The 71,080-nt window shown below is 49.6% G+C and overlaps 2 protein-coding genes across 8 annotated transcripts in view; both read right to left on the reverse strand.

The window, feature by feature from the left end:
- SRC (SRC proto-oncogene, non-receptor tyrosine kinase) overlaps positions 1–4,831 on the reverse strand; it is a 62,039-nt gene extending 57,208 nt beyond the window's left edge. For 2 of the 5 annotated variants that reach the window (XM_032294996.1, XM_032294994.1), the window contains exon 1: positions 3,260–3,591. The gene's annotated coding sequence lies outside the window, so the exon portion shown is untranslated. Of the gene's footprint in view, positions 1–3,259; positions 3,592–4,634 lie in introns of those variants that run through there. The other 3 variants (XM_032294997.1, XM_032295000.1, XM_032295001.1) reach the window with 3 other exon arrangements.
- A 29,009-nt stretch (positions 4,832–33,840) lies between these two features.
- Positions 33,841–60,166, reverse strand: MANBAL (mannosidase beta like). Of its 3 annotated transcripts, none has more exons than XM_032295003.1 (3): positions 60,079–60,166; positions 46,835–47,039; positions 33,841–34,788 (listed from the first exon to the last, which is right to left on the reverse strand). In XM_032295003.1, the coding sequence occupies exons 2-3, from the start codon at positions 46,982–46,984 to the stop codon at positions 34,681–34,683; spliced, it is 258 nt and encodes an 85-aa protein (XP_032150894.1). In that variant the 5' UTR covers positions 46,985–47,039; positions 60,079–60,166; the 3' UTR covers positions 33,841–34,680. The 3 variants fall into 3 exon arrangements, with proteins under 3 accessions (XP_032150894.1, XP_032150895.1, XP_032150896.1); XM_032295004.1 differs by lacking the exon at positions 60,079–60,166 and adding an exon at positions 59,629–60,066; XM_032295005.1 differs by lacking the exon at positions 60,079–60,166 and adding an exon at positions 58,960–58,979.
- Between the last annotated feature and the right edge of the window lie 10,914 nt (positions 60,167–71,080).

A 71,080-nucleotide genomic window follows, 5' to 3' on the forward strand; every position in this document is an offset into this window, starting at 1 on the left:
CAGGGCCAGATCTAGAGAGGCCAAGCGACCTGTCCAATGCAATAGCGCAAAGCAGGTCCCAATTGCCGAGTACCTACCGTGCCAGGCACCAGGCAGACAGCCCTCCTTTAACCCTAATCCCACAAGGAGATATCTATTGTATCCATTTCATGACAAACTAAGTCTCAAAAGATACAGTGAATGATCCGAAGACACACAGCAAGTGGGGACGGTGGAACTTGAACCCAGGTCTTTCTGACTCCCGAGCCCTTACCAAACTTTGATCCCCATCTCTCGGGCTGACCCCTCCCTGCCCCCCACCTCACTCCCAGCTTCCAGCCACCCGGCATTGCACTTCCCACACCCCTGGCTCTCATCCTTTCCAGGCCTTCCTGCTAGTGAACTCCTACTCGACTTCCAAAGCCCAGCCTCAAATACCCGCTCATTTTGAGACCTCAAATACCCACGCCAATATTTTATGGGGGATTAGATCCTCCATAAAATATTGGCGTGCAGCCCGCAGATCTAGTGCTATCATCAGGTATGTTTCTATTGATCAGCTCTGTACCTCTGGCCTCCAGCATGGGGCTGTTCACACAGGGGACACCAATCAGCCCCCTGTGTGACAATGAAGGCCAAACTCTTCCCCAGGGCCCACAAGGCCCCATATGGTCCGGCCCTGCTGATCCAGCCCCTTGTCCTGCCTCATGTGCATGTCCTGCTGCCTGGCAAGCCCTTTCCCTAACACCATGCTTGGCCAACCCCTACATGCCTCCTTCAAGATTCCTCTGTACCCCAGGCCTCCCTCCCTGAGCTCTTATCATATCTGTGATTATACAGTAACTCATATGGCAATGTGTTTGCAACTTTGCCCACCCTTCAGATTCAAACTTCTGGGAGGCCAAGGACCTGTTCCCAGGTCCCCAGCAAGTATCCAACCAGGCTGACCACACCCCACCACCCCAGGGCCCCAGGGAAGGGAAAAAGCTCCCTCTCCCCTTCTTTGTTGGGTGAACTCCTGGTTGTCCTCAACTCAGGCCCTGCCACCTTCTGGAAGCCTCCATGACTCCCACAGCTGCCGCTCTCTGCGAACCCCAGCACAATACTGCCCAGCCCGAGTTCCAAGCTCCAGGTACACAGCAGGTGCTTAATACAGAGTCACAAACGCTTATACATGGAGAGGCTTGAGAACATGGGGTCAGCTGAGGACCAGGGGGATGGGCAGAGAGTCCCTCAACAGGTCACTGAGCCATCTCCTCTCTGGTTCCTGGGGTTTGGGGGAGCCAGACATCCCTCCACCCCCACCCAACAGGTGGCAGTCAGAGAAGCAAAAGCAGGAACGAGGCTGAGCTGTGGATAACTCATCCTCCAAGAAGAGCTAGGGGACAGGGAGAGAGAGCCAGGGACCTTCTTCCTAGGAGAGGTGGGCCTAAGCCTGCTGAGGCAAGGGCAGATACGCAGCACCCAGAGGAGAGGGCACTCTAAGAGGGACACGCTTTAAGAGCAAAGGCCCAGGGGCATGCAGGCAGTCAGCTGAGGCAGGTGACACACTGTAAATCATTTCCTTGGGTGGAAATACCAGATCACCACATCACCAAAAAGTCCTCGTGGCTTTCATTCAATCCCTCAGCAGAACAGTCCCTTCCGACACTGCTGTGCGAGCAGTCCTGTCTTGGGGACCTCTACTGCCCCATCACTGAGGGATGCAAGGGCAGCCAGACTGTGTCTCTGAGGTCTGGGCTTTAATTCCAGCTTCCAACTGTATGGCCTTGGCAAGTCACTTCTCTCTTAGCCTCAGTTTCCCCCATCAGCAAAACGAGGATAAACAAGAGTCCCTACCTCTTAAAAGGTGTTTGGTAGACATTAGCAGCCGTCATGACCACTGGCCCGCTTTTATCCTTGGCAAAACTGAGGCCAGAGGGGAAGAGTGAGTTGCTTACGGTCACACAGCTGCTGGCTGGCAGGACTGTGCCCCGGCTGTTTGTTTCTCAAGATGCCAATCCATCCTCTTCTTGAATGAGCTAGCCGGCAACCTCACCTCTCACCCATCTTTCTCAGCCAATGCATCCGGTGAAGGCTTCATTCATTGAGCATCTACTGGAATCCTCACCTGAGGATTCTCATTTCACCTTTGGGGAACTTAAGAGGGCGGTCTCTTGACCCAGGTCACCAGGTGAGACAAGAGCCTCAGTCTTGACCCCCCAGCCAGGGGGCTGAGAAGAGGGTCAGCAACAGGCCCAGCCTGGCCCACCCTTGAAACCGAGTCCGATTCCAGCTACACTGTGGCTGTGGCTGGGTCTGGACTTACCCCAGGTGACCCGGCAACCACTGCCCCAAATTGTACAGAGTCCACAAAGTGCAGGAGGCCTTGCCCAGAGGCACACACATGCTCTGTCCACTCTTAAGTCCACCTGAAGGACGCAGGGGCCGAAAGGATACCACATAGGTGAGCCCCTTCTGTTCACCCATCCTTCCACCAGCCCAGCAATTCCAGCCAGGCCCACCTGCCACCGATGAGGACCCCAGCTCAGACAGGCAGGCAGTTGTCTGAGGACACACAGCAGGGCAAGTGGCAGCCCTCGTGGGGACTCATACCCACCCCCAATTCCAGCCCTGGCAGAGAGGTGGACCTGGCCCGGTGGCCAACACCCAAAACTTTTGCCAACTTCTGAGCCGGCTGGTGGCTGGGCCTTCTCAGGGGCGAGGCTGGGGGCTGCGGGCAGTGGAAACCCAGTCTGGCCCAGTCCCTTCCAGGCCGGCAACACCAGGCCCTACCCAAGGCCCCAGAGGGCAGGGAGGTCCTGGCGGTTCGGCCTGGCGCCCTGACCCGGGGACCCCTCAGCCCGCTCTGCCGATTCCCCCCACCTTCCACTGCCGGCCGGGGGTCGCAGGGCTGGGCAGCCACGGCCAGAGGCGGCGCCTACTGGCTCAGATTTCAGATTTGGCCTAGACCTGGCCCGGGGGCTAGGGCCCAGCTCGCCCGCTTCTCTGGGTGATCCTATGGGGAGCACGAGCTGGAGGGGGTCCCCACGGAGCCAGGACCCCTGCGCCCCCCCGCCGAGCCCCCTCCCCCCGCGGCATCACAACAAAAGGCCGCGCCGGGCATGGCCCCGTGGGCCCGCCCGGCGCTGGGGTATCGCGGCTCGGCCCCGGGGAGTGGGAATTGGGGGGTAGACAGGAGCCCCCGCAGGCCGGCGATCCGACGCCAGGGTGGTTCGGGGCGGGGGCTCCCCCGCGCAGGCCGTGGCTGGGGGCCCGCGGAGGGGCGGGGGGCGCTCACCTGGGCCGGTAGGCAGGCGGGCAGGCGGGCGGACGCACCGGCAGACGGACGCACGGGAGGGAGGACCGCGGGACCGCCAGCGGGTCGGGCAGACGGCGGCCTGGCCGCTCCGGCTCCCAGGCCGGAATGGATTCCGGGCCGGGAGAGACAGATCGAGAGAGAAAGGGAGGAGGAGGAGGAGGCGGCGGTGGCGGCCCGGGGAGGGGAAGAGGAGGGAGGGAGCGCGCGAGCCGGGAGGAGGGGCCCGGCAGGCAGCCGGGAGGAGGAGGAAGGAGGAAGCGCGCGGGGACGGATTCCCCGCCAGTGACCCAGGAGAGACCCAGGAGCGGCGCGAGCCGGGGGTCCGGGCGGGGCGGGAACGCCGGGCGCAGAAGCCCCGCCCCCACTCCGCCAGGGCGTCCCACCCCGCGGGCCCCATCCGCCCCCAGGCCAAAAATGCCCTCCCCAGCCCACCCACCCTTACGCCCAGATCCACCGCTGCCTCAATCACGGTTGGTAATGATATCAACGGGAGTGGAGCGCCCGCTCTGTGCCAGGCGCCATGCTAATCTGTTCAGGTCGACTTCAGGGTTTAAACCTAACCACCACCTGGCCTGAGCTGAGGAAGATCATCCCCACTTTACAGATGGGGAAACTGAGGCACTGACAAGAACCAGACCTTGGACCTTAGCCTTGACCTGAGTTTCTCAAAGTGGGGACTGGGGCAGGAGGGGCAGGGTGGGGAGGAGTGACGTTTATTTTAATAGATATGGGTTCATTATAAGCGCATAAGGAAAAAACGTCCCTGGCAGTCCATCGGAAGTCCCCTAGTTCCAGATAGTACTGCTTAGGAGGGGCTGACCAGGGCATCTGAGTGGCAATCACAGTTCAAAGTAAGTAAAGGGGCTAAGTACCTCTGAACCAGGGCAGCTGCTTTCGGCCACAGACTTCCCTGCCACCCCCATCACCCCTTGGCCCCAGCCTCCAGGGCTATCCTTTTGGCACTGGCATCCCACCCTTGCCTCCTCACCTGTCCTGGAATCCTAGCACAGGGAAAAGTGGGCCTGGGTCCAGCTTTAAATACCACACCTGCCTCCACGTTTCTTCTTTGAAAGTTCTCTCCATTTCACAAATGGGAAATTAAGGCCCAGCCAGGTCAAAGGCAAACAGAAGCCTTTTCCAGGGTTCTAATTCCTGGGCAAAGGTCCCTGCTGAGAGGAGCAGGGAGGAGCATGCTAGAATGTGGAAGGCAAAGGCCTCTGGGTACAACATACCTTCCAGGAGACCAAGAACGAGCAAAGCCTTACTCCACCCTGATCTCGGTTTGCATCTAGGCTAGCTGGCCCTCTGCAGCATGGTGGACAAGTCCATCAGCTTCCCAGCCCAGCCCCCTCACCTGTAAAACTGGAGTGGACATGGCCACAGAAGATTCCTGGGAAGGTTGGAACTGACCGGTGTGAGGATGATCAGGTGATACTCAGTGAATAGCACCTCTTGCGGTGATAAGCCGAGGTCAGAGGGGAAAGGGGCTGCTGGAGATGCCACAGCAAGTCCACAGCAGAGGCCAGCCCGGGCTGGTGAAATGGCTGCACTTCCTTGCAAGGCTGGCTTAAAGATTAACCAAAGCTTCCCAGGACTCAGGCAGGCCCCTGGCTGGAGGAGCAGGTTTCCCAGCTCTCTTCCATTCCTTAGACATGTCTCAAGGCCTTTACTGGCCATACTGGGCTAAGGGGGAGGCAGGGACATTCACCCAGGGACACACTGGAGCTGGCTCTTACCAACTTGCAAGAACTGACTTTGCTCATCTCTTCACAAGTCCACATTCAATAATGTCACACTGGCGGCTCCACATCAGCCGCAGTGGGAGGATTTACCCCTCGGACACTGGAACACGCCAACAGTCAAGCCCCTTTTTTCTTCCAGAGAGCTGGTTGTTCAATATGTACCAGTGCATCACTACATCCATCCCCAGGAGTTCAAAATTCTGGGCTCTTCAAGAACTGGGATGACAGAGAGCTTAAAAGCACAAATTTTGGGCCAGACCCAGGTTCAAGTCTCAACTCCGCCTCTTCGCAGATAATGTAGGCAGCCTCGGTGTGCCAACCTGCACAGTGGGCTAAAGACAGCATGGCCCCCAGAAGACGCACGCGAGGGTGAAATGAGGTGAAGCCCACTCAGCACGTGTGAAAGCTCACTCTCATTCAGACCCTACACGCTCTTGTCAGAGAGGAGACAACGTAGACAAGTGAGGGTTCTGCAAGCAGATGCAGCTTCCCACCTGAAGCCACCGCTGGCTTCGAGGGCCTGGCTCAGCAGCTGAGGTTCTCAGGAGGATGTGGCCAGCACAATGGTTTCATTACTGAGCATTTGAAGCACTCTTTATTTTTAACCCCTCCTCTGGGCTTTTGCTCAGGCTATAACCCCTGCCAGGAATGCTCAGCCCCTATCCCTGGCTACCTCGCCTTCTTCAAAGTCCACAGTAAACGCCACCTTCTCCACGACATGCTTCCTGACACGCCCTGATGCAGGCACATGCTAAGTCCATTCTGAGTGTGTCTGTCCCCACCCTGAGGGCAGTGACCGAGGCCTGACCCACGCCCAGCACAGAGCAGGCACTGCCAAGTTGGCCAGGGAGCACACACTGACTTGGGACCCACAGACAAGGGTTCAAGTTCCAGCTCTTCTCTTCAGTGACTATGTGAATCTGCCTTCTCTGGGCCTCAGTTTACCCATCAGTAAAATGGGGGTAACAACCCTGGTGAGTTCCAGGATTAGGCACCTGGGAATTGTGGGTCTGGCCTGGTCGATAAGTGACTCTTTGTCTAATTATTTTGCTTCAAACATTCTTTGTTGGTAAAGCAGCAACTCATTGCTTAATTCCTGCAAATCATTCACCATTAATGGACAGCAAGCATTTATTGACTACCAACTGTATACATAGCCACAGGCCAGTCTTAGAACACTAACAGGAACCACTTCCCAACCCAGAACACCCAGCAGGTGACAGATGCTACTGATGTCAACAATTCTGAGATGGTGAGTGCTGGTTGTATAGTCCTCTGTTTCCAGAAAACTCTTCCCTCCTTCCCTCAACCTGGGTGGGCCAAAGCCACAACTGAGGGCAGGATGGAGGGTGTAGGGTGAGGCATGGCCCTCCACGAGTGGCAGTGGACCCACAGGCCAGCGCTGTCCCATGACAAGGGATCAGAGGTGCTGCCCACACTTTACCCAGTGCCCTGGTGGCTCTGGCTCAATAGTGGCTGCTCTGCCATGCCCAGCCCCAGCCCGGCTCACCCTTGCTGCGGTAGCCAGGAAACTGGGCCCATCACAGGCCCTCAATGGGAAATTCCAGACCAGCTCTGCCATTTTCTCCATGTGGGCTATGAGTAGTCTAGTTGAAGCCACTGGGCTCAGGGCTACAGGATAGGGTGGGCTGGTGGGTGGGCTCTAGCCTGAGGCTGTGGAATGGTCTTGGTACCTCCCCTGGCACTGCCCTTCACAGTTTACACAGAGATGTCCTGCTGTGCAGGCCCTGGTCCCCTCCTCTCCTCTACCTGCCTCCTGCTGTCCCTGTCCTGAGGCCTTTGCACTTGCTGATCCCCCTGCCTAGAAGGTTCCTCACCTCCTAGCCCTCAGCTGGGCTGCACTTGTCCTTCCTCCTGCAGTGGTCATTTATTGAGCATCTACTATGTGCTAGGGTCTGTGCTATGTGCTGGAATACAGCAGTGAAAAAAACCAAAGCTGGTCTCTGGTCTCTGACTTAAAGGAGTCAAGGGCTGCAGGGGCCCTATACCCCAGAGTGGGGCCCCCAACCCAGCATGGGTGTTGAGGGCAGAGTTGTCTATGGAGAGTTTAGAAGCCTGGGGAGATGGCTGCCAGGTGACAATGGGACCGGGAGGCAGGGCCTTGGGGGACTGAAGCAGGAGGATTGCTTGAGCCCAGGTGTTCAAGACCAGCCCGGGCAACAGAGTGAGGCCCTGTTGCTACAAAAAATAAAAATAAAAAATTAGCCAGCTGTGGTGGTGTGCACCTGTGGTCCCAGGTACTTGGGAAGCTGAGCTGGGATGATCGCTTGAACCAGGAGATCGAGGCTGCAGTGAGCCATGGTCGCACCACTGCACTCCAGCCTGGGTGACAGAACAAGACCCTGTCTCAAAAAGATAATTATAATTATAATAACAAACAGGACGGGGCAGGTGTGCAGGTGGAGGGACAGCGTGAGTGAAGGCCGAGATGCGGACCGCAGGTGGGGTGTGCATAGCACAGTGTGGCGGTTGGGCTGGCGTCAGGGAATGGGAAGGGTAGCAGGGGAACCTGAGGATCCCCGAGTGCCAGGCGTGGCTTCTGTCCTGGAGGCAGTGGGAGCCATGGAGAGTGGTGGGCAGAGCAGGGCCTGGGGAGACGGGGAGAGGAGTAAAGGACAGGGAGGGACAGTCAGGAAGCTTCTGTGCTGAGGAGCAGCAGGGACCCAGTGGAGGAAGAAGGCCCGGCTCACACAGGAGTGTGTGCAGCGCGTGCATGGGTATATGTCTATATTCCAGGAAGTGAGGCCAAGCTAGCTGAAGGTCAGAAACCCACGACACTAAAGCAGCATCCCAGCCACATGGGAGTCAGGAGCCAGGAGCAGGCGAGCATGTTCTCCCCAAAAACATGGATATCAAAGGCAGAAAAGAAAAATCTGAAAAACTATCAGAGCAAAGAGTAGACATGATTCTGTGGCAGAAAAAAAGACATTAGAGAAAAATGTAGGAAGTCTGACAAAGCTGGACTTTAGTTAATAATAAAGTATCAGGCCTGGCGCAGGGGCTCACACCCGTAATCACAGCATCGAAGCTGAGGCGGGAGGATCACTTGAGTCTAAGTTCAAGATTAGCCTGGGCAACACAGTAAGACCCCCATCTCTACAAAAAACAAACAAGAGGGCGGGCGCGGTGGCTCACACCTGTAATCCCAGCACTTTGGGAGTCCAAGGCGGGCAGATCGCCTGAGGTTGGGAGTTCGAGACCAGCCTGACCAACATGGAGAAATCCCATCTCTACTAAAAATACAAAATTAGCTGGGCGTGGTGGCACATGCCTGTAATCCCAGCTACTCAGGAGGCTGAGGCAGGAGAATCACTTCAACCCAGGAAGCATAGGTTGCTGTGAGCAGAGATCGCGCCATTGTACTCCAGCCTGGGCAACAAGAGTGAAACTCCATCTCAAAACAAACAAACAAAAATTATCTAGGTGTGGTGGTGTGCACCTGTAATCCCAGCTACTTGGGAGACTGAGGCAGGAGGATCACTCAAACCCGGGAGGTCAAGGCTGCAGTGAGCCATGATTGTGCCACTGCACTCCAGCCTGGCTGACAGAGTGAGACTCTGCCTCTAAAATGATTTAAAATAATAATGTATCAATATTGTATTGGTTCATTAACTATAACAAATGTCCCTCTGCCAGGGAAGACATGGAGTCAACAGCACCTGAGCAGGCGGCACCCAAGTGGTGACCTACGACCAGCATTGGCCACTGAGCACAGCCCCGCAGACTCAAACCCTCACAACCAGACCTTCTGGGCTGTGTGGCCAGTTCACAGATGGGGAACCTCAGGCTCCAGTGCATCTCTACCCGGCCCAGAATCTGGAGACAAAACACAGATGTCAATGGCAGAAAAGACCTGCCCATGTGAAAAATGGGGGCAATGGCCAGGTGCAGTGGCTCATGCCTGTAATCCCAGCATTTTGGGAGGCTAAGGCGGGCAGATCACAAGGTCAGGAGTTCAAGACCAGCCTGACCAACACGGCGAAACCCCATCTCTATTAAAAATAAAAAAATTAGCCAAGCGTGGTGGCAGGTGCCTGTAGTCCCAGCTATTCAGGAGGCTGAGGCAGAAGGATTGCTTGAACCCGCGAGGCGGAAGTTGCAGTGAGCCGGACTGAGTGCACTCCAGTCCGGGTGACACAGCGAGACTCCATCTCAAAAAAGAAAACGGAGGAAATGCCTGGCCCCACCAGGCTCCTGTGAAAGCCGAGTGCCAAGGAACCCAGCCATTCATCACCTCACTGCCCTCAGGCTGCAGAAAAGGTCCAGAGAGGGATAGACATTCTCCCAAGGTCACACAGGGAGTCACTGGCAGGCAGAGCCACCACCCCACCCCAGCCCAGGCCTCCTTCCACCACATGGCAAAATGTTTGTGTGAGAAAAGATGAAAGGAGGCTGGGCTCTTGATCTGCCTGGCCTGACGGGAGGGCAAAGGGCAGCCGGAAATCTGCAGCTAGAGCCCTGACCCACAGTCCACAGGGGGCGAGAAACCCGCTGCATGGAGAGGAGACGGTTGCAACAGGAGGACTGAAGGAATCATTTTAAAAATAACCACCACGGCTCACAGTCCTGCTGCATAGAGTTTCCTGAGCAGGGAATCGCTTCCAGGGTGTAGCATCTAGTTTATTCTTCACAAGCAACAAGGTAGGAGCTGTTGTTATCCCACCATACAGATGAGGAAACTGAGGCTCCGTGAGGTGACGTGATGTGGTGAGGAAGGGCAGGACCTTGAATTCAAACCTAAGCAAAATTTAAGCCTTCCTGACTGGGCATAGTGTCCTGTAATCCCAGTACTTTGGGAGGCCAAGGCAGGTGAATCACTTGAGGTCAGGAGTTCGAGACCAGCCTGGCCAACATGGTGAAACCACGTCGCTACTAAAAATACAAAAAATAGCCGAGTGTGGTGGCAGGTACCTGTAATCCCAGCTACTCGAGAGCCTGAGGCAGGAGAATTTCCTGTATCCGGGAGGTGAAGGTTGTAGTGAGCCAAGATCACTCCCCACTGCACTCCAGCCTGGGTGACAGAGTGAAACTCTATCTCAAAAAAAAACATTTTTTTTCAAGCCTTCCTGAGTCTGGAACTCAGGTGCCGCGGTTCTGTGCCACCCAGGTCTGTGGACCTCGAAGCTCACATATTTCACATCCAAGAGGGAGAGGCCAGATCCACAGGGGTACGACAGGGAGCCACTACTGTCCCTCTGAGCACTGGCCTCCGCCTCAGTGGAATACCTCCGTCTTCCACATTTCCTAGGCATTAGGAAGATGGAATGTAGCAATGTTTTGTGGGAGAACTTTGAAAAATAGATAGAAGAAAAAATGTTCACATTATACTCCACCCTCAAGGAGGGGGAGCATGACTCCCCAGTCCCTAGGTGTGGGCTGCGCTTGGTGGCTCCCTTCCAAAGAGTTCAGTGTGGAAAGCGGGGTGGGGGTGGTGCCTTTAAAATGGAAGAAGCTTACAAATGCTATCTCAGCCAGATGCTGAAAGCCAGCATCAGGAGTGATCGGGCCTGCTGATAACATGTGCCCTTGATATGACATGATGAGAATGGCATTTTACCTCTGTGGTCTTTCTCCTCAGCACCCAGAACCCCAGTCTAGCCATGAAAAAAGCATAAGACAGATTCCAATAGAGGGACATTCTACAGAACACCAGACCACGACAGACACTGTGGCTCATGTCTATAATCCCAGCACTTTGGGAGGCCAAGGCAGGATGATCGCTTGAGGCCAGGAGTTCAAGACCAACCTGGGTGACATGGTGAGACCCTATCTCTACCATAAAAAAAAAAACAAAATTTTTTTAAATTATCTGGGCATGGTGGTACACGCTTGTAGTCCCAGCTACTCAGGAGGCTGAGGTGGGAGGATTGCTTGAGCCTGGGAGGTAGAGGCTGCAGTGAGCTATGATTGTGTCACTGTACTGCAGCCTGGGTGACAGAGTGAGCCCCAAAAAACAAAGAACACCTAACTAGTACTCCTCAAAATTGTCAGGGTCATCAAAAACAGGAAAGTCTGAGAAACTGTCAAAGCCAAGAGGAGATATGACCCTGGAACAGAAAAAGAACATTAGGGGCCAGGCGCTGTGGCTCACGCCTGTAATCCCACCACTTTAGGAGGCCAAGGCGGGCAGAACACCTGAGGTCAGGAGTTTGAGACCAGCCTGGCCAACATGGGGAAAGCATGTCTCCACTAAAAATACAAAAATTAGCCACGTGGGGTGGTGCCTGCCTGTAATCCCAGCTACCCAGGAGACTAAGGCAGGAGAATTGCTGGAACCCGGGAGGCAGAGGCTGCAGTGAGCTGAGATGGTGCCACTGCACTCCAGCCTGGGCGACAGAGTGAGACTCTGTGTCAAAAAAAAAAAAAAAAAAAAAAAAAAAGGACATTGTGGGGAAAAACTAAGGATGTCCATATCAAATATGGACTTTAGTTAATAATCATGTATCAATATTGGTTCATTAATTATAACAAATATACTATACCATCATGGATGTTAATAATAAGGGATTCCCTAGCAAGCCCACTTGAGAAAAAACATTTAATATGACAATAATAATAAGGAAAATTGAGTGTGGGGTATGTGCCATATTCTAGAACAAAAGACTGAATTTTAGGACAGGGAGGAAGCTAAGACAGTTGTCTGTAAACGTTTCCTTTTAAACCCGGGGAAACTTAGGACCGGAGAATGGAAGTGACTTGCCCAAGGTCAAACTGCAAGCTTATGACAGAGCCTGGACTAAGAACAAGCTTTCTCAATGTCACAAGAATTTAGTAACAGCCTACTGTACACAAGCCACCAGCCTAGGTCCTCATCATGGTGAAGGCTGGTGGGGAGGTTCAAAGACTTGCCCATGGGTTGACCGGGTGCGGTGGCTCACGCCTGTAATCCCAGCACTTTGGGAGGCCAAGACGGGCAGATCACGAGGTCAAGAGATGGAGACCATCCTGGCCAACATGGTGAAACCCATCTCTACTAAAAATACAAAAATTAGCCAGGTGTGGTGCGTGCCTATAATCCCAGCTACTAGAGAGGCTGAGGCAAGAGAATCGCCTGAATCCAGGAGGCAGAGGTTGCAGTGAGCCGAGATCACGCCACTGCACTCCAGCCTGGTGACAGAGTGAGACTCTGTCTAAAAAAACAAACAAACAAAAAAGATTTCTCCATGGGTCAACACCTCTCCAGGGCCAGGTCTCCAGAGACACACACTCTGCCCTTTCAAGACTCCAAGCCAGAAGACGAGACAGACCCTGAAACACTATGAGTAGGAGGGGCCAGAGAGCCACATACTTTAGTGTCCAGGAGACCTAGCCCCACTGCCTGCAACCCTGCAACCTCCCTGGGCCTCGCTGAGCTGCTCAGTAAAATGAAGCTGAGGATGGTGCCAAGTGTCAGTGATGCTAAGAGGTACAACAAGAAGCTGAAATAGGCCGGGCGCGGTGGCTCACGCCTGTAATCCCAGCACTTTGGGAGGCCGAGACGGGTGGATCACGAGGTCAAGAGATCGAGACCATCCTGGTCAACATAGTGAAACCCCGTCTCTACTAAAAATACAAAAAATCAGCTGGGCATGGTGACGCATGCCTGTAATCCCAGCTACTCAGGAGGCTGAGGCAGGAGAATTGCCTGAACCCAGGAGGCGGAGGTTGCGGTGAGCCGAGATCGCACCATTGCACTCCAGCCTGGGCACCAAGAGCGAAACTCCGTCTCAAAAAAAAAAAAGAAGCTGAAATGTAAGACCCTGCGCATTGCGGACACTCACTAAACAGGGATTCTTTGTCTTTTTAAGTGTGTTCTGAGTGCTACAGGAGTTCGGGGGTGGGGAGCATTTGTCAGTTTGCCTTGATGGGGGATTCTCAGAGTTTACCAACTGAGGAACATTTAGACTGAGTCTTGGCTGGGTGCAGCGGCTCATGTCTGTCATCCCAACATTTTGGGAGGCTGAGGCAGGAGGATCGCTAGGAGTTCGAGACCAGCCTGGGCAACCTAGTGAGGCCCTGTAGCTACAAAAATGATTAAAAATCAGCCAGGCATGGTGAGTGTGCCTGTAGTCCCAGCTACTCAGGAGGTTGAGGCAGGAGGATCATTTGAGCACAGGAGTTCGAGGCTGCAATGAGCCATGATTGTGCCACTACACTCCAGCCTGGGCAGCAAAGCAAGATCCTGTCTCTGAAGTAAAAAAAATAAAATAGCTTGGGTCCTGAAGGATGGAAAGGAGTTTGCCACACAGGAAGGATGTGGAAGCTACAGCTCCAGCTTTCAGATGTCACAGTCTGGTCCTCGAGAGGGAGACATGTCAAGCCACCCTCCCGGGGGATTCCTACCCAACAGGACTTCCCCATTTCCTGGCCTGGATGGCTCCTTCCTGGCCTCCCTGGGCTTGGAGGTTCACCAGTGCCTGAGCCAAGGGCACAGGCAGCAAGGGAGGGGCAGGGGAGGGGCAGGGGAGCGGCAGGGGTGGGGGCGGGCATCAGGGCTGAAGAAACCCATGGCTCGTCTAGAAAGGAAACCAAACCTTGCCTCCCACTCACCAGCTGAATGTCACTTGTACAACTTCCTCCTTCTGTTCCTGTTCAGGAATTACCCAGGCAAGGCTCTGTGGTGGGGCTGGGGGACAGGGACTGCCCCAAAGGTGGGGCCTGGAGCCTCCTTAGTCTGCTCCGGCCACTCCCAGACTCGCCCTCTCTGGCTGGCTGGCCTGCTCCCAGACCCGCTTCTGCCCTCGGCAGGCCAGCTTTCCTCCCTCCCCCACACACCTGCCCATGCAGAGCCACCGTCTCGTCTCTGCTGATCCAAACTCCATTCCCCCATGGACCACCCCTGGCCGCTCCTGGAGGTCTTCCACAGAGACCCCTCCCCTCCCAGTCTTGGCTTCCTTATCATCTTTATCCATCCAGGCCCATATGTCAGACCCTGTGCTGGAGTTGGGGACAGATACAGCAGTGAGTGACCAACACTGGCACAGTCCCTGCCCTTTGGAGCTTGGGGCTCTAATCCCTCCATCCCGTGTGACCCGCATGCTTCATCCACACCCCGTTGGGGAATTGGAAGCCGGGACCGCAGTCCTGTGCAGCCTCTGAACAGTGTGGCCTCGGGCAGGACCCTTCCCCTCTCTGGCCAGTGTGGCTTCCATAGCTGCTAAGGGAAGCAGTGCGATGTCCAGCGGGCAGGCAAGAGGAACGGTGAGGACTGCTCCCAACCCTGCTTGCTCCAACATCATGCCCTCCAAATAAAGTTTCCCTCCAAGTGGAACTGGTAAAATGCACACACTGGACTCTGACTTATCAGAATTTTTTGCAGAAACAAATATGGGGGATCAGGGGAGGGACCTGCCAGGTGGCTGAACATCACGGTTCAGAGCAGACTTGGGTTTGAATCCTGCCTCACTAGCTACGTGGCCTTAGAAGTCATTAACCCCGACTCTCACTTCTCTCATTGGTAAAAGGGGGATACTTGTCCACACCTCATATGGCTGTGTAAAGATACACATGCTAGATAGTAAATGCATGTTATTATTTCAGGTGCAGCCAGCCTAAGAGTCCACTAATAAAGTAGACAACTGTGATAGCCTTAAAATTAATAATGTAGGTCCACATAATTTTGTTTTTCTTTTTAGTTCTTTTGAGAAAAGATCTCACTCTGTCACCTAGGCTGGAGTACACTGGCACAATCACGGCTCACTGCAGCCTCAACCTCCGGGGCTCAAGAGATCCTCCCACCTCAGCCTCTGAATAGCTGGGAATACAGGTGCACACCATCATGCACAGCTAAAGATTCATGCATTCTGACATGGAAAGAAATATTATAGTATTAAGGGTGGAACTATTTCTGTCTTTTTAAAAAGTGGGCACAGGACAAAGGGAGCAAACACTTCCATGATACCAGCAGTTGTCCCGGGGGTGGGGGATCACAGATGAACTTAGTGATTTTTTTTCCTTTGTGCTTATCTTTATTTTTTAAATTTTCTTTTCGTTTTTTCTTCTTGAGAAGGAGTTTTGCTCATGTCTCCCAGGCTGGAGTGCAATGGCACGATTCGGCTCACTGCAGGCTCCTCCCGGGTTCAAGCCTTTCTCCTGCCTCAGCCTCCCAAGTAGCTGGGATTACAGGCATGTGCCACCACGCCCAGCTAATTTTTTGTATTTTTAGTAGAGATGGGGTTTTGACATGTTGGTCAGGCTGGTCTCGAACTCCTGACCTCAGATGATCCGCCCGCATTGGCTTCCCAACGTGCTGGGATTACAGGCGTGAGCCACCGCGTCTGGCCATTTTTTTTTTGTTTTTAATTTTGTACAGTGAGCTAATGTCGCTCAGGCAATAGAAAATAGCTTAAGTTAGTTTTATGCATTATGTGTTTTTTAGACACTGAGGTCTCACTCTGTCCGCCAGGCTGGAGTGCGGTGGCACCATCACAACTCACTGCAGCCTCAAACCCCTGCGCTCAAGGGATCTTCCTGCCTCAGCCTCCAGAGTAGCTGGGACTAGAACTGTGCATCACCACACCAGGCGGGCTGGCTTGCTTTCTTTTCTTTTCTTTTTCTCATTTCTTTCTTTTCCTTCTTTTCTTCTTTTTTTTTTTTTTTTTTTTTTTTTTTGGGACGGAGTTTCGCTCTTGTTACCCAGGCTGGAGTGCAATGGCGCGATCTCGGCTCACCGCAACCTCCGCCTCCTGGGTTCAGGCAATTCTCCTGCCTCAGCTTCCTGAGTCGCTGGGATTACAGGCACGTGCCACCATGCCCAGCTAATTTTTTGTATTTTTAGTAGAGACAGGGTTTCACCATGTTGACCAGGATGGTCTCGATCTCTTGACCTCGTGATCCACCCGCCTCGGCCTCCCAAAGTGCTGGGATTACAGGCTTGAGTTTTCTTCTTTTTTTTAAGAGATAAGGTCTCGCTGTCTTGCCCAGGCTGACCTTGAACTCCTGGGCTCAGTGGTCCTGCCACTTCAGCTTTCCAAGTAGCTGGGACCACAGGTGAGCGCCACCATGCCTGGCTAATTTTTTTTTTTTAATTTTTTTGTAGAGATGAGGGTCTCCCTCTGTTGCCCAGGCTGGTCTTAAACTCCTGGGCTCAAGCGATCCTCCTGCCTTGACCTCCCAAAGTGCAAGGATTACAAGTGTGAGCCGCTGCCCCTGGCCTATGAGTTATTTTTTAAGTGCCATCTAGCGCCCTCTAATCACACGGATCTTTGCTTCCCAACTAGTGGGGAAGCCCAAGCACAAAGCCTAGTCCTCTGCCCGGGTTCCTGGGGGCCCAAGTCATCAGGGCGGCTGGTCATGCACTTGGCCTTTCCACACCTGCTCTGGGCTGATCCCTCTGGGGGCACCTGCTGGGGATGCTCTGTGACATCCGTTGTGCATTTTGCTCCTGTCCTGGCACCACTGATGAGAAAGAGTGCAACCCCCAGGAGGAAGTGCCCAGTTCTCCTCCGTGATGTTCTGGGACCCAGCTCTTCCCCTTCCCCTTGGCCTTGACTCACCTTTTCTACATCCACAAACATTCCTGGGGTAGGGCAGGAGTCGGTAATGAGGAAGGGGGGCTCCTTTGCACTGGGCATGGGCTGAGGACACAGCCGGTGTTGGCCCGGGAGCCAGCCCACTGTCTTGTGGCTTCAACTGCACTCTATCTTAGTTTCGGTTCTCCTGAAGCAGAGCCTGAGACTACTCTTTTGGGAAGTGACCCCAGGAAGCTGCAGAAAGGAGCAGGAAGAGAAAGACAGGGAAGGAGAAAAGCCAACACCTGGAGCACTCTGGAGGTCACCGCTGTAGGCTCGGGAAGGGGCTGCCTACCCAGCTGCAGGCCAGATCTCCCTCCCCAGCCTGGTCTCCCTCCAGAACTCTGGACCCATCTGTCCAGTCACCATCCAGACCTTTCCCTAGAATGTCCCCTATCCCGACATGGTACCCCAGAGATTCCACTCATCCCAGGCAGAACACAGCCTCTGTTCACTGAACCTGGCCCTCCTCCAAGGTCCTAGCTCAGGAAGGGGTGCTCCACCCTTTCAAGAACTTCAGCCAGAGGCTGGGCGAGGTGGCTCACACCTCTAATCCCGGCACCCTGGGAGGCCAAGGTGGGAGGGTCGCTTGAGTAGGGGAGGTTGAGGCTGCAGTGAGCTATGACTACTGGATTCCAGCCTGGACCATGGAGCAAGACCCTATCTAAAAAAAAAAACTTTAGCCAGAAACCTGGCACCCCCAGCCTCCCTCCTCTATTCCAAATACCCTCTCCACTCCAACTACCCCCTCCTTTCATCTCCTCCCCGGTACTCAGGTAGGGCCTGGCTCATCCAGATGCCATCTGTGCCCCTCCTCAATTCATCAGTCCCTGTGGCCGACCGCAGTGGCTCACGCCTGTAATCCCAGCACTTTGGGAGGCCAAGGCAGGAGAATCACTTGAGGTCAGGCGTTCAAGACCAGCCTGGCCAACATGGCAAAACCCCATCTCCAGCAAAAATACAAAAAGAATTAGTCAGGTGTGGTGGCCCATGCCAGTAATCTCAGCTACTCAGGAGGCTGAGGCAGGGGAATCGCTTGAACCCAGGAGGCAGAGGCCGCAGTGAGCTGAGATCGCGCCACTGCACTCCAGCCTGGGTGACAGAGCAAGACTCTGTCTCAAAAAATAATAATGATTTTTAAAAACAGTGCTTGTGTTCCTGTTTCCAAATCACAGCTCTGGTCCTTCAGTGGCTCCCCAGGGGCCTTAGGCCAAAGCTCACTGGAGAGGCCACCAGCCTCTCCAGTCCTATCTCATCTGCCTGCAAGGCTGAAGAGCTGAAGCTCCACCATCCACCTCCCCGCCCCCAATCCTGCCACTGTCTCTCCAGCGGGCCCTGCTCCTGCTTGCCCTCTGCTGGGATGGCCTTCCTGTCTCGAATCCCCTGCTAACTCCTATTCCATTCTTTTGTGGTCCCTCCCCTGACCCCCCAGCCCGGGTCAAACCTCCGTGGATCCCATCTGCATGCCTCACAGCAGATGTTTCTCCAGCGGAGAAAGGGCGGGCTGGGTCATCAGCATGTTCCAGCATTGCTCAGACCAGTGCTTGACACTGAACAGGCCCCGACACTTGTTGGGACAGGAATCTCAGGCCTGGATTTCCCAGATCAGCTGGCGCCATGCCAGGCCCATCTCAGCCGCTGTCTGAGGCTAGCACGTTCCCTCAGGCTTCCAGAGCAGGAACTGAGCCAGTTGCCCCGCCCCAAGTCACACCCTGAGTCTGGCCTCACCTTCTCCCAGGGCCCCTGCCAGCTCAGGGAGGAACTCCAGAGGCAGGGATCCCCCAGGCGCCCAGCCCCAGTGCTGGCCCAGGCCTCAGCCGCCTGGGGCCACAGGCTATGCTGTGACCTCTCTTATCTAGATGCTTGGATCTGGGGGAGGCTCCTTCCCACACCCCAAATTAGAACCAAGCCTCAGGCCGCTTGTGGTCTGTGCTTAACTTCCCACCACAGCTGCATCCCCGCCGTTAAACATCTTTAATCATCTAATGGTGCAATTAGCTCCCTGCGGCTTTCTTGTTCCTGGAGGTGTTGGCGTCGGGGTTTCCAGGTCCTTCCATGCAACTCAGCAAATACTCAGGGACCTCTGGCTGTGGAAGCTTGCCCTGAGAAGTACCCAGCAGGTGAAGGGCCAGCCTGGGCAGCCTCCCCTCCCTGCCACAACATGGGCCAGGGATAAGAGGATGCATGCATCACCAGCCAGACCCCTCTACCTCCTGGGCAATCCCAGAGAGGGTGAGTAACTTCCCCAAGACCACAGAGCCCAGATCTGGGGATCTGATTGAGGCCTTGAGAAAGAGTGAAGCATTTGCTGAGTGTCTGGTGGGGGCACGTTGGTTAATAAAATGCCCATGGCCTCTGCCCTTGTGGATTTCACAGATTGATGTGAGAGGTGGTCAGTAAAAAAAATTGAAGCAATTGATGCAGAGTGTACTACTTGCTAGGATGGGAGTCAGTGAGGGACAGGGTGGGGAGGAGCTCTGAGGACAGCAGATCCGGAGGGCTTCCCAGAGGAAAGCAGCTAAAGCTTGGCTTTTATTGTTCTTATTGCTTTTTAGAGAGTCTTGCTCTGTGGCCCAGGCTGGAGTGCAGTGGTACAGTCCTGGCTCACTGCAACCTCAAACTCTTGGGCTCAAGTGATCCTCCCACCTCAGCCTCCCAAGTACCCGGGACTACAGTTGTGCAGCTAAACCTCAAAGGATGAAAACGAGTGACCATACAAAGAATCTGGAGAGCTGGGCACGGTGACTCATGCCTGTCATCCTAGCACTTTGGGAGGCTGAGGCGGTAGGACCACTTGAGCGCAGGAGGTTGAGGCTGTAGTAAGCTATGATCGATCGTGCCACTGCAGTCAGCCTGGGTGATAAGCGAGATCCCGTCTCAAGTAAAATTAAAAAATTAAAAGGAAATGATTTGAGGAAAATAACATTCAGGGAAAGGCCCTCAAGGTGGGAACTGGTTATACTGGATCTGGATGGAGAGTGGGCAGAGGAAGAGTAGTGGGAGATGAAACCAGAGCTCTTCGCAGGGACTGGAGCCTCCTGGGGTACGGGAAGGGGCTTGAGCTTTACCTCCAGGCCCTGGGAGGTGACTCTGGTTAATAAAATGCACACGGCTCCTCCCCTTGTTAAGAGAGGAGATGGTGACAAGATCCAATGTATTTTTTTTTAATTTTTTGTAGAGACAGGGTCTCTCTATGTTGCCCAGGCTGGTCTTGAACTCCTGAGCTCAAGGGATCTGTCTGCCTTGGCCTCCCAAAGGGCTGGGATTACAGGCACGAGCCACCAATGTATGTTTTTGAAAGGCCCTGCCGGCAGCTGCATAGAGCAGTACTGAGGGAGGTGGGTGGAGGCAGGGAGGACAGCAAGGAGGCTAGGACGTCTTCCAGGAGGGCATGAAAGTGTTGCAAGCCTGGCAGGGGAGGTGGTGAGAGTGGATGACTTGAGTGCATTCGGAGGAAGCACCCACAGTCCCTGCTGATGGATCAGGAGTGTGAGCACAGAGAAGGCAGCTCAAGACGGGCTCTCAGGCTTTGGTTGGGTGACTGGAGGTCTATTTGCTGAGATGGGGAAGCCTGGGTAGGAGCCCACTGAGGCCAAAAAGTCATGAGTTTGGTTTTGGCCAAATTATTTTGAGCAAACCTATTAGATATCCATGGAGATGTTAAAAAAAATGACTAACTTAACCAGCACTTTCAAACACGCTGCATCGGTTGCCAAGTGCCTTACATGCATTAACTCATTGCAACCCATTGGAAAAGGTACTGCAGGTTAAGTCTCCCTTATCTGAAATGGTTGGGACCAGAAGTGTTTCCATTTTGAATTTTTTTTGGATTTTGAAATAGTTACAATATATATATATATATATATATCTTTCCCTATCCAAAAAATAAAAAACGAAATCTGAAGTGCTCAAGTGAGCATTTCCATTGAATGTCACGTCCAGTGCTGAAAAAGTTTCATATTTTAAAGCATTCTGGATGGCAAGTTTTTCAATTTGAGGCACTCGACCTGTGTCATTATTCCCATTTCACTGAGGGTGAAACTGAGGCTCAGAATATGATGTTTTATAAAGGATGAGAAAGCCAGGCAGACCCCCGGGGAGTCCTCATGTCTAATAGGCTGCAGGCAGAGGCCTCCAAAGAGGGTGCTAGGCTTCCTGGAAGGAAGTTTTTCTAGGATTAGATGACGCTGGGAGACCACATGAGGTAAGACAGGGCCAACAACGCGTCCAGAGCATTGCCCGCCAATCACAATGCAGCTCTAGCTGACCTCAGGGAGTGAGGTTTCGGGGGAGTAGAGGCGGGAGCTGGACTGCTAGAGGTCCTGGAGGGAGTGGGAGGGAGGAGGGGGAGAGAGCTAAGCCTGTCTGGGGAGGGCAGGAGAGAGCTAAGCCTGTCTGGGGAGGGCAGGAGAGAGCTAAGCCTGTCTGGGGAGGGCAGGAGAGAGACAGATACCACTTACAGGGACTGAGGGTCCCAAGATGCTCCCCTGCCCATCTAGGCCAGAGACTCCAGAGATTTGTCAGAGAGATGGACACTTCATAAGAAGAATTTCCTTTTTGAGTCTGGGCGTGGTGGCTCATGCCTGTAATCCCAGCACTTTGGGAGGCTGAGGCGAGCAGATTGCATGAGGTCAGGAGTTAGACCAGCCTGGGCAACATGGTGAAACCCCGTCTCTACTAAAAATAAGAAATAAAAAATAATTAGCCAGGTGGTGGTGGTGCACACGTGTAGTCCCGGGCTACTGGAAGGCTGAGAATTGCTTGAACCTGGCAGGCAGAGGTTGCAGTGAACCAGGATCACGCCACTGCACTCCAGCCTGGGTGACAGAGGGAGACTGTCTCAAAAGAAAAAAGAACTTTTGGATGAGCAGCTGTGCACCTAAGTCCTCTGTGTGACTCAGGGCTGTTTCCTGCCGGTGGCAGTTCCCCAGTGGACTGAGGACAAGGCAGGGGTTAGGAGAGGGCAGGGTGCTTCACTCTCACCTCTCCCGGCTGCAGGTGTTTCCACGCCCTGGGGCTCAGTCAGAGCTGAGAGGGCTGCTGGGCAGCGGGCAGCGCCCTGATGCTCCCAGAGGGCTCTGGACCTATAGGAGATGAAGAAGGCCACAGCCTTGGATGCCAGGATAGGGCAGTCTCTCTGGCCATGGGCAGGCGCCCTCCAAGCTCAAATGAACATCCACGGTTCCCCCACCCCAGAAGTGCAGAGGCAGCGAGACCTCCGCCATCCGCTGCAAGTGCGTTCTGGGGAGACTCCGGCCCAGACTGGGGAAGGGCCTTGCCCAAGGGCTCATTCCATTTGTCCTTCACCTCTTCTCATCAGTGCCGCAGGATGTGAACCCTCCAGCGAAGCCACCTGCCCTTCCATGGCTCTTCCCCAGGCTTGGTCAGGCCCTCGCCTGTGTTCCCAAAGCCCCTCAGGCCCGATACCCCCAGGCTTGCCACGGCCGATGGTCATAGTCTGTCTGTGTGTCTGTCTAGCCCCACAGATTGGAAGCAGAGGCCAGATCTGACCCACGTGGCATCCCGGTGCCCAGCACAGGGACTAAACAGGGCCAGGGAGTGGCACACTTGCTGAACCCACCTCAGCTAAACTGAAGCGCTTGGGCTCTTGCTAAGGGCCATAAGCCTGGATCCTTCTCTGGCTTGAGAACCCAAGTGCCACATTTCAGGTTTGGCGTTTCTACCAAGTGACAACATAGGAGCAAAGACTCAGGGTCCCTGAATGACAGGAAACCACAGTGACCATCAGGCCTCCTGCCATCATCGTCCAGAGGAGGAGGCTGAAGCTTAGACTGAGGGGGTGTGAACTGCAGGCCCGCCAGCAGTGGGACCAGTCGCACTCAGACCGCCTCGGCCCTGCTCCTGGCTCCCTTTCCATAAATGTGAAAACCCAGGTTTCCTCGTCGGCAAAACTAAGCCGGACTGGGCAGTCTCTGAAAGCTCGGCCACTGTCCAGTTCCATGAACTCACAGGCTCCAAGCCCCACAGCTGGGGGGAGGAGAAGCCCTTTCAAGGGGCTGTTTATCATCTTGTCGTACCCCCTTGAGCTCTGGGAGCAAAACATTCCCAAGAAACAGGGTGATTCATTCACAGCACCACTTGCCAGTTCCAGAGAAAAGGCAGCCCGTGAAACGCACTCTGACTTTTAAGGAGGAGGAGAAGACGTTTTCTTTTCGGAGACAGGATCTCTATCATCCAGGCTGGAGGGCAGTGACACCATCACAGCTCACTGCAGCCCCCACCTCCCTGGGCTCAAACCATCCTTCCACCTCAGCCTCCCGAGTAGCTGGGACTAGAGGTGTGCACCACCATGCCTAGCTAATTTTGGTTTTTTGGGTTGTTTTTTTTTTTTTGGTAGAATTGAGGGTCTTGCCATGTTGCCCAGGCTGGTCTTGAACTCCTGGGCTCAAACAATCCTCCTGCCTTGGCCTCCCAAAGTGCTGGGATTACAGGCATTAGCTACCATGCTGGGCCAGAATTTTTAAATGAAATTTCTGTTTAGCAGAAGGCGGCCAAAGAAGCTGGGACACATATTTTTTTCCTCCCAGAGAACCAAGCTCTTTTGGGAGGAATCTATCATCATTCAAGCCCAGTTCTCTCAAAACACAAGATGGTACCTTCTAACAACACAAGAGACAACACTGCTTTTTGAACAGCGTGATGGACTGAAACTGATGACAGCCACTCTTATTGTTGATTGATCCGATGTGGATTAAAACCAAATTAGATGGGCTGTTTTTGTTGTTCTTGACATGAATCCATGTCAGAACTCCAGCTGTCAAGGAGAAGATGAGACATTCATGCTAGCTCCTCTCAAATTAAGCAGAGGGAAGCTTGTGGAATGTGTTGGATTAGAAATCTTGCCACCCAAGAAGCCACAGAAGGAGGGAATAAGTGAATCTGGTAGGGGGTCCTGGGGTCAAATGGGATAACTGCAGCAGGGTGGATGGCAAGCCTCCCCGATTCACAGAAAACCAGCTCAGAATGGACTCCAATAACACGACGACTCCAATAACACAAAATCTTTAAAAATTGTACTTTGAGCTCCGAACCCCCAGCTGGGTGGAGGTGGGGGTAAGCTTGACCTCTCCACCCAAGTGGGATACCATAAGGAGGCTCTGGGGTCTTGGGTTCTAGTGCCATTCTGATTCCAAAGAACTAAGCGGCATTGAGCATGTCTCCAACACTCTCTGGGACTCAGTTTCCCCATTTGTAAAATCTTAGGGAAAAGAACGGGTTGAGAGAGAAAAGGTAACCCTTGAGGTATGGGCTTTGGGGTCAGAGTGCTGGGGTTTTTTCTTTATTTGAATTTTTTTTTTTTTTACTTAATGCTATGCGATATTAAAGATTAGTTTGGAGAACAGCTGTGTCACATAAATATATATATAATTTTTTTTGAGACAGAGTTTTGCTCTTGTTGCCCACGTGGGAGTGCAATGGTGCAATCTCGGCTCACTGGAACCTCTGCCTTCCAGGTTCAAGCAATTCTCCTGCCTCAGCCTCCTGAGTAGCTGGGATTACACATATGTGCCACCACATCCAGCCAATTTTGTATTTTTAGTAGAGATGAGGTTTCTCCATGTTGGCCAGGCTAGTCTCGAACTCCCAACCTCAGGGGATCTGCTTGCCTTGGCCTCCCAAAGGGCTGGGATTACAGACATGAGCCACTGTGCCCGGCCACTCTTGGGTTTAATCCTATTTTTCTTAATAAGGCAAGATGCTTAAAACTTCTGAGCCTCAGTTTTCACATCTGTAAGGAAGAGACAATAATATCTACCTTAATGAATTTGCTTGCAAGTTAAACGACATAATGTGTCCAAAGCACATATCTTAGGTCCTGACCCACCGGAAAATTGTTTTTAAGTTGCTGTTGTTGCCAGGCACGGTGGTTCACGCCTGTAATCCCAGCACTTTGGGAGGCCGAGGCGGGTGGATCACAAGGTCAAGAGATCAAGACCATCCTGGTCAACATGGTGAAACCCCGTCTCTACTAAAAATACAAAAAAAAAAAAAAAATAGATGGGCATGGTGGTACACGCTTGTAGTCCCAGCTACTCAGGAGGCTGAGGCAGGAGAATTGCTTGAACCCAGGAGGCAGAGGTTGCAGTGAGCCGAGATCGCACCATTGCACTCCAGCCTGGGTAACAAGAGCGAAACTCCATCTCAAAAAAAAAAAGAAAATGTTGCTGTTTTTTTTTTTAAGAGAGACAGGGCCTAACTATGTTCTCCAGGCTAGTCTCCTGGGCTCAAGTGATCCTCCTGCCTCAGCCTAGGAAAACATTTTAGGAAAGAACAATTTACACATAGTGAAATGCTCACATCTGAAGCATTCAGTCAACTTGGATACCAAGATATAAAACATTTCCAGCAGGGCCTGGTAGTTCACGCCAGCACTTTCGGAGGCCAAGGGGGCGGATCTCTTGGGCCCAAGCGTTAATCACCAGCTTGGGCAACACGGCAAGACCCTGTCACTACAAAAAATACAAAACATTCACTGGGTGCGGTGGCACACGCCTGTGGTCCCAGCCACTCAGGAGGCTGAGGTGTGAGGATCACTTGAGTCTGGGACGGGGAGGTTGCAGTCAGCTGAGATCCCGCCACTGCACTCCAGCCCGGTCGACAGAGCAAGACCCTGACAAAAAAAAAGAAGAAATAAAGAAAAGGAAAGAAAAAGAGAAAAGAAAAGAAAAAATTCATCATCCCAGATAGTTTTTTCATGCCCTTTCCTAGTCAACCCTCTTCCCAGAAGCAGCCACAGATCTGACTTCTATCACCACAGGTTAGTTTTGTCTGTTTCACTGGAACAGACCAGAGAGGGTACAGATGCTCCTCAACTTGCAATGGCGTCACATCCTGACAGATCCATCCTAAGTAGAAAATACCATTAAGGCAAAAATGCATTTGGCAGGGGAAGGGGCAAGGGTTGGGTAGAATGGTTATAGTTGGGAAGAATGAGTAAGATCTAGTATTTGATAGCACAAGGTGAGTACAGTCAGCAATCACTTGTTATACATTTAACAATAAAAGAGTGTAACTGGATTATTTGTTACACAAAGAAATGATAAATGCCCACCTCAATGTGATTATGACACATTGTATGCCTGTATTAAAATATCTCACATACCCCATAAATATATACCCCTATACTGACAAAAAAAATTTTAACGCATTTAGGCCAAGCACAATGGCTCACACCTATAATCCCAGTGCTTTGAACGCTGGGAGTTCAAGGCCAACCTGGACAACATAGCAAGACCTCACTTCTACCAAAAAATATATTTTAAAAAATTAGCCAGGCATGGTGGTATTTGCCTGTGCCAGCTACTCGGGAAGCTGAGGTGAAAGGATGGCTTGAGCCCCCAGGAGTTAGAGGCTACACGATGAGCTATGATCACACCACAGCACTCCAGCCTGGACGACAGAGTGAGACCCTGTCTTTAAAAAAAAAAAATACACTTAATACACCTAACCCACAAATATCCTAGCTTAGCCTAGCCTACCTTGAACATGTTTAGAACATTTACATTAGCTTACAGTTTGGCAAGATCATCTAACATAAACCCTATTCTATAATAATGTGTTGAATATCTTAGGTAATTTACTGAATACTGTACTGAAAGTGAACAACAGAATGGTTGTATGGGTACTCAAAAAAAGGTTTCTACTCAACGTGTATCTTTTTGTTCTTTTTTTAAGACAGAGTCCTGCTCTGTCGCCAGGCTGAAGTGCAGTGGCGCAATCTTGGCTCACTGCAACCTCCATCTCCCGGGTTCAAGCAATTCCCCTGCCTCAGCCTCCCAAGTAGCTGGGACTACAGGTGCATGCCACCACACCTGGCTGGTTTTCTTTTCTTTTTTTTTTTTTTTGCATTTTAGTAGAGATGGAGTTTCACCACGTTGGCCAGGATGATCTCTATCTCCTGACCTCATGATCCACCAACCTCAGCCTCCCAAAGTGCCGGGATTACAGGCGTAAGCCACCACACCTGGCCTGTATCTCTGTTTTTAAGAGATGGGATCTTATTGTGTCGCTCAGATTGGAGTGCAGTGGTGCAATCACAGCTCACTGCAGCCTCCAACTCCAGGGCTCAAGGGGTCCTCCCACCTCAGCTTCCCGAGTAGCTGGGATTACAAACTTGAGCCACCATGCCTGATATGTCGACATTAGATCATGTCTTGATGGCGTGTAGTATTTCATTGTGTAAATATGCTGCATTTTACCCATTCTATTGTTGATGAGCATCAGGGCTATTTTTAGTTTTAGACTACTATGAACAATCTAGCTTGAATTTAGTACAAGATTTTTGTGGACAAATATTTTCGTTTCTCTTGGGTAATATCTAGGAGTGGAATGCTGGCTCATAGAGTAGATGTATGTTGAATTTTTAAAAGAAACTCCAGTTTTCTTTCATTTTTTTATTTTTTATTTTAGGTTTGGGGGTGCACGTGAAGGTTTGTTACATACGTGTCACAGGAGTTTGTTGGACATACCATTTCATCCCTGAGTACTGAGCACTGACCTATTAAGTACTGAGTACTGGGTTTTTAAGCCCAGTACCCAATAGTGATCTTTTCTGCTCCTCTCCCTGCTCCCACCCACCCCCATCAAGTAGACTCCAGTGTTTGTTGTTTCCTTCTTTGCGTCGTAAATTCTCATCATTTAGCTCCCAGAAACTACAGTTTTCTGCAGTGGCTGTACTGGTGAGGCATGGTAGCTCATGCCTGTAATCCCAAGGCTTTGGGATGCCAAGGTGGGAGGATCACTCGAGGCCAGGAGTTTGAGATCAGCCTGGGCAACATAGTGGGATCCTGTCTCTACAAAAAATTTAAAAATTAGCTGCGGGTGGTGACATGCACCTGTAGCCCTAGCTACTCGGAAAGCTGAGGCAAGAGGATTGCTTGGGCCCAGGACATCGAGGCTGCAGTGAGCTCTGATGGCGTCCCTGCACGCCAGCCTGGGCAAAAAAGCAAGACTCTGCCTCTAAAAAATATATAAATTTGGAACTAGATAGAGGTGGTGGCTGTACAACACTGTGAAAGCATGAAAATGCCACTGAATTGTATGTATATTTTAAAATAGTAAGGTTTATCTAGTGGGAATTTTACTCCAATAAGTTAAAAAATAAAACAAAACTCTTCTCTAGAATCTCTACCTCATTGATGAGCACAATTTTACCATTAGTGATTCAGTCCTTTAGATAGTGAAGTGGGCAAGGAGGAGTAGGGGGAAATGAAGTCAGAGAGGTGAAGGAGATGGAGTGCTTCTTGCAGGCTCTGTGGGTCCCAGTGAGAATTTCGGCCTTTACCCAAGTGAGATAAGGACAGGTGATGGACATGATCTCACAGATTTTAATAGGATCCCTCTGTCTGCTGCGTTGAGAACAGACTACCCATGAGGAGGCTGCTGCAGTATTCAGGGGAGATAAGGGTAGTGAAGTGGTGAGATAGCATCATTTTGGATTTGTAAGGTTGATTGGCAAGGAGATCCTTAAGGGTCAAAGTGGAGTATGACAGAGAGAGAGAAGTTAAAAATAACGTCAAGGTTTTCAGCCCAAGCAACTGGAAGAATTAAGATGTTCTTTATGGCACAAATAAATGAAAGATACCCCATGTTCATGGATTGGAAGAATTTATATTGCTAAAACATCCATATTACCCAAAGGAACCTACAGATGAAATGTAATCTCTATCAAAATTCTAGTGGCATTTTTCACAGAAATAAAAAAGAAAATCCTAAAACTCATAGGACCCACAAAAGACCCCCACATAGTCAGAGCAATCTTGAGAAAGAACAAACCTGGAGGCATCACACTTCCTGATTTCAAATTATATTACAAAACTATAGTAATCAAAACAATATGGTACTGACATAAAAACAGGCCGGGCACAGTGGCTCACGCCTGTAATCCCAGCATTTTAAGAGGCCGAGGTGGGCAGATTGCCTGAGCTCAGGAGTTCATGACCAGCCTGGGCAACACAATGAAACCCCATCTCTACTAAAAATACCAAAAATTAGCTGGGCATGGTGGCATGCACCTGTAGTCCCAGCTACTTGGGAGGCTGAGGCAGGAGAATTGCTTGAACCCGGCAGACAGAGGTTGCAGTGGGCCAAGATCGTGCCACTGCACTCCAGCCTGGCAACACAGCAAGATTCCATCTCAAAAAATAAATAAATAAAATAAAAAATAAAAACAAACACATAGACCAATGGAAAAGAACAAAGAGTGCAGAAATAGACCCAAGCATATATGGTCAACTACTCTTTGACAAGAGCACTAAGAATACACAAAAGAGGAAAGATAACCTCTTCAATAAATGGTGCTAGGGGTGGGCACAGAGACTCAAGCCTATAATCTTAGACCTTTCGGAGGCTGAGGCAGGAGGATCACTTGAGCCCAGGAGTTCAGGCCCAGCCTAGGCAACATAGTAGGATCCAATCCCTACAAAAAATCATCTCCAAATAGATTTGTGTAAGACCTTAAGTTATAAAACTCCTAAAGAAAATATAGGAAAAAAGCTTTTAAAAATTATATATATATGTAATTTAATTTAGTTTATTATTTTTCTCTGTAGAGATGGCGTCTCACTGTGTTCTCACTATGTTGCCTAGGCTGGTCTCGAACCCCTGGCCTCAAATGTCTTCCCAGCTAGGCCTCCCAAAGTGCTGGGATTATAGGTGTGAGCCACCACACCCAGCCAGGAAACAGAGTTTTGACATTGGCCTTGGCAACAATTTTTTGGATCTGGCCACTAAAGCACAGCAACAAACACAAAAATTGAAAAACAGGACTGCATCAAACTGAAAAGTTTCCACACAGCAAAGGAAACAATCAACAGAATGAAAAGGCGATCTACAGAACGGGAGAAAATGTTTCCAAATCATATATATGATAGGGCATTAATATCCAAAATATATAAGAAACTCATACAACTCCATAGGAAAAAAAAAAACCAATGAGCCCAATTTTTCAAATAGTCAAAGGACCTAAATAGACAGTTTTCCAAAGAAGATATACTAAAGGCCAGCAGGTCTACGGAAGGGCTATCAGCATCACCAAATAATGCAAACCAAAACCGGGAGATACCACCTCACGCCTATCAGAGCAGCTATTACTTTAAAGACAAAAGGTAAGTGTTGGCAAAGATGTGAAGAAATTGGAAACCTCAGACTCTACTGGTGGGAATGTAAATTGGTACAGCCATTATAGAAAATGGTATAGGGGCTCCTCAAAAACTAAAAAAATAGACCTACCAAATGATCCAACAATCCCACTCCTGGGTATTTACCCAAAGGAAATTAAATCAGTGTCTCAAAGAGATGCTACACTCCTATGTTTACTGCAGCGTTATTCATAATAGATAAGATGTGGAAACAACCTAAATGTTCGTCAATTGATGGATTAAGAAAATATGGTGTATACATACAATAGAATATTATTAAGCCTAAAAAAAAAAAAAATGGAAATCCAGACTGGGCATGGTGGCTCACGCCTGTAATCCCAGCACTTTGGAGGCTGGGTCGGGCAGGTCACGAGGTCAGGAGCTCGAGACCAGCCTGGCCAACATGGTGAAACCCCATTTCTACTAAAAATACAAAAAAAATTAGCCAGGCATGGTGGCGTGCGCCTGTAGTCCCAGCTACTCGGGAGGTTGAGGCAGGAGAATCGCTCGAACTCAGGAGACGGAGGTTGCAGTGAGCTGAGATCAAGCCACTACACTCCACCCTGGGTGACAGAGCAAGACTCTGTCTCAAAAAAAAAAAAAAAAAAAGGAAAGGAAATCCTGCCATTTGCAGCAACATGGATAACCTGTGAAATAAGCCAGACACACAGAGAGAAAGTGAGAACATAGCATGATCTCACTTGTATGTAGAATCTAAAATAGTCAAACTCATAGAATCAGAGAGTAGAATGGAGGTTGCTAAGGGCTGGGGGTAGTGGGTGATGGGAAGCTGTTGGTTAAGGGGTACAACCATGCTGGAGATCTAATGTACAGCATGGTGACTATGGACAGTGATACTGTACTACAGTCATCCCTGGGTATCTATCTCGGAATTGTTTGAGGATCCCCACAGATATCAAAGTCCACACATAATCAAGTCCCGAGGGCAGCCCTGTGAAACCTGCCTCTAGAAGTTAGCCCTCCATCTGTGTGGATTTCACATTCCACAAACCCTATTTTTGATCTGCCTTTGGTTGTAGATGTGGATATGGATATGAAGGAATTGTATTTACTGAAAACAAGCTGTATATAAGTGGATGGCACACCTCAAACCCATGTTGCTCAAGGGTCAACTGTATATACTTAAATTTTTCTAAGATCCTAAGTGTTCCCACGTCCACCCCACCCACCGCCCGAGACAGACACAGACACAGAGACAGAGAGAGACAGAGAGAGACAGAGAGAGACAGAGAGAGAGAGAGAGAGAGACACACACACAGACACACACACACACACACACACACACACACACACACACCTATGTGAGGTGACGGGCATTTTATTTAGCTTGTGATTATTTCACAACATCTACATATATTAAATCAGCAAGTTGTATACCTTAAATATACACTGTTTTTTTTAAGATGCTCTTTAAGATGGGGAAGACCACAAAAAGAGCAGGCTTGGGGTTGCTGGTGAGATCAGGAATGTGCTTTGAAGTGCCTGTTGGGTATTCAAATAGAGACAATGAGTAAGAAGTCAGTATGTGAGTCTGGAGTTTAAGAGAGGGGCTGGAGAGATGTGTTTGGGAGGCATCAGCATGTGAGTGGTGTGATGGTTAATTTAACATATCAACTTGACTAGGCCACAAACGCGCAGGTATCTGATTAAACAGTATTTCTGGGTGTGTCTGTGTTCCGGAAGAGATTAGCATTTGAATCTGTGGACTGAGTAAAGCAGGTGGGCCTTATCCCACTTAAGGGCCTGAACAGAACAAAAAGATGGAGGAAAGTTAGGTTCCCCTCCCACTGCCTGACTGCAGGAGCTAGGATATCTGTCTTCTGCTCTCAGCACTCCAAGTTTTCAGGCCTTCAGACTCAGACAGAATCTACACCATCGGCCCTTTACTGGCTTTCTTGGGTTTCCAGCTTGCAAGCAGCCGATGTTGGACTTCTCAGCCTCCATAATCACTGGAGACAATATCTTACAAGAAGTCTCACCGGGCACAGTGGCTCATGTCTGTAATCTCATCACTTTGGGAGGCTGAGGCAGGTAGATCACTTGAGGCCAGGAGTTCAGGACCAGCCTGGCCAACATGGTGAAACCCCATCTTTACTAAAAATACAAAAACTAGCTGGGCGTGGTGGCACGCACCTGTAATCCCAGCTACTTGGGAGGCTGAGACAGAAGAACCGCTTGAACCTAGGAGGTGGACATTGCAGTAAGCCAAGATGGCACCACTGCACTCCAGCCTGGGGGACAGAGTAAGACTCCATCTCAAAACAAACAAACAAACAAAACTTAAAAAGAAAGGTATCGGCCGGGCATGTTGGCTCACACCTGTAATCCTAGCATTTTGGGAGGCCAAGGCAGGCAGAATGTAAGGTCAGGAGTTCAAGACCAGCCTGACCAATATGGTGAAAACCCATCTTTACTAAAAACACAAAAATTAGCCAGGCATGGTGGCAGGGGCCTATAATCCCAGCTACTTGGGAGGCTGAGGCAGGAGAATCGCTTGAACCCAGGAGGCGGAGGTTGCAGTGAGCTGAGGTGGGGGTGCAGTCAGCTGAGCTGAGTGCCACTGCACTCCAGCCTGGGGGATAGAGTGAGACTCTGTCTCAAAAAAAAAAAAGTCTCCTTCTATATTTCTCTGGAAAATCCGAATACAGGTGGTATTTAAAGCCACGAGCCTAGATGGGATCTCCAAAGGAGTGTGTGCAGAGAGGAAGTCTAGGGACTAGAGCTTCTGCGTAACAGAAGATAAAGGACCAAGGACTGAGCCTGGGCCCCTCTCATGAGGAGAAACCAGCAATGGAGAAGGGAAATCCAGAGAGGATGGGTCCCAAAAGCCAAGAGAACCAAATGCTGCAAACTCTGCCCAAAGTAAATGTGGGAGAAGGGTTTGGTGGAGCAGAGGATGACAGCCCTTGCTTTCTGAGGGCTATTGTCTGGCCTAGCTTTAAGGGAGAGAATGTAAGGGAGTTGGATCTATTGAGGTAGCACTGCTCCTGGGAGCCAGAAGCTGTCTCTCCTCCACAAGCTGAAACAGGTCTGCATTACTGGTCCCACCCCTGCTTTCCCAGCCTCATTTCCCTGGGGTCTCAAGTCCTGCTGAGCCGTTAAGACTCAGCTCCATCACTTCCACTCTGCCAGGTGGCTACACTGACCCCTCAAGATTGGGCTGAGTGCCCCTGGGAACACCTGCTGCTCCTCTGTTGGAGAAACTCCCCACATCAAACCTGCTTACATGTCTGAGTCTCCCGCTCGGCCAGGTGCACTCTGGGTTTCTGAAAGGTTCCTTATTTCTGCATCCTCAGTTCCTAGCATGGTGCCTGGCACCGAAGCTCTCGTTAAGTGCTGAGAAACAGAAACACTCTGCAGTAGCTCCTTCTTGCGCCAGGATCTGGCCATGACTGGCCCTTCATTATGCACAAGCTCCAGCCCCCGGACTTCCTCTCCTGAAACCTAAACTGCTAGATCTTGCCAAGCCCCTCTGCAGCACAGCAGGACCCTCACAGCAACGTGAATACCAACACTCGCTAAATACATGTTAAATACCAAGGAATGTGCCGTAGGCTGGGTCCAAATCCCAGCGTGGACACTCTCTAGTCTGGACTGTCATCTCCTCAATGGAGATGACAGTCACTCATCCCTTAAGATGCTCATCAGTCCTGACATTTGGGCAAGTGGTCTGGCGGCCGTAAACGAGCTGGGCTAATCTGAGTCACAAAGGGGCCGGGGCTTTTCATCAGCAGCGGATTCAGGGCAAGTGGCTAGACCTGTCCAATGCCATGTAAGGCCTTTTACTGTATTGCACTTGGTTTTTCTCAAGCCACTTTGAGGACAAGCAGCATCTTCCTCATAAGGAACCTGGGGAATGAGTGGGGACCCAGTGGAAACTCTCACACACCCATGGCTGTTCACAAGTGTTTCCAGTGACTAAGGGCCACACAAAGCACTTAGCCAGACTCTTCCTGAAAACTTCTTCCAGAATGGCTCAGCCTGCAGAGCTGTTCTCACCAAAGCCACCCCATTCTGGCCCTCCCGGCCCCCATTGTCCCACTTCTCTGGGGGGCAAGCCTTTCCCTCACCTCCAGGGCAGGGCCCTAGGCTTCCCCTCTCCCTCAGCAAAAGACAACACAGGCAGGTTCAGCATGCATGTCAGTTTATTCACCACGCTTCCCCCAGGAACTCTCGCAGATCAGGGAATGGAAGAATTGAAGGGACGGGGGATGTACAGGTGGAAGGAAAAGGCACACCTTGAACGTGCTATGATGGGTAGAAAGGAAGTTGGTCTGAAATTGACGAGCCTCCCATTTCAGAGGCTTGGGAAGTCTGTGCCCAGGAAATATGCATGCCTTCAGCCAAATCCCTGCACCTGACGGAGCAGATGCAGGCACTGCCTACCCCGGCCTGGGCCATCTGCTGGCTCTCACATCGGCCATTTTCTGGGCCTGGCTGTCACAGCTAGGGGGATCACGAATGTTGCATGGCCATGGTGTCTTGGTCTAAACAAACAGGTGAGGCCTGGCTCTGTCTACACAGCAGCAGCAAAGGTGACTGGTTAGCAGGAGATCCGTAGTGCACAAATAATGGGAGAGGGTGTGCTCGTCAGCATTAATGACTCCAAAATGTAGTGTCAACCACAAGGAGGGGATGACTCAAGGCTGCACACATGACTAAGTAAGAAAGTGTGACTCTGTGAGCTGACCTGACTTCTGAACAAACCTCCTAATACAGTCTTTGCTCACGGTGTGTTTCAGTCCCCTTGACTCCAAACCGTCACAGAGGCAGAAGGAAGAGGAAGTGGTAGACTGCCCAGCTGGAGCCTGGGGACTGTCATGACTGTTTAGATCTCTGCGGTCAGAGGGCGTTGTGGCCTCCTCGGACCCTGAGCCTGGGACGGAGAGGGGAACAGGATGTAGATTCCCAGGAGGGCTGTCCCCAAGGCCCTCTCCCTGCCTGCCCGGCTCCTCGGGCCTCCTCTTCTACCGCTTCTTCTTGGTCTCTTTCTTGGGCCTCTTGTTCACAGAAGGAACAGTAGTCTTGGGCTTCCTCGTCACCTCAGCACTTCTGGGCTCAGATGGTTCAGCCTCCTGTGTGGTGATAAAAAGGAAAGTCCTGCTTAGATGGATCAAGCTTGATGCCAGCAAAAGGAGATCAAGTCTGAAAGCAAAGAAGCATGCCGCAGAAACACAAGAGATGGCATTGTCATTCCCGGGACCTGGTATCCACATGTATGTGGGACTGCCCCGGGAGCATCGTGGCTCTGCGCGAAGAATAAAGGAGGCCCCATGGGAAGGGGGCAACTTGTGGGGTCTCAGATGCCTAGGCGGAACCTGGGACCCTTCCTTTTCCAGCCGCCTGACCTTGTGGGAAACTCACTTCCCCTTTCCGTGTCTTGGTTTACTCACCTGCGAAATGGAAATAGCCACGCACACCTTACAGGGCTGATGTGAGGAGGAAAACTACATGGAAAGCACCCAGGAAGTGGCAGCTGCACCCAGTGGCTGGCCGGTCACCCCGTGCCAGGGACTGGACAAAATGTGGGCAAGGAGCGGGCTGTGGGGCAGACCCACTGTGGCTTGCTCTCCTCTGGCCGCCATTCTTGTCCTCCCATTGAACCCACAGAACACCAGGGCCGGGAGGGGTGCGGAGGGCCGGCCGGAAGGTTAAGTCCCACACTGTGTTCTGTGGAGCCTGGCAGAGGTGCCTCTGGGGGAGGGCAGAGGCAGCCTCGGGGCAGAACTCCAGACTCCCCTGCGACTGGAGCAGCTCTGATTTTCAGTCTATTTCATACACTGTGATTTGTCTCTTGTAAGATTCAAATGAAACAAAGTTCTGCTGCTAAGGAACAGAAGGTTCAAACCCACAGATCCAGCCTGGCCTTTATTATGTTGATAAGGAAGGGAGACTCCAGGGAAGGGACACAGCCTGGCCCAGGCCACTCGGGCTCCTGCCAGAGAAGAATCTAGAACAGGCTCAGTGTGCTCCTGTCAAGTGTCCTCTCCTCCTCCGGTGATAACTTGCAGTGTGCCATGGCTAGAAAGGACGTCAGAGAGGCCGGGCTAGCCCAGAGAGCACCAACCACACCCCAGAGGCCTCGTCCAGGCCACAAGCAGACTTCACTTGGCCTGCAGTGCTTATTTAAAAATGTATGCCAATTGGGAGATTTCCCATTAAATCTGGATTCCTAGATTCTCTTGAAACTAACCATCTGGTGACACTGGCCCTGCATTCCCTCGTGGCAGCGATGAGCTGAGGCGGTGCTGCCCCTTTTCAGGTGCCGGCCACGGCCCCCACATCCTGCCACACCCAGCACTATGACTGGGAAAGTTTCTCAGTGCCCATGTTCTTTACGAGAAATGGGAAAATAAGAAGCGGACTAAGACTCCTGAGAGGAGGACACTTCCAGATGAGAAAAATAACCCCCTTGTGTTTCATTTGCCAACCCCGGCTTCCAGCTCATTTTACTCCCTGACCTTCCCTGCTTGCCCCATGGGTCCTTGGCCCAAGCCTCAACCCATCCTACAGAAGAGGAGGGACCATGCAGGGGAGGGCATCCCTGTCTCGGATCCAGTCCAGAGGCCTGTCAGCTCCCTCCTATCAGCCAACACCGTCTCCCGCCAGCCAGGCAAGATAACCAGATACAAAGAGCCAGCCAGGTCTCAGGCCCCCAAGGAGTGATTGTCCAAGATAACTGGAGGGCCTCCCCTCCCCAGCCAAGCCTCTCACGGCAGCTCTGGATTCCCTCGGCCTGCTGAGCCTCCTCCCGACAAAAGTCACAATGATCTGAAGGTCTCCCTATTCTGTTTATGTAACCTGGCCAAACAAAACAAAATGAAACTTGCAAGGTCTGCCTGGATCTCTAGGAAGGAGTCTGCCTTCTGAGCTCCAGGCTGGGGGCTCCTCCAGTTTCAATGGGGCTCAGTTCAGAGACCACAGGGACAGTGAGGCCCAGCTGCCGCCCCAGGGCCTCCCTCACTCCACAGGCCCTCTCTCTGGACCCTCAACCCTTCTGGCACCTCCCAGACCTCTCCCTTGATCCAGCTGTCTGCCAGACGATTGGGACTGGCGTCTCCAAGGCACCTCCAACTCAACCGTCCCAGGCCCAGAAGGCCCGGCCCGCCTCTCACTGGTGGAGCAACCAGAGACCTGGTGACCTCACCCTCTCTCTGCTCCCCACAGTCCAATGAGTCACCATGTCCTGCTGACATGACCCGTTCTACGTCTTGATTCTATTACTCTCTCCAGCATCCAATTCCCCCTTCAGTTTCACCCACTGCTAGCTGAAGCGCCTGCCATCTCTGGCACATTCCTCATGCACCTACCAAAGGAAGTGTTCTGAAGTGCAAGTCTGACCACTGCATCTTCCACCTTAAACCTTCCAGTGGCTCCCTCTGGAATGGCATCTAAGGAGGCCACCTCTCCAGCCTCACTGGGCTCTTCTTCATCCCCCACCTGAGTCAGGCCCCAGGGCTTCCACTGGTCACCTTCATCAACAGGAACACCCGTTTCCTTGGCCACCCAGCAAACTGCTCCCATGGTTTGGCCTGTCCATGAATACACTCCTACTCACTGTCTAGCCTGCCTTCCCTGCTCCTCCCTCCAGCTGGGGGCAACCCTTCTTCCCCCTTTCTCCTAGTTACCCAGGAACCTTATAATGCCACTGCTTTTTTGAAAAGAGGGTCACACTCTTTTGCCCAGGCTAGAGTGCAGTGGCTCAATCTTAGCTCACTGCAACCTTCTGCCTCCCAGGTTCAAGCGATTCTCCTGCCTCAGCCTCCTGAATAGCTGGAATTACAGGCACCTGCCAGCATACACAGCTAATTTTTTATATTTTTTCTAGAGATGGGGTTTTGTCATGCTGGTCTCAAACTCCTGACCTCAAGTGATCCACCTGCCTCAGCCTCCCAAAGTGCTGAGGTTACAGGTGTGAGCCACCACGCCCAACCCATAATGCCACTATTATTTTTCCATAGTTACATGTTTTCATGTTAGCCTCCCCTATTAGCCCATGAACACTTTGGGATAGCTTCAACTGTCGCCGAATGAATGAATGAATGAATGAATGAAAGAACAGCCACGATCTCCCAATAACCATGAGAACTTCATTCTTGTTTATTCCCATTAGAATATAGCACTTAAAATTAGGCTTCACTTTTCCACAGTCACAGAGGATATGAATATATTTAAAACCCAATATATATCCCCAGGCCTGAAGTTTGCCTAAGCACAGCCACCAATAATAACAACTGGGCAGGGTGGCACACACCTGTCATCCCAGCTACTCGAGAGGTTGAAACAAGAGGATCACTTAAGCCCAAGAGTTTGAGGCTGCAGTGCGCTATGATCATGTCTGTGAATAGCTACTATACTCCAGCCTGCGCAACAGAGCAAGACTCCCTCTCTAAAAAATAACAAGAGCTACAACAGCTGCTAATTATTTATTGTTTAAAATATGCCAGGCCTTGTGTTATGTGTCTGGACATGACAGCCTCACAAACTGCCATAACGAGGCCCAATTTATAAACAAAGGAACAAACCACTCAGGTCAAATGACTTGACTAAGGTCTTAGCTGGTGACTAGGAGACCCAAGATCTGAACCTAACCTCTTCATGGTTACGCGGGCCAGCCTCTCCCAGGTTTCCTGGGGCCCTCAGGGGTAGGGATCCTTTGAATCTGAGTTAACTGTGAAGTCTACTCTCTGTTTAGCAGCTCCTAGAACCACCAGGTGCCTCTGGAACGGTTAAGTACAGCTCCTCCGAGAACCTATCTGTTGATGGGCCACTTAAAAGCCCCTTGTTTGTGACTAAAGTCCCTAGAGGAGTCAGAAAAGTGGGTTTGTGTTCCAGACTACACTTGATTTTTTTTTTTTTAAGAGATGGGGGTCTCGCTATGTTGCCCAGGCTGGAGTGCAGTGGCTATTCTCAGGCGCGATCCCACTACTGATCAGCACGGGAGTTTTGACCTGCTCTGTTTCCAACGTGGGCTGGTTCACCCCTCCTTAGGCAACCTGGTGGTCCCCTGCTCCCAGGAGGTCACCATATTGATGCCGAACTTAGTGCGGACACCCGATCAGCATAGCACACTACAGCCCAGAACTCCTGAGCTCAACTACGCTTGATTTTTTACAGCTGAGGGCAGTCTTCTGTGGGTGTGTACACACTGCAATTACCAAGTCATCATCTGTCTCCTCCTCACACCAGACCTCCTCCTCTCTTCCCTACCTCAGCTTTAGAGCCGTCACACACCCAGTTACTCAACTAGACACCACCAAGTCACTTCTGAGTTCTCAGCATCCAACCTGTCCCCAAGTCCTGTCCACTCCGCTTTCCAAGGGGCTCTAGACCCAGCCCGTCCCCTCTGGACGCTCAGACCCAGGTCCCGGGCCGGCCCCGCCTGCTGCATCCGCCTCCCACAGATTTCCTGCCCACGCCTCCCTCCTCCATGTTCATCACTCTTTGCGTTACTTTCAGAGTTGATTTTCCTAAAACAACGACAACAGTCCAAATCATGTCTGCTTCCTCCTTTTAAAACCTTGCTGGTTCCCCTTCATGTGAGATAAATTCCAAGACACTCAGCAGGGGCCCCTGTCTCCAGGCCTCTCGCTCGGCCTTGGCCCCTGTCTCTGGGCAGGCCCCCTCTCGCAGCCCACACTCTCACCCTGGGCTACCAGCCAGCCGGCGTCTCCCAGTACTCTGCTCCCTTTCATCCTCTGTATCTCTACCTGCACCCAGTACACGTGGGCACTGAGCCAGGCCCTACAGGGAATGAAGAGAATGCACACTTAGTGGGTATGCCACGTGGATGCTCACTGAGCCTTTGCCTCGCCCTGGTGAGCCAGCCGCTGCAAGCCACACTCCACTGGCAAGGGCCACTCAGGCTCCCTGAGGCCATGCGGCGGCCCCATGCAAGCCGCAGGGAGGCAAAGGCAGCCGTGACCCACAGGACCTGGGCCCTGGGGTCCTAGCCACACAGGGCCTATAGCTCCAAGTTCTTCACTGAGAAGGATGCATCGGAATGAAGGGCTGCCTCTTCACTTCTCCTCCAATGTACACTGTCAGTCCCAGCCACACAGATGGCAGACTACACAGCCGACAGCCCCGCCTTTAAAGCTGGGAGCACTGTGCCTTCTCTGGAGCGAGCCTCAAGTTTCCTCAGCAATCACACTGGCACATATGAAAGGAAACTCCGGCTGCCAGGAGGCTCCTGGGTTCGCGGAGGCGTCCTGCGTGGACACAGGCCCCATCAATAATGAAGCAGCTCTGCAGTGCTTGCCAGGCCAGAAAATTGCTGCTATTCATCAGGTCCGAGTAATCGAATCTGTGCCACAGTACAGCACATCCCTTCCAGCAGGAAAGCTCCACTGAATTTTATGATTTCCACTCTATGGTTTAATGTGGATTTAGTCCTGTAAATCAGGGCAAAATGTCATTCTACACAGGTCACTCTTTCCCTGAAAATGGCCCAGGGAAAGAAAACCATTCTGCTACACTCAGGCACCCTTGTGCACCTTATCTCCAGTGACCCTCTAAGAACGATGGATGTGGGCAGGAATGTCCTCTTCCAATGACAGAGGCAGATTAAGGGCAGGTCAGCACTCAGACCAGTCTGCCCAATGCTGAAGGCCCTGCCCGTCCCAGCGGGCCATGAGGGCCCAGGACAGGGTAGGAGCTGAGAAGGCCTTGTGGAGATGAAACTAGCACTGGCCTTGAGGAAAGATAGGATGGGCTGAAGCAGAGGGCAGGGGAGGCCAACCATGTGGGCTCAACAGGGCAGATGGAGACACAGAGTCCAGGACGTGCTTTGCAGGCGGGGAGGACTGTGATTAGCAAGAACAGCCTTGGGAGTTCATTCCAGACACAATTCAGCACCACAATGCCGGCCCTCCCCACTGGCTGCTCTGCGGTTCCTGTGTGTCCAGCCGTCTCTCCCAGGAACCAGCCAGTACACATCTCCAGACCAGGCTGGTGGGAGCATGTTTATACCCTCACCCTGCCCACCACATGGCAATCGCTCCAGAACGGGTCATTAAGAAAAAAACAGCCTGCCTCCCAAGCTTTAAAAACACACAGAAACAGAAACAAACAAAAAAACACACACAGAGCAGAATCGCAAAGTTGCTTCTGTGAGCCTGTGTCCCGAGGTGTTGAGTATGGGTGGATGCTTGCCTGGGCTCCTTATTTATTTACGGCAGCCCTCACTGGCAACCAGGGGCCTCATGTAAAATCAAGACCCTTGTGCAAAATTTTCCAAGAATCCTGACCTTCTAGGCCATTGTCCGACGGCAGCACAGGAATGAGCTACCTGTGATGCAGCAGGTGCAGGTGGCTCACCACCCTGATGAGCCAAAACATCAGGGGTCTAAACACTGCAGGGCCTTCTGGCTGGTTGTGAAGTCTCCACGGGCATCACACTGGGAGCCACCACTCTCACCATCGCCTGTGCTGAGTGCTGCACTAGATCACAATGCTGGCCACCTGCTGTCTGTCTTCCCAGCACCCCTTTTCCATGGGGGCCCTGCCCTTTCCCTATCCCATAAGGTTCTGGGGACTCTCAGTCACTGGGGCCACAAGAGTAGGCAGCTACATGTGGCCTGGCTAGAGACAGTACTCATTCCCACTTCTCACCTGTGGGGCAAGGTGTACGTGGCCAAGGAGAGGCCTTCCATGAGACTCAGAAGGTGAGCAGAGGCAGAGAAATGGCTTCTCTCACCTCACAATCCCGACTGATAAGGGCACTGACTGCAGCTGCCATCTTTCCCAACACAGAGGAAGGGCCTAGGAAGGAAGCCGCCACTCCCAGGAAAGCAGGGAGATGGAGGGACAGATGGAGCCCTGGAGACCCCTTGAATCCCTAAATCCAGCTATACCTCCAAATTCCCAGTTCCAAGAACCAATACTGTTTCCATTCAGGGAAGCTGCTGGAGCTGAGTTTCTGAGCTTGCAAGAGTAAGAGTCCCCACTAACATGAGATGGTGGCAATCAACAAACACAGCAGAGTGGAAGTGAATGGGCTTCCTTCTAGAAGCAGGCAGCTGGCTGCAGGCTGACGAGATGCACCATAAGCACATGAAGAGATGAGAATAGTCAACGCTGATCCTACGAGAGTTTCTGATTCACCACTGTGTATGACTAGCTGCCACACGAGTTGCTGAACTCAAAGTCAACACCCACTTGCTTAGGGTTGACTGAATCAACGCTCCATGAAGAAATGGGTCCAAAAGAGGCTTGGAGGCTAACTCAGGAGGGTTATGGGGAGGAGGGAGACAGGCTCCCTAACTTGAGAAGAAACCTGCCCCCCACTTCCCACTGCACTCCATGTAGAGAGGCTATGGACCATCTCCCCAGAAAATGTGCCTGGACATATAAACCTCACATTCTTGTACACAATTTGAGGGGGCTCACAGACTCCTCCAGCCTACCCTGGGACCTCCCTAGAAAGTCAAGAACTTCCTACTGAGAACCTTCTTCTACTGAAACCCAACTCTCAAGGAGAGCAGCTGGAACACAGTGGCAGCATCAGACTAGGCCAGCTTTCCTCAGTCCTCTCCAGGGAACTGGTCTGATGAGCTCTTCTTGGATCACTCAGTGGACTTCAGGGAGGCCACACTCTCCTGGTCTTCTGACCACTGCTCTGCCTATAATTTGAGAGAGGGAGAGAAATGGAGACCCCAGCTTCATCTGCCTAGCACTCCCCCTGGGGAAACAGACCTTCCCATCCCCACTCAGAGGTCACGCCACAGAACCCTCCCCTCCCCCCAGCCACAGCTGTCCCAAGCTGGGTCAGCCACAGTTCCTTCCCTGGGGATTCTGGAACTGAGACCAGCAGGAAGGCATGGTTGTGTTTAGTGGCTGTGCTGCATCTCACCACAGGGCCAGCAAGCAGAGAAGCAGGGTCCTAGTGAAAAGCAAAAGACAGGAGGGGGTCAGGAGGGGAGGCAGAGAGCATGCTGGTTATAAGCAGTAAGTCCCAGTTCCCACCACTTCCAGAGGCCCTGCCACACCCCTGCTCTTGGGTTCTAGGACAGCACCCAAACTTTCTCAGTCTATCTACATTGCACAGAAACTACTTCAAGCAGGTTGGGCATGCTCCAAGTTCAGGTCTTTCCTGAATCTTCCTTTCCCTTGAAAAACTTAGCAACTCATGCTTGAGTTTCAAGTAATAACGCTGGGTTTTGTTTTTGTTTTTGTTTTTTTTGAAACAGAGTCTCACTCTGTCACCCAGGCTTGAATGCAATGGCACGATCTCAGCTCACTGCAACCTCCACCTCCTGGGTTCAAGTGATTCTCCTGCCTCAGCCTCCCTAGCAACTGGGATTACATGTGCGCACCACCACACCTGGCTAATTTTTCTATTTTTAGTAGAGACAGGGTTTCACCATTGGCCAGGCTGATCTTGAACTCCTGACCTCTGGTGATCCGCCGGCCTCAGTCTCCCAAAGTGCTGGGATTACAGGCATGATAACGAATGATAATGCTCTGTTAATAAAATATCAGGTCTCTATTCCCAACTTCTTGCTCGCTCTTCCTTTCTCACATAGGACATTTTGCTATTATTTCAAACTTAACACATCTAAGAACCGAACATCCTGCCCTCCTAAAATTGGTTTGTGCTTGAGGGAAGTCATCTGAAGACTTGAGCAGTGGCTGCATATTACAATCACCTAGACACTTTTAAAAAATACTGATCCAAGCTGGGCACACTGGCTCACGCCTGTAATCCCATCACTTTGGGAAGCCAAGGTGAAAGGATTACCTGAGCCCAGGAGTTCCAGACCAGCCTGGGCAAAACATAGTGAGACCGCGTCTCTACAAAAAATTATTTAAAAATTAGTCAGGTGTGGTGGTGCACACCTGCAGTCCCAGCTACTAAGGAGGCTGAGGAGGGAGGATCACTTGAGCCCCGGAGGTCAAGGCTGCAGTGAGCTATGATTGTGCCACTGCACTTCAGCCTGGGCAACAGAGCTAGACCCTGTCTCAAAAACATAAATAAAAAGAAAATACTGATCTAAGGCTTCAGAGAACAACTGAATCAAATCTCTCTGGGTGTAGTCTAGGCCTTTGAAAGTTCCCCAGATGGTTCTAATGTGCAGCCTGGTAGAGAATCATTGAACAATCCAGCACTATCAGTCTCTAATCCCAGCTCACAGCAAACACACATCACAGATCAATTTCTTTCCTTCAGAGCAAAGCAGCAGCCCCAGAATCCTTTCCACCATGGCCATCATACAATCAATCAGACTTGGCATGAGAGATGAAACTTACCCACTAACCTGGACTAGATGGAAATGGTTCTAGGATATACTGTCATACATTTTAGAATCCAGCCTACAAGAAAATGCTTGGATTAAGTGTGGCCCTGGACCCCATTAGGCTCAAACAAATGCTTGTTTTCTCAGGTCTGAGTTTAATGAGGTGCCAATGAGAAAAACTTTTCATCTGGCTTAGGATTCTAGGGACTTGGGTCTTGCTCCTACTATGAAAAGGAAGGGGGTGGGGTGGGAAGCATTTGTATGTGTTCCCTTTTTTCCTCTCTGATTACCCCCCAAAGAGCTTTCAAATAATCTGCTAAGTATTGAAGTACTGAAGTCATAAGCGAGTTGCAAAAAATCGGCTTACTGGAACAACAGGAAAGACATTCTTTTGCTTTTCAAAGGCTTTCCCATCATCTAGAGCCAAAAATATTATCTTCTGACCCAAAAAGCCACTAATAAACCTTGTTTCTATAGGCTAAGCAAAAGAGAAGATTTTGCCCTCAGCAAAACGGCAGGGAGAGCAAGACTGTGTTCTGGTTCCCCCCACCCTCACTTCTGCCCTCTTCTACCTCCTGCCCTCCTCCACCTCCAGGTATCTCCCAACTGCCTTCAAGTTGCCTGGGGTCTTACGAGCTGCCCCCACTCCCATGGGCTCCCTTTCTCCCTAAGAGCACCCTGTCCCCATGTTAAAACCCTCTTCATTCCCTTCCAAACTCCTTCCAAATCCCAGCTAGCTGTTAGAGACAGCCTCTAAGCAGCATAGTCTCAGCACTCACCCTCTCTTTGTAACCTTGTTTATGCACAGAATGCTGTTTCCTTTCCATCTAGTGAGGAGTTTGGGAGTGAGAAAGGCTTCCTTATGGGGACACATAGAGAAAGTTAGCAACAGAACCCCCTGTGTAACTTGGGGCCATTTGCTCCCCTGATGTACCAGTAAAAAGTTAGATTAACAGTACTGTATTTTTTTGCTACTGATCCACTGAAAAGCTAAAATAAAAAGTTAAAACAGTAAGCTTCAGTTATGAAGACAATTCACTTGTGTGAGCCTTGTTCCCCTAAATGCAAGATTAATAAAAATGGGAGATGTCATGTACTATATTTAAATTTAAAAAGATGAGGCTGTTGTCTGAAATTAACTGCTAAATGGCAGTGGGGGGGGGTATGGAGGCATATTTTTGAACTCTTCGTCAACTCCCTGTCTCAAAAGACTTTAACCCACTATCCCACTGAAAACCTTAAAGAGAAAAAAAGGGTCTCCTTTTCTGAAGTTTGCTGAACTAACCCAGGCTTCTGTGGCTTACCTCGAAGGGATCACACACAACAGGAGGTGAACAGCCTCCCTGCCCTCCCAACAGCAAAACATCTCTGCCTGTGACAGGAAGGCTCAGCACCTTCCTCCTTCGGGACTCTTCACAAGCCTCACCAGCCACCAATGACTAAACCAGTGTTTGTTATTCATTAATACGCAGTAGCATGCCATGTCTGCGAGGACAGAGCCCAAGATCACAGGGATTGTGTTTTTAAAACGCGATACAATTGTAGCTGGAAGAACTCCAATCATGATCTCCTTCTCAAGATACCAGATTAAGAGATGGACAAGACAACCTAGAGGCCACAAACCCGTCCCTGTTCACCAAGTTTTCCCTGCCCTTGCTGGCCGCTCCTCCTCCCCTGCGTGTCCCCTCAATGCTGGAGCCCCTACAGGCTCTAGCCTAGGCCCACTTCTCATCATCCGCCATATTCTCTCCTTGGGAGACCCTGTCTGCCAATAATGGAACTAAGCAACAACCACCAGTGGATGCTAAAACCACTTAGGTGAAAGACTGACAGGGGATTTCTATAATGGAGGGATCAACTGATACCACCGAAACCCACCAATCAATCCTAGAATCTCTAAATGTGTGGCAGCCAGACACCATGTGCCTGTTGATGCCACACAGTAGGGAGTACACAGCACCAGCTCTGAGGTGTTCGCACCAAGTAACCTGACTGGAATGGAATCAGGCCTTTAGATGGAACTCCTGTTGATAGGAAACACAGAGAACACAGAAACACGTTAAATGACACCACAGAGAAGCAATTAGCCAATTCCTGGGATGGAGGTATCCCGCATGACAAATGGCCTGCTTTCTCCAACGACTCAATGTCATGAGCAAACAGGAGTGGGCAAGAAAGTGGGTAGAAGGAGGGTGTATAGTTATAAAGACACTTACAGAAGAAGAGTCAAAACAACAAAAAAGCCAGTTTGACCATGTCATTCACATACTTAAAACCCTCTAGCCCCTGCCCACACCTCTGGCTGCACCTCTCATCCTGCCCCTTTGTGCTCTGGCCACAGTCACTTTCATTTGGTTCCCTGACCTAGCCCCTTCCTTTATTCTGAGTCCCTTGCATGTGTAATGCCCTCTCCCTGGAATGTCGGCCCTGTCCCTTGCCTACTTCGCCTGGCAGAAGCCTGCTCATTCCTTCAGCCTCAGCTCAAACACTGTCTCCTCAGCAGGGCCACAGCCCAGGGTAAGATCAGGTCTCTCCCCCTCATTACATATCCTCGCTGTACTCTGCACTTCTCATGGGAGTACATGGGGGTATGTTTTGTTATCTGCCTTCTCTCCCAAGGACTAGATGCTCCTCAAGGGCAGACACTACATCTTTCAGCAGAGTCTGAAATGTAGTAGGCACTAAATAAAAATCTGCTTAAATGGGTACATGAACAAATAAAGTATTAGCTATGTGGTTCAACCCACCAGGTGGGAATTCAGGGGCACACTAAATCACGAACGCCCAGAGTAGACTCCGTGGATCTTAGTCGTGGTGACATCTACTGTTAGTACTCAGAACCCAGCCTGGCACTCAGAGCTGAGGCTCCCAAGGAAAAACTCACCGCCTCGTAAGACTTGGGAATGGGTACAATGATGGCCAGCACGCAGATGAGCTGGAAGACGGCTCCCAGGAAGAGTCCATACCGTAGCAGGTCCTCCAGGAAAGTGGGCTCCGGCACCTCTGGAGGTGAGAAGTCCAGGTCAGATGCCATGGCCAAGCTGCTTGCTGCGTGGGGTCTCTTCTAACTCACCACTCTTCAGAGCCACCTTGTAAATGCAAAGGGTCAGTGTCATATTTCTGTAACTGACGCTCATTCATTCTTTATGGAGTCTCACTCTATTGCCCAGGCTGGAGGGCAATGGCATGATCTTGGCTCACTGCAACTTCCGCCTCCTGGGTTCAAGCAATTCTCTTGCCTCAGCCTCCTGAGTAGCTGAGATTACTGGCATGGGCCATCACACCCAGCTGGTTTTTATATTTTTAGTAGAGAGACAGTTTTACCATGTTGGCCAGGCTGATCTCAAACTCCTGACCTCAGTTGATCTGCCCGCCTCAGCCTCCCAAAGTGCTGGGATTACAGGTGTGAGCCACCACACCCAGCCTGTAACTGACTTTTAACTTGAACAACACACACACACACACCCCCAAGAATATATGCAGGAATTGTGAGATATTAACAATTCTTGACCTAAGTTGGGGATGTATGGTTAGTCACTGAACCATTCTTTCAACTTTTCTGTATGTTTAATGTTTTCCAAACATAAAATTGAGAAAAATAAATAAATGCAAAGGGAAGCACTTCAACAAAAATCTCAAATCAACATACATTTACTGAAAGCTTGCTACACTTCAGTTTTTGTTGTTTATTTATTCATCTAGTCATTCATTCAACAAATAATCTTGAATACCAAGCACTGAAGAATGAGCAAAACAGACAAAACCCTGCTTTCTTGGGGCCTACATGTTCAGGATGGAGGCTGACAATAAGCACATCAAGGCATGATATGCCAGGCAGCGATAAGCATTTTCAAAAAACTTCAGGGCACCATTTTATTTTGTGACAAGAAGGGCCTCTTTGACGAACAGAGATGGGAATGGAGTGGAAGAGATAAGGAGTGAGAGTGAGCCATTTGTGTATCTGTGGGACACATGTTCCAGGCAGGGAGAAAAGCAAGTGTGGAGGCCCCAGGGCAGGGAAACGAGGCCAATACAGGCAGAGAGAAGTGATCAAGAGGGAGGGTAGAAGGAGGTAAGATCAGAGAAGAGTGGGGGTGGACACTTTCACCTCCAATTTGACTGAGTAAAATGTTTTTTTTTTTTTTTTTTTTGAGACGGAGTTTCGCTCTTGTTACCCAGGCTGGAGTGCAATGGCGTGATCTCGGCTCACCGCAACCTCCGCCTCCTGGGTTCAGGCAATTCTCCTGCCTCAGCCTCCTGAGTAGGTGGGATTACAGGCACGTGCCACCATGTCCAGCTAATGTTTTGTAGTTTTAGTAGAGGCGGGGTTTCACCATGTTGACCAGGATGGTCTCGATCTCTTGACCTCGTGATCCACCCGCCTCGGCATCCCAAAGTGCTGGGATTACAGGCTTGAGCCACCGCGCCCGGCCCTGACTGAGTAAAATGTAAAGCCACCAAAACATTTTGAGCAGAAAAGTGACATGGTCTGACTTCCATTTTTAAATGGAGGAGGGACAAGGGGAGGAGGAAAAGTGGACACAGGGAGAGCCAGGAAGAGCCCCTGCCAATAAGCCAGACAACAGCTGCTGATGGCGTGAATGACAGGGGCAGCAGTGGCCAGTGGTGCAAGGTCCAGCCTCAGCCTAGCTCTCTAGCCTCTCCTCTTGGCAGGGCCCCCCACTCCTAATATCCTGGTCGAGCTGAAAGAACTGCCGTGGTTCTCCAAGAGCACTGGGCTCTTTCAAAATCCTGGGCCTCTGCCCAAGCTGCATACACTGCAAAGAATGTCCTTTCCCATTTTGACTGCTTGACAAAGCCCCCACTCTACCTCTAAGGCTGAGCTCAAGTGTCACCTCCTCAACATGCCTTTCCTGTCACCCTCCTCCTCCCCTGGCATGACTGAACTGCTCCCCCTGTACCACAGCACCCACCAGTGGCTTTCTTCTGCCCATCCCAATGATAAAGAGGCAAGTTTACTTTGGAACCAGGCCCACCTGAATCCAAAACCCTTTGTGTTTCCAGAGATCTGTGCCACAATGCAACATTTTTTTTTTTTTTTTTTTTTTTTAAAGATGGGGTTTCACCGTGATGGCCAGGCTGGTCTTGAACTCCTGACCTCAGTTGATCCACCCACCTCGGCCTCCCAAAGTGCCAGAATTACAGGCATGAGCCACCACGCCTGGCCTAATGCAACTTTTTACTAAATTTGAGCTATCCAATTTGGTGGCCATGAGCCACACATGTCTATTAAGACTTGAAATGCAGCTAGTTTGAATTGAGATGCTAAGTTAATTAATTACACACCCAATTTCAAAGACTTAGTATGAAAATAAGAAAGTAGTCTATCTCATTCATAAGGTTTTTATATTGATTACATGTTGAAATGATTGCAGTGGCTCACACCTGTAATCCCAGCACTTTGGGAGGCCATGGCGGGCAGATCACTTGAGCTCAGGAGTTTGACACCAGCCTGGGCAACATAGCGAGATCCTATCTCTACAGAAAAAATAATAAATTAGCCAGGAGTGATGGTGCATTCCTGTATTCCCAGCTACTCCAGAGGCTGAGGTGGGAGGATCATTTGAGCCCAGGAGGTCATAAAGTCAGTGAGCCATGATTATGCCACTGGCACTCCAGCCTGGGTGACAGAGAGAGACCTTCGCCACTACCACCCAGCCACCAAAAAAATACACATAAAAAACAACTGGCTGGACATGGTGGGTTACACCGTAAGCCCAACACTGTGGCAGGCCAAGGCAGAAGCGTCACTTAAGCCCAGTAGTTCGAAACCAGCCTGGGCAACACAGTAGGACCCTGTTGCCAAAAAAACTTTAAAAAGTAGCCAGGCATGGTGGTGTGCACCTGTAGCCCAGCTACTCAGAAGGCTGAGGCAGAATTGCTCAAGCTGGAAGATCAAGACTACAGTAGGCCAGTGAGTTGTGACTGCACCACCGTACTCCACGCTGAGTGACAAGGTGAGACCCTATTTAAAAAAAAAAAAAAAACAAATTGAAAGCAAGGACTCAGATACTAATTTCATAGCAGCATTATTCACAATAGCCAAAAGATGGAAACAAACAACAAAGAGTCCATAAACAGGAGAATGGATAAACAAAACGTAGTATATACGTAAAGTAGACTATTAGCCATATAGGAAATGAAATTTTGATATACACTACAACACAAATGAACCTTCAAAACATTATGAGCTTTGAATAAACATGTGAAATAAGCTAGACACAAAAGGACAAATATTGTATTACTGCCCTTATATGAGGTACCTGGAATAGGCAAATTCAGAGACAGAAAGTAGAACGGAGGTTACCAAGGGCTAGAGGGAAGGGAAATGGGGAGTTATTGCCTAGTGGGTACAGAGTTTCAGTTTGAAAAGTTGAAAAAGTTTTAGGAATAGGCAGTGATCATGGCTATACAACACTGTAAATGCCACTAAATTTTAAATTTAAGAATGGTTAAAATGGTAAATTTGTTACATATATTTTGTCACTATTTTTTAACAACGTTTCTTTTTACCCATTTATTTATTTAGAGACAGGGTCTCACTCTGTCACCCAGGCTGGAGTGCAATGGTGTAATCATAGCTCACTGTAGCCTCCTACTCTTAGGCTCAAGTGATCCTCCTGCCTAAGCCTCCCAAAGTTTTGGGATTACAGGCATCATCCCTTTTTGCTTTTTAAATGTGGTTAACTGGAAAATGTAAACTTATACATAGTCTGTATTATATTTCTGCGGGGCAGCCCTGGGCTAGAGACCATCCTAAAGACCTGCCTCCACCTTGGCTCTGCTGGGCTGCACTGCTTTGCACCACGTTTCTAACATGAAGTAGCCGAAGAATAACTAAGATGACCTTCGTAAGTAAACAGAGCCGGACTTACGCCAGAGTATTGCTTCCCCTTCAACCTAGTCACTTCGGAAAGTCATGTGCCTGGGGAAACAGGATGGCCACTTTTCACATCAGTTCTGTCTACTGTGGGACTGGCCTTCAAAGCTTGAGGCTTTTTCTTTTTTTCCAGAATCCTCAGAGCTGGCAGATCTTCATCCTCCCAGGAAGGATTTGACTTCTGGAAAGAGCCCAACATCATCTGGTTCCAAGGGCGGTGAATCAGGTGGCACTGAGCTCAGGAATACCATGTTTGGTCAAATGCAAGGTACGACACTCAGGCTCCAAGCAGATTACTTGGGGTGCCTCATAAACTGGCCCTGAAGTAAATTCCAAGGCAGCTGCAAGAACAGCTTCACTGAAAGAAATGTAACAGCCTCTACCAGCACCAGCACCACGGGAATACCAAGGCTTAAGAACGTGTTCTTATTTCTCCGCAGTTGCACCTCATAAAGTGTGCATTTTTTAAAATGCCCTTGACCCCAAGCTTTTTGCTTAAGGCGCTGTAACAAGCTTTATGAGCTTATAAATACTCAGATTTACTAGTGCTACTAACAGCAACACTGTGATAATAAATATTTGGAGTGGTACAACAGAAAGATGGGGCAGGAGTCAGGAAGCAGGGAACACATGCCCTGGCTCTGTCTGCGAGGAGCTGCACTTTGGGCTAATCACCTCTTGATCTCTAGACACTGGATGTTCTCATGAGCCAAGCAACAAAAAATATCTATAATACATTTCAGCTTCTTTTTAAAATGGCAATTACACAAAATATAACAAAAGCCATAAAAGTGATTATATCCTTTGACTGCATAACTTACTTCCTAGAATTTATAGTAAGGAAACAATTCAAAAGAAGAAAAAGCCTCAGGTACAAAAAAGTTCATGGCAGCACCATTCATAATACTGAAAAACAGGAAGCAACCAAAGTGGCCAACGATCAGGAAGCAGTCAACCCAACGGCGGTGCATCACGGTATAATCCCCCTTCACTAACACGGCAAACATAAGCATCGTGTATCAGGTCAGTGGAAAGTCTTTGCAAAATAACATTAATTGAAAAAAATAAGCAATTGTATAAACACTGTGATTGCAACCATCTATAAGCTGCTTTCATGGGCTAAAGATCAAAAGAGGTCACAGAAATACAAATAGTTGCTATTAAGGTGAAGAGGTCAGGAGTTTTAATTTTTCGGAATGTTATGAAACAATGAAGTACATAAGAAAAATCTGTGCCCTACCTACTTCCTTCACAAGACTTTTGTTAGGGTATAATGACACACTGTCCAATAACACTTTCCGCAGTGATGGAAATGTTCTCTATTTGTGTTCTCCAAATGGTAGCCACCAGCCACATGTGGCTATTGAGAACTTAAATGTTACAGAGAAACTAAATTTTTAATTTCAATTTTAACTTTAATTAACGATAAAAAGCCACATGTGACCAAAGGTTCCCCTCTGGGCAGCACAGGTATAATAGGAGGGTGGTTGTGAAAAGGTTCTGGAAAGCATAATATGCTCTACGCGTACTGGTACGTGGAACAGCTCTCATCTAGTTCTGTCCACACCTCTGTGCTTTACTTCCCAGCCCTCCTGCCAGTATTTCTGGGTTTTCCTTTCCTGATGACCAAAGTCAAACAAGTATTCATCCTGCAGATCTCAAATAGGAGGCACTGCCGGGCACGGTGGCTCACACCTGTAATCCCAGCACTTTGGGAGGCTGAGGCGGGTGGATCACGAGGTCAAGAGATCGAGACCATCCTGGTCAACATGGTGAAACCCCGTCTCTACTAAAAATACAAAAAATGAGCTGGGCATGGTGGCGCGTGCCTGTAATCCCAGCGACTCAGGAGGCTGAGGCAGGAGAATTGCCTGAACCCGGGAGGTGGAGGTTGCGGTGAGCCGAGATCGCGCCATTGCACTCCAGCCTGGGTAACAAGAGCAAAACTCCGTCTCAAAAAAATAAATAAATAAATAAATAAATAGGAGGCACTTACCCCTTAGACTCGCTGTGACAGCTTTGTTCCCCCCCACACGCCCCCCAAACCCCCCCCCCCCCCATTTTTTCACCACCAGAGGGTAAATCAAGGCCCAGGTGTTGCCAACAGCACTTTACAGGCAGCACCTCATACACTTCCAACCACACTGGGAGGGGGTATTACTAATAAGGATGAGGAAACCAAGGACTGGGGGGTTACATGACCTACCCAGGGATAGCCTGGCTAAGTGGCAAAGTCAGGATTCAAAGGGGCCGGCTTCTCCATAGCCAAGGCTCTTACCCGCTACGTCAATTGTTTTCAAACTGCAGGCTGTGACCTTAGTGAGCCAGGAAAACCATTTAGAGGGCTGCAACCAGCATTTCTTTTATTAGCCAGCACTTTTATTTAAGTAAGTAAATGACAATAGAAAATATCAGAGAGTATCATATTAAGGGCCAGTATTATACTCTGAAGCTTTTTAAATATCTATCTACATCTGAGCATGTATGTGCTGGATCAAATTTTAGAATGTTATTGAGAAATGTTACACTGGAATCTACTGTTTTCTCCTTGATCCATTGTAATCTCTTCAACAGCAAGGATCTTCAACAGCAATATATCTGGAGTTTATTCCAGGTCCTGACTCACAAATACTTAGTAAATGACTAAGCCTATGCCTTTGTTTCCCACCTTGAAAGCAAGACCAGATGCCTCAACCAACTGTGTCATAATTTAATAAGGAGGAGCTGAGAGGCCACGAGGTTCCCCAGGCTCTCCTGGTGAGTCAGGGCAGAGCTGCCATCCTGGTCTCTAGCCCTGTCCGACTCCAGACTTGCTTAAGGGCAGAGGTTTTTATCCACCAGGGAACTTTCATACCCCTATCTGAATTTAACAAAAGGTGCACAATTATTTATTACTGAACGCAGCAAATAATTTCATGAGGTTATTGGACACTGCGAAGTTCACCCAAGTGCAGGACACTGGTGACGGAAGATATTAATTCACTGGACAAATATTTATTGTGAATCTACTATGTGCCGGGCACTAGTCTAGTCGCTGCCATGGAGTTTCCATTCAGTTGGAAGTACTCAAATACAGACATACACATGTAATGTCACGGGGGAGTATTACAATATATACAGGAGGGAGGAAGAGGGCACTATTTAATATGAGGTGGTCAGAGAAGGGCCACTCTGCAAAGGTGACATTTCAACAGAGGAAAGACGAACGCAAAGGAATAAGTCATTTAAATATCTACCAGGGTATCCCAGGATAGAGAGAGGGCAAGGGCCAAGGCCCTGAGGCAGGAATGAGCTTCAAGATCAACAACCACCAAGTAAGCAAGCTGCAGGCCTTTATAAGGACTCTGGCCAGTTCTCTGAGTAAAAGGGGAGCTACTGGAAGGTTCTTAGTGAAGAAATCACATGGTCTGACTCATTTCAAAATGATCCCTCTGGCTGCTTTGTTGACAACAGACTGTAGGGTACAAGACTGAAAGCAAGGAGACCAATTAAGAGGCCACTTTAACTGTCAAAAGACATGCTTGCACCAGGTGGGTAGCAGTGGAGGTGATAAATTCTCAGGTTATAGACGTATTTTGGAGAAAGCCAACAAGAATGCTGAGGTGAAATCTGAAAGAAGTTAAAAATAATCCCCGAAGGAGGGGAAACTATCCCGCATGACACCATAACCAGGAATACGAAATATTAAACACTTGTCAAAACCCAAAAACTTTACAGCACAAAGAGTAAACTTTAATGATGCAAATATTTTTTAAAACATATAGGAAGGCTGTTGCAGTGGCTCACACCCATAATCCCAGAACTTTGAGAGGCCAAGGCAGGAGGATTGCTTGAGCCCAGGAGTTTGAGACCAGCCTGGGCAACATAGTGAGATCCTGTTTTTAAAACACACAAACGCACACACACATGTGAAGTCAGGGTGTTTCAGATGGAATGCAGAATGTGACACTTTGAATCTAAATATATTAAACAACTTCACTGAAACGGTGGCGGGGGAATAAGGTACTGACCTAAGTAACTCTGAAAATGAGTGGAGCCTGTAAAATTGAAGGCAGCAGGAACCGCACATCCACAACGTACTCCAGCTGATAAGTTGCCTCCCACAGGGGATACAAGGGAGCAATTCTAAAAACCCTGATACAGGTTCACTAAATAATTAAGTAAATGTATGGTGAATAGTGGGAGTCGGGTTTGTCACAGGTGGAGTGGGAGGTTACACATAAGCAAGAGAAGGAAACCAGAACAGGGGTCCCCAACCTCCACGCCACAGACCAGTACCAGTCCATGATCCATTAGGACCCAGGCCACACAGCAGGAAGTAAGCTTCATCTGTATTTACAGCCGCTCCTCACCGCTCACATTACCACCTGAGCTCCACCTCCTATCAGATCAGTGGCTGCATTAGATTCTCACAGAAACACAAACCCTATTGTGAACTGCATGTGAGAGGGATCTAGGTTGTGCGCTCCTTATCAGAATCTAATGCCTGATGATCTGTCACTGTCTCCCATCACACCCAGATGGGACTGTCTAGTTGCAGGAAAACAAGTTCAGGGCTCCCACTGATTCTACATCATGGTGAGTTGTATGAACATTTCATTATATATTACAATGTAATAATAACAGAAGTAAAGTGCACAATAAATGTAATGCACTTGAATCATCCTAAAACCATCTCCACCCTGGGTCTGTAGAAAAATTGTCTTCCACAAAACCAGTCCCTGGTGCCAAAAAGGTTGTGGACTGCTGAGCTAGAACAAGCCATGCTGTCAATGGATATGAGTTGGATATCAGAGCCGGGCATGGTGGCTCACGCCTGTAATCCTAGCACTTTGGGAGGCCGAGGTGGGTGGATCACCTGAGGTCAGGAGTTCAAGACCAGCCTGGCCATCATGGTGAAAGCCCATTAAAAAAAAAAAAAAAAAAAAAAGTTGGATATCAGTTATGTACAGCTTAACATAGATACTGGTGGTTCCATATGGAAATACTTCTAGATCTGTGCATATATACATATGTCTCTTGCTCTGTCCACTGCAAAGGCCTAGAAGCAAGGACACTACGTAGCACTGAGCATACTACCTAGAGCCCAGATCTTGTTTTCTGGGCCATTCTCCAATAAAAGGAGCCAGGTCTCCCTGGGAAATGGCTAATTCTAGGACTGGGGCAGAAACATAGGAGATAAGCCTAGAGTAGAAAGTAAGAAGGTGCTCAACAAAACAAAACAAAGCAAAACACAATGAGGGGGTCTGTCAAAGGGATACAGGAGCCAAGTGGAAGAGCCAGCTCCCAAAGGCCAATGCAGGAACAATCTGAGCAACAAAATAAAGTAGTACCGGATGATAGCCCAAAGCATCCATGAGTTCAGGCCGGGCACAGTGCCTCATACCTGTAATTCTAACACTTCAGGAGGCCGAGGCGGGTGGATCACCAGAGGTCAGGGGTTCAAGACCAGCCTACCCAACACAGTGAAACTCCATCTCTACTAAAAATACAAAAATTCACCAGGCGTGGTGGGGAGCACCTGTAATCCCAGCTACTCAGGATGCTGAGGCAAGAGAATCACTTGAACCCAGAAGGTGGAGATTGCAGTAAGCCAAGATTGCACCATTGCACTCCAACCTGGGTGACAGAGTAAGACTCTGTCTCAAAACAAACAAACAAACAAACAAACAAAAAAAAACTTGGGAGGCCAAGGCAGGCAGATCATGAGGTCAGGAGTTCAAGACTACCCTGGCCAACATAGTGAAACTCTGTCTCTACTAAAACTATAAAAAACTAGCCAGGCATGATGGTGGACAGCTGTAATCCCAGCTACTCAGAAGGCTGAGCCAAGGGAATCACTTGAACCCAGGAGGTAGAGGTTGCAGTGAGCCAGATTGTACCACTGCACTCCAGCCCAGGCAACAGTGCAAGATTCTGTCTCAAAAAAAAAAAAAAAAAAAAGCCATGAATTCACCAATACAAATAAATGACTCTATGAGAAAAAATAAATAGAAGCCAGGCGCGGTGGCTCATACCTGTTAATCCCAGTACTTTGGGAGGCCAAGGCGGGTGGATCACGAGGTCAAGAGATCAAGACCATCCTGGTCAACATGGTGAAACCCCGTCTCTACTAAAAACACAAAAAATTAGCTGGGCATGGTGGCGCGTGCCTGTAATCCCAGCTACTCAGGAGGCTGAGGCAGGAGAATTGCCTGAACCCAGGAGGCGGAGGTTGCGGTGAGCTGAGATCGTGCCATTGCACTCCAGCCTGGGTAACGAGCGAAACTCCGTCTCTAAATAAATAAATAAATAAATAGGAGAACAGACAAATTTCCCACAGAGAAGAACTCCAAATAATTTGCATTATCTAATGCAAATGCTCTGCCTTTAAGCATGGAGCATAATTCCACACTCCTTAAATGTGTGCTGTACATAATGACTTTCTTCCAAAAGTACAGTGTGGAAACTACGGGAGGAAAAGTAACTCTACATTGGAAAACCCTGACTATAACCTCAAGTCAAGTGGCCCAGGTTAATAGACATCAACAATGATAACTAATACCGATAGTATGTACCCTTGATATGATGTGATAAGAATAGCAGTTTACCTCCATGGTTGGATTAGTCCATTTTCACACCACTTTGAAGAAATACCCAACACTGGGTAATTTATAAAGAAAAAGAGGTTTAATGGACTCAGTTCCACATGGCTGGGGAGGCCTCACAATCATGGTGAAAGGCAAAGAAGGAGCTAAGGCACGTCTTACGTGGCGGCAGGCAAGGGAGTATATGCAGGGGAATTCCCCTTTATAAAACCATCAGATCTCCTGAGACTTATTCACTATCAGGAGAATAGCATGGGAAAAACCCACTCCCATGATTCAGTGACCTCCCACTGGGTCCTTCCCACAACATGTGGGGATTATGGGAGCTACAATTCAAGATGAGATTTGGGTGGGGTTATAGCTGAACCATATCAGTGGTCTTCCTCCCCTAAAACCCATTACCCTGATTTACTCATGTCAAAAACAGACAAATCCTATTTAAAGGTCCTTCTGCAAAACATTTGACCAGTCAGTAATCTTCAAAACTCTCAAGTTCATCTACAACAAGGAAAGCCTGAGAAACCATCACAGAGAAGAGGTGCCTAAGGAGATATGATGACTAAATGTAGCAGGGTGCCCTGGACAATACTGGAACAGAAAAAGGACATTAGAGAAAAACTAAGGAAAAATGAATAAAGTACAGATTAGAGTTAATAATAATGTATCAATATTGGTTCAGTAATTGTGACAAATGTACTATACTAATGTAAGATGTTAATAATAGGGGAAACTCACTGAAGTATCTTTGCAATAACTTTGTAAATCTAAAATTATTCTAAAACAAAATGGTTATTGGGAGAAAAAAGAATGGGTCAGCATTTCAAAACAAATAACCACGGAGACAAGCATAGCTCTCAGGACTCGGCAAATACTAACTAAATTTTCTCTTAAGACTGAAAAACTCAGATTTCACAACTGCCATAGGCCTTACCATCTCCCAGTGTTGTGTGCTGTGATGGTGGGGCATTCTTGGCTTCTCATGAAATAACTTTAAATTCTGTTGTGAAAATTCAACTGAAACAGACTGGGGGATAGAAACCAGTGTCAGAAGTTATTGCTTTAGGCCGGGCACAGTGGCTCACGCCAGTAGTCTCAAACACTTTGGGAGTTCCAGGCAGGAGGATATCTTGCCTCCCGGAGTTCAAGACCAACTGGGCAACATAGTGAGACTCCATCTATATTTGAACTTTTTTTTTTAATTAAAAAGAAAATAAGCCAGGTGTGGTGGCTCACGCCTATAATCCCAACGCTTTGGGAGGCCAAGGCCGGGTGGATCACCTGAGGTCAGGAGTTCAAGACCAGCCTGGCCAACACGGTGGAACCCCATCTCTACTAAAGATACAAAAATTACTCAGGCGCAGTGGCTAAGGCCTGTAATCCCAGGACTTTGGGAAGCCGAGGCGGGCAGATCTCGAGGTCAGAAGATCAAGACCACCCTGGCCAACATGATGAAACCCCGTCTCTACTAAAATACTTAAAAAAAAAAAAAAAAAAAAATTAGCCAGGCATTGTACTGTGCACCTGTAGTCCCAGCTACTCAGGAGGATGAGGCAGGGGAATCCCTTGAACCCAGGAGGCGAAGGTTGCAGTGAGCCTGGATCACGCCACTGCGCTCCAGCCTGGCGACAGAGCGAGACTCCATCTCAAAAACAAACAAACAGAAAGTACAAAAATTAGCCAGGTGTGGTGGCACACGTCTATAATACCAGCTACTCGGGAAGTGGAGGCAGGAGAATTCCTTGAACCCGGGAGGCGGAAGTTGCAGTGAGCCGAGATCGCCACTGCACTCCAGCTTGGGCAACACAGTGGGACTATGACTCTAAATAAATAAATAAATAAAATGGCTTAAAAAAAAAAGAAAGAAAATAAGTTACCGCTTTATAACAATGGGCTGTATAGCCTGGCCCGTCCCATTACAACAAATTCCTAAGAACTGCGCAAAACTAGATTAGCAAAACTAAGCCACCTCTCAGAGCAAAGTCACAATGGGTAGCCAGCCGGTGGGCTGAAACTGGTGTGCAGATGCCCTGCAAAATATAATTATTAATCTACATGTGTTGTCACCATTTTAAAAGTGTTTCTCACATTCATTTCCCGAGAATTTTAAGAGAATTCATTTTAGGAATTCTCCTAAAAAGAATTCTTCCAACAAGCATGCACTGTGCACCAACTAAGATTTACATTCACTACCTCGTTTCACCCGCAGAACAAGAGCGCATGTCCATTTCAGAGGACGAAACTGAGGGCCAGAAAGAAACCGTGACTTGCCCACGGTAACACGGCCATACGGATTCGAACCCTAGCCAAACTCTGGAGCTCAGGCTCCTCCTACTGTTCCACTCGTGGGAGGAAAGGCCGGGACCAGGCCATGAGGAGCCCAGGTTTCTGGCCCAGGCTCCGCACGAAAGCGTTGGTATGCACCAGGCGAGGTCCTCCGCCTCCCCGGAGCTCAAATTCCCCTCCGGAAGTAACTTTCGAACCAGCGCCACGGGAACTTATTCAGGACCTGAGCGGAGCGACACCCAGGTCCGCAGAGTGGCGCCGCGGCGCACAGACCGACCTGGGCCACGCCGAGCCCAGCTCTCTTTCGGTTCCGGCTGCATCCCGAACCCCGCCCCGCCGCGAAGCAGCGGCACTTACCTCCCCCGCCGCCGCGCCGCTCCCCCGGAAGTAGTTCCCCGCGACCCTGGATCCCGGAAGTGACGTGCTTTGAGCAACCCGCGGGCTCCGTTCCTCCAGCGTTTCCAGTGTTGTGGCGTGAATCACTGCTGGGCTTTGTTCCTGTTGTGTGTGTTTGAGGCGGACAAAGAGGTTTGGGGAAGCGAAACCCAGAGCCTGTCAATTCTTTAAGCTCTTATATCACTAAGTTCAGCTAAAAAGAAAACAAAAGTTACTTCTAGGGACTGGGCGGCAGTGGCTCACGCCTGTAATCCCAGTACTTTGGGAGGGCAAGGCGGACAGATCACTTGATCTCAGTAGTTCGAGACCAGCCTGGTCAACATGGTGAAACCCCGTTTCTACCAAAAAGTACAAAAATTAGCCGGGCGTGGTGGCGTGCGCCTGTAATCCCAGCTACTTGGGAGGCTGAGGCAAGAGTCGCTTGATCCCTGGAGGTGGAGGTTGCAATGAGCTGAGATGGCTCCGCTGCACTCCAGCCTGGGCGACAGAATAGGACTATGTCTCAAAAAGAAAAAAAAGAAGTTACTTCTTCATAGCAATGGGCTGCACAGCCTTGCCCGTCCCATTATAACAAATCCTAAGAACTGTGCGAAACTAGATTAGAATTATGTCGTATGCAAAGCTAAGCCATCTCCCAGAGCAGAGCAAAGTCACAACTAGTAGATGGTGGGTTGAAAGGTGTGTGCAGATGTCCTGCAAAATATTAATCTGGATGTGTTGTCACCATTTCAAAAGTGTTCCTCACATTCATTTCCTTAATTTTATGCCAGGTCCTGAGGTAGGAGCCTACAATGCAGAGGGGAGACAAACAGAAACACCTCTTGTAATTCAGACCAAAGCAAATCCTTATAATTTATTCAAAAGGCATTCACCCAGCACCGACTCTATGCTTTGTGCTGGTAACTGAGGGCACAGTGCTGAACCGAAGACTACAACCTCTGCCCTCGTGGTGCTTACAGTCTGTTGGAGGGAGACAAACTAAATGAATATGTAATCATATAACAGGATAAATATTTTGAAGGCAAAGAACAGTGTTCCATGATTAAGAAGGAGTAGGGGGCAAGTAGTAGGAGAAAAAGAAACCTAAACGAGAGTGTGATAACCAGCCTCCACCATAAACCCTGATAATTCTCAACTCCTGGTATCCATGCCCCTCTGTAGTCACCTCCTACCATGAATAGGACTGACCTGTATAACCCATAGAATATTGCGGAAATCATGGAGCACAAGTTCCAAAATAAAGTTGTAAAAGACATTGCAACTTCCTCTTTGCTCTGTCTTGATCACTACTGGGGCATCCATGTTGTGAGGACACTTGAGCAGTCCTATGGAGAGACTCACATGAGTAGTAACTGAGCTGCCTGCTAAAAACCAGCTCCAACTTGCCAGCCATGTGTATGAGCCAAGTGGCTCCGGCAGTCCTAGAGCAGCTTTCAAATGACTGTGGCCTGGCCAAAATCTTCAATATAAACTCAAGAGCAACCTGGAGCCAGAAACACCTGGCAATGTCACTTGAATGCCTGCCTCACAGAAATTGTGAAATACTAAATGTTACCGTTTTAAGCTCCTAAGTTTTAGGATAATTGATTATGCAGCCTAGATAACATACATAGAGGATCAAGGAGCAGAGGTTGGATACCACAGACTCAAAAGAAAACCATAAATAAAGAGAGAGCTAGACCTATCTTGCCTTAGAGGAATTCACTCTCTTGGAAGTCAAAGACAGAAATAATTCACTCGGCATTCACTAATCCCATACTAGGTAGGGTGGCATGGGGGACCCAAAATACATAATTTATTTAAGAAATATTGATGGCGTTTCTACTCTGGATCATGCACTGTGAGACTGGGAAGACAATGGTGAGTAGGTGGGTCCCTGCCCTCTCTGCGCTTATAGACTAGGGATCAGTGTCTTTCACCCCCACTAATTAATCACAGATAAATGTAAACTTAAAAACCATGAGATATATTGGGAAGGAAGGGGGAGCCATGAGAGATACAATAACATGGGAGATACAATCAGGAGAGGTGTCTCTGAGGACCGAATTTCTGGTAAGAAATGAAGAATGAGGCCAGGAGTGGTGGCTCATGTCTGTAAGCCCAGCACTTTGGGAAGCAGAGGTGGGTATATTGCTTGAGCCCAGGAGCTTGAGATCAGTCTGGGCAACATGGTGAAACCCTGTCTCTACTAAAAATACAAAAATTAGCCAGGCATGGTTGTGTGCACCTGTAGTCTCGACTACTTGGAAGGTTGAGGCAGGAGAATCACTTGAACCTGGGAGGTGGAGGTTGTGGCGAGCTGAGATCGCACCGCTGCATTCCAGCCTGGGCAACAAAGCAAGACTCCATCTCAAAAAAAAAATTTAAAAAACAATGCAGAAGAATTTGCCAGGCAAAAAGAAGGAGGACAAAGCATGATGGGTGTTGGAATGGCTGGGTAGTGAAGAACGGCTTGGGGCATAAGAATAGCTGAGGGGGAGATGCTAAGGCTGCAGGGCGCAGGTGTTTAGGATAGGACTTGGTACTTGCCCTGGAGAGACTCACTGCAGGGTGTGAATTAGGAGAGTGTTTTCTGGGTTGAGTTGTGTCTCTCCAAAAAGCTATGTTTGAGCCCTAATCCCCACTTCCTCGTAGTGGGATCTTATTTGGAGATAGCATCTTTACAAAAGTAATATTTTTAATTTTTCATTTTAAAATTTTGGGCCAAACGCAGTGACTCACACCTGTAATCCCAGCACTTTGGGAAGCCAAGGCAGGCAGATCACTTGAGGTCAGGAGTTCAAGACCAGCCTGGCCAAAATGGTGAAACCCTGTCTCTACTAAAATATAAAAATTAGCCAGGCATGGTGGTGCACACCTGTAATCCCAGCTACTCAGGAGGCTGATGCAGAAGAATCACTTGAACCCAGGAGGCAGAGGTAGCAATGAGCCAAGATGGCGCCACTGCACTCCAAACTAGGCAACAGAGCAAGATTCCATCTCAAATAAAAATAAAATAAAATAACATTTTTTGAACAAAGAAACTATCTTGGAAGTGGATTATCCAGACCCAGGCACCTCAGCAGACACTGTGTGGAGCAGAGATGGGCCGAGGAGATGGAGACCTTCTTAAGAGTAATGGAAGAGAATATCGAGATCAGAGAAGGGGAACCCCGCTGGTATTTGTCACTTGGGCTGCCCAGTGTCTGAGCCCCCATTTGCGAGAATCCCAAGAAGCAGGGAGATAATGGCAGATGAATGGGGTAGACACACTCCCCTCAATTCCTGCTGAAGCATGGATGCTGGACCCAACCATGACCAGCCAGAAGCTCCACCCCAGACTCTGAATCCAGAGACAGAAATGCCAGCTGGAGGAGTCAATCAGAGACAGTGGTGAGACCAGAGTCCAGGGCCTTGTTCAGCGCAGGTGGCTCTCAGTGCAAGATCCTGGTCACACATGACTTGGGTGGTTGCTGCCTGAGCCAGGTATCACAGTGTTCCCAGCAACTCCTGTCGCCTTACACTCAGCTCCAGCACGAAGCCAAGAATGCTGAGGATGGTGGATCCCGGTGGGTCCCGCTGAATCCCGAATACAGGACCACAAGGTGGGGCCTCTCTCCTCAGGCAGTGGGGACATTCTCCATGTGCCAGAAAGGCCAGCGACGGGTTCATCTTGGAGCCAATGGGGCCCAGGCAGCAGTGGAGACTCGTCACATTCTGGACTCGTTCTCTGGGCCTCCAGGAGTCTCATAGTGGATAAGCAACTTCGATTGTTTAGGGCCTGCTCTCCTGCTGCTTTCTACAAGGTGTGGACTCGGGTGGATTCCACACTCAGATATCTGTAAATCCGCAGGGCTCAGGTCTGCTGCAAAGAAGGATAGGCTCAAGTTTCCATGCTGGTCTCATGAGCCTATCCTTCTTTAGAAGGGCATCGAACAGAACTTCCATCAGAGGAGGGCATCGAGCAGAATTTCCATCAGAAGATCGATCACATGTCAAAACCATGCAGGGTCTACCCTTCCCAGGAAAATCCAAACACCTTGATCTGCTCTTGAGACCCAAGATTTCCCATGGTTCTGAAACCTAAAAAGCTTCATTTAGCAGATATTTGTTGAGCACCAACTGTAGGTCAGAAAAATTCTAGGGACAATATCTTGGGCTCTGGATGGGGAGATGGGCATAGAAACAAACTAAGACAACAGGATATGGTGAGAAGTGTGTGCAGTGACAGGAAATCCCAGACATCAGACTCTGTCTTGGTGATCAGAGAAGACTTCCTAGAATGAGTGGCTTTCAGTGTCCAGCAGAAGGGTACAGCGGCAGCAAAGGCTCATACCAGGCTTACACTCCCAGTGCCCCTCCAAGGAGAGACTCCAGAACTCTCTAAAGCGCTTCAGTCCTAGAGCAGCACAAAGCTCAGCCATGTCCAGCATCTGGATGGCTTTAATTACCTCCACATTTACTAAGTGCCCCGTTATACTTAGCTCTGACTGACAGCACAGTGGACACCCTGGGTTAAATCCACACTGAATGTCCAATCATACGCAGCACAAGCAGAATCATATTCAGCGGGGATTAGTTCACTTGTTCTGGGAAGGTACTTTTCCAGTTGAATAACAATGATGCCTTTTAATTATGGTGTTTTCCTCTTGAGAGACTTTAAGCCAGACCAGCGCTCCCAGAGGGAGACAGAAACTGGGTGTCATCATCTCCATTTTGTAGTCGGATGAACTCAGTAAAGAAATCTGGCCCTGGCCACATAAGCTGGAATCTTACTCCTCCTTCAGGGCCCAGCTCAAATTACCTCCACCTTGAACATTCTTCGGTTCCTTCATCAGAATTTCCAGGCAGCATATGACATTGGAAGAAGCTCTGGCTTAGGAAAAATGGCTGAGGCCTCTGCACACAGGCCCTGTGATGGATACCTAACTGCATTCGCTCACCTGATACTTCCAGCAGTCCCAAGGGAGCATTTCCGTGTCACAGCTAAGGAAACGGAGGCATTGAGAAGTTGAAGGATGGGTCTAGGATTACACAATAATAACTGTTAGAGCCAGGATTCAAAGCCAGATCTCTAAGCCCACTGCCTTAACCACACATAGTCCTGATCTATTCATTCATTCATTCATTTAACAGGTATTTATTGAGCACCTACTATATACCCAGTGCTCGCTAGGAGGATAATCCTTGCTAGGGATAAAAGAGTGGGGAAAACATAGTCCCTGCCCTAACAAAGGTTACTATCTAGCAAGGAAGACAGGTTTAAAATACTTCCATAAATGATTATTTAATTACATATCAGGCAATGTTAGAAGAATGTAACTGAACTAGTTCAGACACTGGTGTGGCAGAAGAGAAAATCGGGTCTCTGGATGGCTCCGTCTTTTCTCTAATTCAGGGGTCAGTCATCTCTTCCTTTTTTCTTATATTCTGTAGCTAAGCAACACCCAAAGATGCCAATGTTTGCTTTGGGAACTTTCACAGGTCATGTCCCTCTCTGAATCACAGCTTTTCTAGCTGTTAAATGAGGATGAAAATAGCAAAAGACTAGGAGTAACCCAAATATTTATCAACAGGGGACTGCTTAAATGATGATACATCTACACTATTGAACAGGAGACTATTAAAAAGCATAAGGCAGCCAGGCGTGGTGGCTCACGCCTGTAATCCCAGCACTTTGGAAGGCTGAGGCAGGCAGATCACTTGAGGTCAGGAGTTTGAAACCAGCCTGGCCAACATGGTGGAACCCCATCTCTACTAAAAATACAAAAATCAGTGCTCACCTGTGATCCCAGCTACTCAAGAGACTGAGGCATGAAAATTGCCTGAACCTGGGAGGCAGAGGTTGCAGTGAGCCAAGGTCGCACCACTGTGCTCCAGCCTGGGCAACAGAGCGAGACTCTCAGTTTTTTTTTTAATTAAATTAAATTTAAAAATAAAAAGCATAAGGCAACTCTAAACGCTAGAGAAGGAGCCCTAAGACAGACTGCATGAAGGAAGCAAGGTACTGAGCAGTGGGGATGGAACCTGCCATTTGTGTAAATAACAAAGGTGAAAGAAGATTTTTAAGAATCCTTTGATTTGTGTAGGCTGTCTCAGTAAGTCAGTAAGGAAGCACAAGAAACAGATATGGGACCCCCCACCCTCTAGTGAGGAGACCTGGAGTAAGAGTAAGTCATGCAGTGACTTACTCTGAAGGTGCACCATTTCATACCTTTTGAATTTTGCCTTCTTTGTGTGTTCCTTCTCGAAACATAATCAATTCAAGAAAATTTTTGATGAGGATAAAAACCCAGTCAAAGGCCGGGCGCGGTGGCTCACGCCTATAATCCCAGCACTTTGGGAGGCCGAGGCGGGTGGATCACGAGGGCAAGAGATCGAGACCATCCTGGTCAACATGGTGAAACCCCGTCTCTACTAAAAATACAAAACATTAGCTGGACATGGTGGCACGTGCCTGTAATCCCACCTACTCAGGAGGCTGAGGCAGGAGAATTGCCTGAACCCAGGAGGCGGAGGTTGCGGTGAGCCGAGATCGTGCCATTGCACTCCAGCCTGGGTAACAAGAGCAAAACTCCGTCTCAAAAAACAAAACAAAAAAAAACCCAGTCAAGGCCTGGTGTGGTGGCTCACACCTATAAGCCCAGCACTTTGGGAGGCCGAGGCAGGTGGGTCACCTGAGGTCAGGAGTTTGATGCTAGCCTGACCAACATGGTGAAACCCATCTCTACCAAAAACACAAGATTAGCTGCGTGTGGTGGCACATGCCTGTAATCCCAGCTACTCGGGAGGCTGAGGCAGGAGAATCGCTTGAACCTGGGAGGTGGAGGTTGCAGTGACCCAAGACTGCGCTATTGCACTCCAGCCTGGGCAACAAGAACGAAACTCCGTCTCTAAATAAATAAATAATAAAAAATTTAAAAACCGCAAATAGCCTGCTCATATTAGCTACCTCCTCAGGTTGTTAATTTCAAAGGAGAGTTCAGCTGTGGCAGCCTCTTGAGAAATCTAAAAAAAAAAATAGAACACGTGTTGCTCCTAATGAGATGTGAGAGGAATAAGGGGACAAACAGAAAGGACGAGAAAAAAAGGGGGAAAAGGTAAGAGAAACGAAGAGGCTGTGCATAGGCAGAATGGCCACAGAGCAAAAATCCACGGTGGCTTTAGTGCTACTGAGACCTCAAGGCAGCTGTGCTACCTGCTTCTGTCTAGGCAGCAGCCAGGTTGCCATGGTAATGTAATAACTGCCTGATAAGCTTATTTTTTATTCTGAAAATGTTGTTTTAAAAAGCCAGTAGCTGCAGATGGACAACAATGAGCAGAGAATGTGTTATGTGAGAGGAGGGAGCAGAGTGAACCCCCAACCCCCACCCTGAAAACTGGCAGGGTTGGCCTAAAGCAAAGCGTCGCAAACCTGAGCGTGCAGCTGAGCCTCCTGAAGGGCTGATCAAAGCACAGATGGTTGTGCGCTACCTAATCAGTTCCTGATTCAACAGGGCTGGGGTGGGGTACTTCTACCAGGTGCCCAGGAGGTGCAGATGCTACTGATCGGGGACCACATTTGGAAAACCACTATCCTACCTGATCTCTAAAAGCCTCTCCAACTCAGGATTCTGTGGGCTGTAGGCCCCAGCTCCTCCTTGCCCTCAGGACATCATCCCCTCCATCAGCCTCCTCTGTTAACTAAGAGCTAACAGGAGAGCACAGCACAGGTGGTAAGGTTGGCCCTGGTGGCCAAGGGCATAGAGGGCGGTTTCCAAGGCTCAGGCCGTCCCTCACAGAGGCAACTGTCTGCGAAGATTGGCTGGCATTTCAGCTGCCTTTGCCAGAACTCTCTTGTGGGGCCGATTAACTGGGTGTGATGGCCAACAGGTGCCACCGAGCCAGAGGCGAGGCGGCTGCCAGTCATGGATGTAGCTCAGAGCCGGGTGCGGTGACTCATGCCTATAATCCTTGCACTTTGGGAGGTCAGGGCAGGTGGATCACTTGTGGTCAGGAGTTCTAGACCAGCCTGGCCAACATGGAGAAACCCTACCACTTCTAAAATTACAAAAAGTAGCTGGGTGTGGTGGCGCATGCCTGTAATTCCAGCTACTTGGGAGACTGATGCAAGAAGATCCCTTGAACCCAGGAGGCGGAGGTTGTAGTGAGCCAAGATTGCACCACTGTACTCCAGCCTGGGGTACAAGAGCAAAACTTCATCTCAGTAAAGAATGCAGCTTGGCAAGGGCCAGAGCTAGCTGGAGAGGATTTGACAGAAATTACAGAAGCCACATCTTCAGGCACTGATTTACCTTGATGGGATTCTGATTCCCCACTGAAATGGATGGGACAGGTCCGAACACCCACCCCCTTCAACATGCACAGTAGGCTGAGTGAGAAAGCTGGCCGCTGGGCAACAGCACAACATTAATGGCAAGCCCTTGTAATTCAGGAATTCTTGTACGTTCGGCAAACATTTCAAGTCCCAGCTATGCGCCAGGCACTATGCTAGGTGACACACACATGGGTGAAGAGCAAGACACCGTCACACCCTCTTGGAACCTACATTTCAGTCAAAACAGAAGTTATTCCAAGAATCCGATCATTTACACAACTGCGGCTGTGTAAGCGAATGATTTTGTTCTTGGGAAATAATGTTTAAATATTTAGGGGTAAAGGGCCAAGATATCTGCAAATTATGCTTAAGCGGTTCAGAAAAACATAACAGTCATATGTGCATATGGGTATGATTACATATAATCATTACATATATATATTTAAAAAGAGACAAGGAGAGAGAGTCACAAAGCAAATGTGACAAAATGTTAACAATTGTTGGATCAGGGAGTTTTAAAATTTTTTGTTTTTTTGAAACAGAGTTTCACTCTGTCGTCCAGGCTGGAGTGTAGTGACGAGATCGAGGCTCACTGCAACTTCCAGCTCCTGGGCTCAAGGGATCCTCCCATCTCAGCCTTTCAAGTCTCTGGGACTACAGCTGTGCACCACCACACCTAGTTAATTATCTGTACTTTTTGTAGAGACAGGGTTTTACCATATTGGCCAGGCTGGTCGTAAATTCCTAGGCTCAAGCGATCTACCCACCTTGGCCTCCCAAAGTGCTGGGCTTAGACAAGTGAGCCACTGCACCCAGCCAGGAGTTATTTTTATTTATTTTTATTTTTATTTAATTAGGTTAAAATTAATTTAGGCCAGGCACAATTACTCACACCTGTAATTCCAGCACTTTGGGAGGCCAAGGCAGGTGGATTGCTTGAGGCCAGGAGGCCACATGGTGAAACTCCTTCTCTACAAAAAACATACAAAAAATTAACTGGGTATGGTGGTGCACGCCTGTAGTTCCAGCTACTCTGGAGACTGAGAGGCGGGAGAAGCACCTGAGCCCTGGAAGCTGAGGCTGCAGTGAACCGAGATTGTGCCACTGCACCCCAGCCTGGGTATCCGAGTGAGATGCTATCTCAATCAATAAATAAACAAATTAATTTAATTTAAATTATTAAAAAAATTTTTTTTTTAGAAACGGAGTCAGGTTGGAGTGCTGCAGCACAATTGTAGCTCACTGAAGCCTTGAACTTCTGGGTCAAGCAGTCCTTCCACCTTCACCTCCCGAGTAACTGAAACTACAGGCTTGTGCCATCACACCTAGTTAAGTTGCTTATTTTGTTTTTTGTAAATATGAGGTCTTGCTATGTTGCCCAGGCTGGTCTTGAACTCCTGGGCTCAAGTGAGCCACCCGCCTCGGCTTCCCAAAATGCTGGGATTACAGGCGTGAGCCACTACGCCCAGCCTGTGGGAGTTCTTTGTATCATTCTCGCTACTATTCTAAAAGCTTGATGTTATTTCAAAATTAGAACTTTTTTTTTCTTAGAAACACAGAAATCACATAATACAGATAAATACATTAAAGAATGATAAAATCACATAAATACATTAAAGAATGATAACAGTGAGGAGCACTATTTTTAAAAACTGCATGAGGCAGGGTGCGGTGGATCACCCCCGTAATCCCAGTACTTTGGGAGGTCGAGGCAGGCAGATCAGGAGGTCAGGAGTTCAAGACCATCCTGGCCAATATGATGAAACCCCATCTCTACTAAAAACACAAAATTTTGCCAGGCATGGTGGTACTTGCCTGCAGTCCCGGCTGAGGCAGAATAATCACTTGAACCTGTGAGGCGGTGGTTGCAGTAAACCGAGATCATGCCATTGCCCTCCAGCCTGGGCAACAGGCTAAAAAAAACTCTGTCTCAAAAAAAAAAAAAAAGTGAGTCATGATGTAAGGACTTAAAATGGAGTGGCTTGTCTTAGACCAGAAGGCCAAGGAGGGCTTCCTGGAGGTAATCGCTTTAATCTAAGGTTTGAGCGGAAGTTGATTGGGGAAAGAGCTGCCTTCCAGGGAGAGGACACCACAGAGCCATGCAGTGAGAAAGAACAGAGCATCTTGGAGTGAAAAAAGAAATCAAAGCAGCTGGAGTGGAAGAGCCGCACAGCTCGTCCTTCCTCACGTGATGATGAGCTGGACAGAGGCAAGGTGTCAGGAAAGGGCTTCTCTTCTGGCCAAGATTGGGGTGTTTTTTTTGTTTGTTTGTTTGTTTGTTTTTGGGGACGGAGTTTCGCTCTTGTTACCCAGGCTGGAGTGCAATGGCGCGATCTCGGCTCACCGCAACCTCCGCCTCCTGGGTTCAGGCAATTCTCCTGCCTCAGCCTCCTGAGTAGGTGGGATTACAGGCACGCGCCACCATGCCCAGCTAATTTTTTGCATTTTTAGTAGAGACGGGGTTTCACCGTGCTGACCAGGATGGTCTCGATCTCTTGACCTCGTGATCCACCCGCCTCGGCCTCCCAAAGTGCTGGGATTACAGGCTTGAGCCACCGCACCCGGCGAGATTGGGGTGTTTTATTTCTCCCCTGCCCCTTCTGGTTCAAGCTCTTCCACGTCTTTCTCTGGCTTCCCTCCAACCTCAGGTTCTTAAGACTCTGCTCA

This window comes from Sapajus apella, unplaced genomic scaffold, assembly GCF_009761245.1.
Source record: "Sapajus apella isolate SASKATOON/1434 unplaced genomic scaffold, GSC_monkey_1.0 scaffold33, whole genome shotgun sequence".
NCBI classification, from domain to species: domain Eukaryota; kingdom Metazoa; phylum Chordata; class Mammalia; order Primates; family Cebidae; genus Sapajus; species Sapajus apella.

Excerpts from the sequence above, each read along its gene's own strand:
- MANBAL (XM_032295003.1), bottom strand. The coding sequence starts at position 46,984 with ATGGCATCTGACCTGGACTTCTCACCTCCAGAGGTGCCGGAGCCCACT. Across the intron at positions 34,789-46,834 it reads TTCCCAAGTCTTACGAGGCG|GAGGCTGAACCATCTGAGCC; the intron begins GTGAGTTTTTCC and ends ATCACCACACAG.